The sequence below is a fragment of the Leuciscus leuciscus genome, assembly GCF_965113295.1.
Source record: "Leuciscus leuciscus genome assembly, chromosome: 24".
In the NCBI taxonomy this organism is placed as follows: Eukaryota; Metazoa; Chordata; class Actinopteri; order Cypriniformes; family Leuciscidae; genus Leuciscus; species Leuciscus leuciscus.
In genome coordinates this window covers 26,148,709-26,200,804 of record NC_138723.1, presented here as the reverse complement: position 1 = coordinate 26,200,804, position 52,096 = coordinate 26,148,709, and the positions used below count along the sequence as shown (strand labels likewise).

General features: G+C 39.0%; 1 protein-coding gene across 1 annotated transcript; it reads right to left on the bottom strand.

Annotated features, from left to right (window-relative positions):
• Window positions 1-3,227: 3,227 nt before the first annotated feature.
• Window positions 3,228-36,315, bottom strand: lrrc75bb (leucine rich repeat containing 75Bb). The gene is made up of 4 exons (XM_082157877.1): window positions 35,783-36,315; window positions 31,391-31,519; window positions 23,462-23,574; window positions 3,228-5,041 (listed from the first exon to the last, which is right to left on the bottom strand). The coding sequence occupies exons 1-4, from the start codon at window positions 36,062-36,064 to the stop codon at window positions 4,480-4,482; spliced, it is 1,086 nt and encodes a 361-aa protein (XP_082014003.1). The 5' UTR covers window positions 36,065-36,315; the 3' UTR covers window positions 3,228-4,479.
• Window positions 36,316-52,096: the final 15,781 nt, after the last annotated feature.

Genomic DNA, 52,096 nt, shown 5'->3' with positions numbered 1-52,096 from the left:
TGTGTGTGTGTGTGTGTGTGTGTGTGAGAGAGAGAGAGAGAGAGAAACAAAGTTTCTATCATTCATATAGTATTAGATTACAAGCAAGATTGCTTTCACTTTTGACAAGTGAAAGAAGGTTAAAGATTTATCATCTGCCAGAATGAAGTGATGCATGCAGTCCTACTTGCCAAAGTAAACAAACCTGAGAAACGAGTGTGCAAGTTACAGTAATGAAATATGTTTCCATGTGAAGATTTACAGGGATTGTTTACCCAAAGATGAAACTTCTTTTATGAATTACTCACCCACATGTCGTTCCAAAACCTGTAAGACTTTCGTTCATCTTCGGAACACAAATGAAGATATTTTTAATGAAATCTGAGAGCTTTCTGTCCCTCCATTGCACGCAACTGATACTTTGACGCTTCAAAAAGTTCATAGAGAGATCGTAAAACTAATCCATTTGAATTGAGTGGTTTAGTCGAAATTTTAAGAAGAGACGCGATCACTTTATATGATGAACAGATTTAATTTAGGCTTTAACGACATGAGGGTGTGTACGACAGAATTTTGGGTCAACTATCCATTTATGGCAAACATTTCTAACAGTTTATCATGAAGCTTTGAAGCCACCTTTGTAAGAAACTAAATCAACAAGTGGAAACAAATTTTGCGTTAAAATAAATTATATTTCCTGTTTATTTTATGAATGTTCTGATCTAGAGTTTATTTGCGGTCATCTTGGCAGATATTATCTTTTTTTTTAGGTCCTTCACATGTTAGAGCAGTTCAAACATTTGTCCAGTTGGGGGCGACATGGACCATAAAACGTGAACCTTCAGCACGCAATCCGCAAACTGAGATAGAAGTAGGCCTACTCAATGAGAGGATAACAAACTGGGCAAACTGTTTCACTCAAGTCAGAAGTCACACCTGGAGCATTCATAACCTCATCTCAAAAACTAAACTGCTTATACTTTTTTTGTAAAACACATCATTTGATGAGGTTACTTCCATTGTTGATCTATCTAATTTAAATGAAATGTTAAGTGTTTCATGTATTTAAACTTAATAAATTAACATTCTTTATGTAATCATTAAATTAGGCCTGCTATTAAAAATAGTAATTTGCAGTTTGAATTAAAACCACATCTGCTCATATGTGTCTACACAGAATGAGTGTTTGTTACAGGAAATTTTAAAATACCAAGAAGAGTAACACCAGTCCAGCTTAGTCTTCCTAGAACTTTCTGGTTTTCCAGGAACACTGTGACTTGCATGCAAAGTTACAAATGCGTAAATTCCCTGGTGTCATTAATTTCGTGCAGATTTGGGTTTTACGGCTTGTTGTTATTAAGCCCATAAAAGGTGCAAGTTACAGAGACACTGAAACTAAGACTTTAGAAATGCACCCCAGAGACAGGCCTGGGCCATTTGTCTGGTAAAAATCAACAGCTGAGTTTTGCAACCGAGGTCATTGAAATGACCAAACACATGGAACAAATCAACCTCAAATGCATGACTTATGTCTTAAAACACTCCGTTTATAAATGACAGTGAACCTTCATCATTCATTTGGCACATCTGCGCTTCTGAAGCCGCTGTTTCCTGTCATGTGTGCAGTTGGGGAGTTGAACGAATCAAAGGTCATTGACATTTTCAGGGTTATTACTGTAAAACCAACAAACAGCTTCAAACTCGTTACAGATGTTTTATTCCACACCTCCAGATTGTCAAAGGACCAGTACAAAATCCCAGGATGACAAAATCAAATTTGTGCAATAATTGTTATTTTTATGTATCTATAAACCCTTGTAAATTACATTACATTACATATATAAAAAAGTATGTATAATATTTACATTTAAATCATCTATAAATTATAGCAGCGCAAGTCAAAATCAATTTTGTGCAAATAATTACTTTTTATGTATTTATTTAAATGCACCACATTATATTAAAAAATAATGTATGATATTTTCATTTAAATTCTCTCCGCATAAATTCAAACAGTGCAAATCACATGACTATAAAATCAGTTTCTTACAATAATTGTACTTTTTATGTATGTATTTATAAACCTTTATACACAAACACATCACATTATTAAAAAAATGATGTATAATATTTTCATTTAAATCATCTCCATATAAATTTGAGCAGTGCAAATTCAGGGATGAAAAAAAAACAAAACAATTTTGTGCAAGAATTTGACTTCTTATGTATTTATTTATATACCTTTATTCATAAAGACATCACTTTAATGAATAAACTTAACTAAGATTATTAAATGCTGTAGAAGTATTGTTCATTATTTGTTCATGTTAACTAAAGTAGTTAACTATTATCTAATGAAACCTTCTTGTAAAGTGTTGCTCAATATTTTCATTTAAATCACCTTTAAATAAATGTAAGCAGCTATTAATTTATTTAGCCATATGATGCATGAATTATTAAGAGAATGATTAAGGGAAATTAATTATTGTGGAGGGGGGGTTAAAAATATATTCATCATCTATATGAATAACACAATCCATTACATCAATATATGAAGAAGGAGAAGTTACTGAGTATGTTCAAATAAACTAAAATAAAAAGATAATGAGAATGCTGCATTAGTGAATTAGAGCTTTATATATGTCGCAGAGATCCAGAGGCTGCCTGTGAAAGCTGCCAGCTGTTGAAATGAATTATGGAGTCTCATTAAGAAAGTGCTGTCTGCTAACGTAGAGCACTGTTCTCATTTAGCAAACAGAGACACAGAGAAACCCTCACTATTGATCACACCGGGATTAGAAATGAAGAGGGAAAGAAAACCTCGTCAAAATGATGAGCTTTTCGTTTGGTACAAGACAGCACCACATACTGGAAAGCACGTACTCACTATCTAAAATACCATGTTTTTGGACTGATATTCTTTAAAGTACCATGGAGCACCATATTCAATAAATATCATCATTTATGAGTATAGAAATCACTCACCGCCTCTTTTTTTTTAAGAGACTCCCACAAACGATTCATCAAGTTAGAAAATGTATCGACACAACCCAGTATTAACTGACAGCACTGCTGACTCCTGTAATTACTTACTGTGCATGCATTCTGGGAGACAAATAAAGAGAAAAACACATCCGGCAGGTAAAAACAGGATGGATCCAGTTCCTGTCCAATCTGTCTACGAGGCACGTTGTCAAAAGCAGCCCCTTAAAAAAGGATAATTTTGTCATCTCACAAACACAAAACAGTTTTTTTTACAAACAGTGTTTATTTCACATAGCAAGAACAATCATTCATTAGTGTTTATTAAAAAAAACAGAAAGATAAAGAACGTCCAGGCGCTCAAAGCCATTAGAAACACACCATTTGTGACATTTATACTAGAACTGAACATTGAACTACAATTAAAATTGAGACGGAGTCATAAACAGGACAAAAAACAAACAAAAAAACGACAGGAGATGGCCAGCCAACTAGAAAAGCCCGCCATGTAAAGTGCAAATCAGACACACGTCTGTAAAGGAAACACCTCCTGTGGAGCAAAGGGCATCATAAAACAACTCAAAAGGTCACGTTTACTGTCAAACACTCATGCGTTCGCACACACACAGCCTTAATAATTAATAAATGAACTCTGTTACATCAAATTTGTTTAAAAAATAGTAAATATTCACATGAATCAAATAATTTTTTTCTATAAAACACTGAAATCAATTCAACTGTGACCATACAAACATGTTTCTTGTGCTGATAAAACGCTGCCATGTGTTTACGTGTCGTGTAATGTTACCTCTCACTGCTAACTGGATGAGATTTAAAGAAAAATAATCACGCCGTTCATGTGGCATTGTTAGTCTCTCGGCTGCCTGTGTCCTGTTTAATGAGCTCTGGCTAAAGCTACATTTGCATCAGAACAACATCACACACACACACACACACACAGACTGAACCACATAGACATCAGTCTCTTTCTAGCCCGCAGGCACTCCAGCAGCCCTTTTTCTCTCTTCTCTCACCTCTCCTCGCTCTCTTCTAATTGAGGCGAATATACCCTGGACAAAAGCCTTCTCAGAGGGGAGCATTTGACTGTATCTATCACAAGCAAAACTTTAAATATTCACATCGGCTGCTGATGTGGGTGGCAAAGACTGGCTTGTGGTAATGGGTTTACGTGTTACAAATTTGTTACATGTGGTCAGTCAGTGTTTGACCCTAAATTTAAGTTTAACTTGGCAAACAATTGGCTGGTTCTTTCTGCAGCAACTGGACTAAGAATAAAGATGGTGGGAGTGTGGAACATGTCCTGATACTTCTTCCCCTTTCAATTCTTTCAAAATCCCACCTCCATGCACCAACTTTACATAACCATTTTGTCTCATGGCACTCAAGTTTGGTTTTGTGGTGAAGGGGCGCTTCATGCTTTTACAATGTTGATACATTGTATTTTGGAGTATAAGAATAGCAAAAGAACAATACCAAACCACAAGGAACCAGGGTCCATCACCTCTCACAGAAATGCAGTGTATTTTTCTCTTCTACACTCCAGGGCTCCAGCATCAGATGGTCTTCCAGGTCATCCTCCTCTTCCTCAAACACACTGATTTCCTCAGTAGAAGTCTCTAGGCAGTAGCTGCTGCCCTGGCCCTCGCTGTATTCGTAGATGGTAGGTAGACTGCTTCTCATTCCAAAGCGTCTGCGTAGTGCGACCAGCAATGGCTGAGGCACAGTAAAGATGTCCACATTGTTGCCCAGATCCACCCAGGACAAATTGGGAAACTTTTTGGGGTCCTTAACCACCTCTATCAGGTCTTTAAGGATAGCTACAGTCAGTCGGTTACCGTTGATGGCAAGTGTGGTGAGTTTGGGTAACGCTCCTAAGAATGGTAGAAGAAGTCGCAAGCTCTCATCCTGGAGCTCCGTGAAGCTGATGTCCACTGCTGTCACAGATGAACCATTGTTCTGAAGGTAGTATGCCACACGATGCAAATCACGCCCAGAGAGAGGGATACCAGACAGATCCACGGTATCATTTGCTAATTTCTTTTTCAGTGTAGTTTTAAGACTGTGAAAAAAAAAAAAACAGCATTAGCAATTCACATTAAATTACCATTTTTATAATAATGAGTCAAAATTATTCATTTAGAGCATACACATAGTAAAATATTTTTTGTTTGTTTGTTTGTTTTTGTGCAAATTTTTTATTTATAAAAGATGTGTACATTTCTGGTGAGAAAAAAAAGGCCACAAGAAGCATTGGTGGTTCAGTGAAACCACACTGAGGCAACATCAAAAAAGGGCTTCAACAAGCATTGGTGGTTCAGTGGTAGAATTCTCGCCTGCCACGCGGGAGGCCCGGGTTCGATTCCCGGCCAATGCAAAAGTGCCTTTTGAGAGACAAAAATTTCAAACCTTCGAAAGATGGCCTGTGAAATCCCACTCAGGCAATTAAACAACGACCTCAACAAGCATTGGTGGTTCAGTGGTAGAATTCTCGCCTGCCACGCGGGAGGCCCGGGTTCGATTCCCGGCCAATGCAAAAGTGACTTTTGAGAGACAAAAATGTCAAACCTTCGAAAGATGGCCTGTGAAATCCCACTGAGGCAACATCAAAAAAAGAACCTCAACAAGCATTGGTGGTTCAGTGGTAGAATTCTCGCCTGCCACGCGGGAGGCCCGGGTTCGATTCCCGGCCAATGCATAACTTGCCTTTTGAGAGGCAAAAATTTCACACCTTCAATAGCTGACCTGTGAATCCCATAGACAGTAAAATAAATGGACACAGCGATTGGATTGGATTCAACGGAGCTGTGCCAAGAGAAATCTGAATCATTCCCTTCCGAAACTTGCAGAGACGGAGAGTGTAAGTAGGAGCTGTCCATGAGCTAGGAGCAGGAGAAGCTTCTGCTAAGTATTCTGATTAATTATTTTGTCATTTTACCTCCACGTCGCCCGATTGCCCGCGAGCTTCTCCTCCTGACCATGCCGTAATTTCTCTACTGTGCGACAGAGAGTCGCGCGTGGTTATGACGCAATCGTTAGCCTATTTTTACAAAAACGGCTTCTACGGGGCCACAACGTAAGATACAAGGTAATGGAGCCTTTTATACATTTTCGTGTTTCTTTAGAAATAAATAATGGACAAATGGAGTCTTTAAACGCCTCAGATGTAAAGTTATTAACTGTCAAAGTGACGCCAAAATGAATGAGAGTCAATGGAATGCTAACAGCAGGTCTGCTAATCAATGGCGGCGCCCTGGGAAGCTTCAATTTTTTCCGAAACTTTGGCCCCCTGTGGTGAATCCCATCTAAGACATCAAAAAAAGGGTGCCACATGCATTGGTGGTTCAGTGGTAGAATTCTCGCCTGCTACGCGGGAGGCCCGGGTTCGATTCCCGGCCAATGCAAAAGAGACTTTTGAAGCCGCAAAAGAGACTTTTGAAGCCACAAATTTCACATCTGTGAAAGATGGCCTGTGAAATCCCACTGAGGCAACATCAGGAAAGGACCTCAACAAGCATTGGTGGTTCAGTGGTAGAATTCTCGCCTGCCACGCGGGAGGCCCGGGTTCGATTCCCGGCCAATGCAAAAGTGACTTTTGAGAGACACATTTTTCACACCTTCGAAAGATGGCCTGTGAAATCCCACTGAGGCAACATCAAAAATGTACCTCAACAAGCATTGGTGGTTCAGTGGTAGAATTCTCGCCTGCCACGCGGGAGGCCCGGGTTCGATTCCCGGCCAATGCAAAAGAGACTTTTGAAGCCACAAATTTCACATCTGTGAAAGATGACCTGTGAAATCCCACTGAGGCAACATCAGGAAAAGACCTCAACAAGCATTGGTGGTTCAGTGGTAGAATTCTCGCCTGCCACGCGGGAGGCCCGGGTTCGATTCCCGGCCAATGCAAAAGTGACTTTTGAGAGACACATTTTTCACACTGTGAAATCCCACTGAGGCAACATCAAAAATGTACCTCAACAAGCATTGGTGGTTCAGTGGTAGAATTCTCGCCTGCCACGCGGGAGGCCCGGGTTCGATTCCCGGCCAATGCAAAAGAGACTTTTGAAGCCACAAATTTCACATCTGTGAAAGATGACCTGTGAAATCCCACTGAGGCAACATCAGGAAAGGACCTCAACAAGCATTGGTGGTTCAGTGGTAGAATTCTCGCCTGCCACGCGGGAGGCCCGGGTTCGATTCCCGGCCAATGCAAAAGTGACTTTTGAGAGACACATTTTTCACACCTTCGAAAGATGGCCTGTGAAATCCCACTGAGGCAACATCAAAAATGTACCACAACAAGCATTGGTGGTTCAGTGGTAGAATTCTCGCCTGCCACGCGGGAGGCCCGGGTTCGATTCCCGGCCAATGCAAAAGAGCCTTTTGAAGCCACAAATTTCACATCTGTGAAAGATGGCCTGTGAAATCCCACTGAGGCAACATCAGGAAAGGACCTCAACAAGCATTGGTGGTTCAGTGGTAGAATTCTCGCCTGCCACGCGGGAGGCCCGGGTTCGATTCCCGGCCAATGCAAAAGTGCATTTTGAGAGACAAAAATTTCACATCTGCGAAAGATGGCCTGTGAAATCCCACTGAGGCAACATCAGGAAAGGACCTCAACAAGCATTGGTGGTTCAGTGGTAGAATTCTCGCCTGCCACGCGGGAGGCCCGGGTTCGATTCCCGGCCAATGCAAAAGAGCCTTTTGAAGCCACAAATTTCACATCTGTGAAAGATGGCCTGTGAAATCCCAGTGAGGCAACATCAGGAAAGGACCTCAACAAGCATTGGTGGTTCAGTGGTAGAATTCTCGCCTGCCACGCGGGAGGCCCGGGTTCGATTCCCGGCCAATGCAAAAGTTCCTTTTGAGAGACAACAATTTCAAACCTTCGAAAGATGGCCTGTGAAACCGCACTGAGGCAACATCAAAAATAAGGTTCCATAAGCATTGGTGGTTCAGTGGTAGAATTCTCGCCTGCCACGCGGTAGGCCCGGGTTTGATTCCCGGCCAATGCAAAAGTGCATTTTGAGAGACACATTTTTCACACCTTCGAAAGATGGCCTGTGAAATCCCACTGAGGCAACATCAGAAAAGGATCTAAACAAGCATTGGTGGTTCAGTGGTAGAATTCTCGCCTGCCACGCGGGAGGCCCGGGTTCGATTCCCGGCCAATGCAAAAGTGATTTTTTAGGGCATTTTTAAAGCAGGCCTGTGAAAGCCCATTGAGGCAACATCAAAAATAGGGTTCCACAAGCATTGCTGGTTCAGTGGTAGAATTCCGCGCCTGCCAATGCAAAAGCGATTTCTGATACCTAAAAACAGTAGAAACACAATACGAACATTGACAGCACGTTTGATGCATTTTTGAGCATATTTGATGCTGGGGTAATTCCTCATTTTCCATTCCAAAAGCCAAACGCATGTTGCTCCAGGGAGATTGTTCAATAGAGCAAAAGTACTTTTGGGAAATATATCCACAACTACACAGCAAAAACACACCTACAACTTATTAGAGTACATGAAATGTGTGACAGTATGTTACGGTTGACTTGATCCCTATAAAGCATATTAGTGATTCAAACATTAGTCATCATTCAATCTCAAAATCCACGTGACTTAACCAGACAGTGTATTTTCTCAGAAAAGGGTCATAAAATTACAGGCAATTTAAATCTAACTCTGCCAACATGTTTTTTACGGTGATGACCAATGTTGTTTGTGATGTGCACAGCGCTTGCATTTCCCACTCTGTCTCCACACATTACCCATCAGCACATCTTCCGCATATCCATGTATGCAAAGCCAGACCAACATTTAGATTAGACTCTTTCTTAGACTCACAAAATAGGCAAGGAAACATGAAAATCGGATGTATGGATAGGGTTCAATGAGTCATTGTTCTTGCCCAGAGCAGTCACGTTGACAAGAGAGTCAGGGCTGTCAGAATAAATGAGTACACACACCAAAAAACGGAAAACTGTGGCAACTCGGGCTGACGGAGATGCTTGCAATTGTGTGTGGTTTGCACCGATGTACCGCCACTGCAACTCCCCCATACACTAGTCTGCAGATGAACAAGTGGACGACACAGCGGCCAGGGGGCATCAGCTTAAATGAGCAAGGTTGTCGATTCCTGAAATTAAATGTAATTCAGCTTGTCTTCCATATTTATGGAAGACAGACCAATTTTTTGCATTACTTCAACATGAAATATTCTGAATACATGGGTAATAATAAAGACTCTTACGCATAAGAAATGGCTCCTTGTGCATTAACTACGCTTTAAATTAGAGAGCTGACAACTGAACAGCAATGCAGTTCCCTTCTTCAATCAGCCTGCAGCACCCCACCCCTCTGCAGCGGGGAAAGTCCATCTGCTTCTCCTCTGCTTGGCATGACAGCCTTACATTCAGAGGGGCTTTTGCTGTGACTGCAGGATTTGGACTTCCTACGCCGTATGCTCATTGTTCTGAGTTTGGGCTTGTCTTATTGGATTAAGGGCTTTTCTACAGGGGCTGCCTGGCACGCTGCTCACACATTTCTGCGTAGGAGCCAGAGGTCCAGCCAAACAATACGCACGTATCAGCCCTTTTCAATAACAACACTGTGTGTTGGTGTTATAGTCGTGAGGAAGGGTGCTGAGAGCTCCTGGAGTTGTTGGAATGGGGGTGGAATGGATGGGGTAGGTAGCAGAATGTAATCCAGAATTGGTTGCCCATCTGCAAGGTAACATGGAAGTGCTAATTCCAGTATAGACTCAAGATCATGCACTCTTTATCTAAGCGATGTTGTTAACATGGTCTCCTGACATTGTTGATCATAGGAACAAACCATTTTAGACCGCATTTTGAAAAAATTAACCATGGTATTACTAAATATTCTAAGAAAGGAATCGCCCAGGAGGTCAAGGTTTGGCTGGTTATGTTTGTCAGTTAGCCCCTACTGGTTGAGTTTGTAACTACAACAATAATCAGGCAAATAGCATGTTTAACCATTTACAGGCAATCAAAAAATAACATAACTGCTACAAAATAAAATAATAGTAAAATAATTAGTAAAAGCAGTAAAATTATATATATATACGGAACAGATAGTATTTTTCACTCATTTTCCATTTAAAATATCTAAAAATCAAACATTGAGGTAAATTATGGAATTTGAAAAGTGATTTCCCAGGGTCATGTGTAAGGTCAGATGACAAAACCAATAAATCCATTGATTAAATTAACTGTGGAACAGTTTAGAATCCACACAGGAGCTGAACAACCTGCTTAATGAGAGATATACTGGTTCTAATTGCCTCATACATCCACTCTGCCCTTTGGGATATTGACATGTTTTCACAAAGAGCTTACATGACCTATCAAATACAACCTCAAAAACAGCGAGAGATTACAATGAAACATGCATTAAATATAGGAGGCCGCCACACAAGACACATTCTGAATAATTTTACGCTGAATAATTACACAACATGTTCATTAATGAATCAAATTAATCACATGCATCAATATTTGCAGAGAAAAAATTACAAAAATTAAAATAAATTATATTATTGTGGTAGACAAAAACATTGAATAGACATTACAAAAAAGCACTACTTTAATGTGACAAATGTTAATGTTACAATGTTTCATTACCACCAAACACGGTTTAATTTGCTAAAGATCTGTATTGCGTCTTCTGTGCCGTAAAATCGCTTGACTAAAGGCTGGCCCACAATAAAAGACTATTAAAATCGTATCAGATTTTTAAAATGTGAGAAACCACAAACCTGATGATAAAAAAAAAAAAGATTGAACTGTTTTGTAACTGTAGTGTGTGGAGTGCCACGATGTGACCAAGACACCACACACTAACAGATTCCATTCACAAACAACCAGACTAACAATCTCACAAAATCTCTCACGGTCAAACTTAACTTTAGATTAAACAAACATGAAGGATGATGAGCGAGAAGAAATGGCGATAATAGTGTTTGCACTTCTTTTTTTACAGAAAATTCATGTAAAAAAGAAAAAGGTTTGGATGAAGTCATGTTATGCTTCCGTCAGCTCGCTTTGTGATTTGGTATCGTTTCGTTCCACGTGACAATCTATAGAGTGCTTGCGCGTTCGTCCTCGGGGTTCCCCCCCACACCACAGGATTTCTGATTGGTGCAGCCCTGACATTCTTCACGAGCAGATTCAATCACTCTAACACACCACAGGAAAATCTCATAATATAATCTGTAGAACAATCAAAATAATCAGGATTTTACCTAGGATTGTCTAGAGTGGGGGGGCAAAATCGGCCCGATTATCTTGTAGTGTGTGTGCCCAGCTCAAGAAAACCTGTCAGGGCAGATCTGTATACCATGCCACCATAACTCTGAAAATAACGTTGTCAAAACTCTCTTCAGATGATTTCCCTACCAAGCCCTGACGACGTGGCAGGTTTGAAGGCCCATTTGCATTAATATATCTCCATACTGACACTCTGAGACTTTATTTAGATTTAAAGACACGATACGATGTGACGTTTGTCTGCCAAACGGACAGTCTAAATCACATTTTGAAATGTATCTTCTCCATGGGCTCTGAATCTCTCCAGAGATGATGGTTGTGGTCATTCTCTAAACCTTCTGCAGGTGGTAATCAGGTTTTCTCTCAGCAGTACCACATACACATTTCCCCAGCCATCTTAAACACGAACTGCACAGAACAATGACTTTCCAGTTGGATAATCCCATTTCATTACTGGTGGGATAGTCAAGGCTATATATAAAGTCAAGTGTAGACAGAGAACTCGGTATAAAAGCACTGCGAAGGTCCCGGATGACAGAGCTATATATATATATATACCACCCATTGCTCGGTGTGGCACCGTGAGCTCATGCCAACCTGTCAGAAGGCCACTGCGGGCTTAACAGTGAGTGTCAGACTGAAGTAGTGCCAGTTCTTGGAGCAGCTAATCCTACTCAACACACATGCCCACACTCAATCAACACAAACACACAATCACACGTGAGATTTCAGGACATCGCTGCCTCTCCATGGGGTTTCACCTAGGACATGGATTTGAGCGGGAGCTTCACCGACTGTGCCAGTGGAAAACACATGCTAATGTGAGAGGAACGTTAAAGATTAGGGGCATACAGAAAGCAATCTAAATAAAGCAACAAAGCCGAATATTTCACAACCCAAAGAAAAAAAAATAAGAAATTATATTTTGCATAAAAAAGCAAGACAATTAAACACAATTATTGTAATACGGTAAAATAAGTAAATAAATAATGATGACTAAAAAAGGCTTATATCACAGAATATAAATAAATCAGAAAAGTACCATTGCAAATAATACTATATGAAAATAGTATTTTGGGTTTTATTTGTTGTTGCTTTTTCTGTACTATGTTAATGAATGAATATCACAAAAAAGAAAATAAAAAGAAAAAAAATGCATTTAAAAAACCCAGTTTTTTTAGAACCATTCAAATGATTTTGCATTGGGACATTATTTACACAATTAGACCTTGAATAAAAAATGTATTCATATAAATTATCATTAGAAAACATGTCTGGGTCACATTTTACCCCCAAATCAAAAGAGAAAATAAGAATTTATATTTTCTATAAAGAATATATATAAAATTAAACCCATATTTCCAATACTGTAATACTATAAAAATACTGAAAAATTACAAATTAATTAGCATATATTAGCTCAACCAACAATGCCAGTGGAAAACACATGCTACTTGATAATGTGTGAAAAACATTAAAGATTAAACTGCATATAGGAAGGTATCTAGATAAAGCAGAAAAGCTAGATTATTTAAAAGTTCATATTAACATGTCAGATTACTTATAAGACTGATTGTTCCTAGAAGGACCCATTTTTAGCATAATCGAGGGCTACGGCTACTTTCAATGGCGCTATCATCGCAGTAATTTTAATGAAAAGTTGGTCTAATAATGCAAAAAGATACCCCCGATTTGAATCGGATTATAACATTACCTTCCCCAATTTAGACATGTAGTCGCGTTATATTTGCAGCCATTGAACCAGCTCCCCTTTGATAAAAGCCCGTGGCATGGCAAGAGTAATGATAGCAATAATTATAATGATGATAATAGCACACAATGCGTGTGATAGCATGGTGCTCCTAAAATGGCTGATTAGGAGCTGTGCTCCCTCGTATCTGCAGAAAGAAACACTTCAAAAAAGACACTTCAAAGCTCTGCAAGTGCATCAGTGCAGTGTTTTGCAGAGATCAAGCTTCAAACCCTGTCCGCCGCTAATGCTACACGTTTATATGTATTTGCTAGCATGAGTCTAATGTCTGCACCTCCCTTCTTCCTGCCTGTATAAGGCTTTGAAAGTTGAATTATTGGAGAGGGCCGTCTGCAAGGAAGTGATGGATTATGTAACAGTAGCATAGCGGGTGCCCAGCTAGCAGAGTCATTGCAAAATGGCTACAGAAACAGCATTAAAGTGTATTGCTTCAGAAGGGATGCATCCCAGCGGCTGATAGCTGGTTTGAGCTCTTCTACTGTACAGCGGATTGGTGCCGACTGTCTGCTTGGCCTTTTTAATGCGTCAGCCCTCTGGGAATTTATGTGTCGGCACATTGGCTTGGTTTCTGCCAAGGGCTACATACAGTGATGTGATGTTTATGCTAATCAAAGCGTTTGGAGGGCAAATGCATCTTTTCAGCACGAGGCAGAGATTTCATGGCTCGTCTGTTTTAATGCTAATACTGTAACATAACTTTTTGAATGATCAATATTGTTGTTAAATAGATTTCTATAAGAGCTGCACGATTAATCGTTATAAAAAAAATTGCGATCTTAATTCAAACACCCACGCGATCTTATTATAATTCTGTTCTGGGCGAGAACTCCCTGCGCATCTATGCAGCCTAGCACGGATAAGAGTGGGGAGGGAGGAGGAGCTGGGGAGGGAGGAGGAGCTGGGGAGGGAGGAGGAGCTGGGGAGGGAGTAGGAGCTGGGGAGGGAGGAGGAGCTGGGGAGAGAGGAGGAGCTGGGGAGGGAGGAGGAGCTGGGGAGAGAGGAGGAGCTGGGAGGGAGGAGGAGCTGGGGATGGAGGAGGAGCTGGGGAGGGAGGAGGAGCTGGGGAGGGAGGAGGAGCTGGGGAGGGAGGAGGAGCTGGGGAGAGAGGAGGAGCTGGGGAGGGAGGAGGAGCTGGGAGGGAGGAGGAGCTGGGGAGGGAGGAGGAGCTGGGGAGGGAGGAGGAGCTGGGGAGAGAGGAGGAGCTGGGGAGGGAGGAGGAGCTGGGGAGGGAGGGGGAGCTGGGGAGGGAGGAGGAGATGTGGAGGGAGGAGGAGCTGGGGATGGAGGAGGAGCTGGGGAGGGAGGAGGGGCTGGGATGGAGGAGGAGCTGGGGAGAGAGGAGGAGCTGGGGAGGGAGGAGGAGCTGGGGAGGGAGGAGGAGCTGGGGATGGAGGAGGAGCTGGGGAGGGAGGAGGAGCTGGGGAGGGAGGAGGGTAATCACTCCTGAGAAACGCGATAGCTGCTGATAATACTGAAGAGCTTATATAGGAATACAGTGACAGGCGTCGTATTCCTATAGGTAGACGTGGATCAGCTGAGAGTCAGCTGATGCGAGCTTGACTAACGTGACCTGCCAGAACTGACGCTACGCTTGATATTTGACAAAATAATAAAGGAACATTCAAATTCAACATTCGTTGGCGCTGCCGTTGAGCCAGAGAGAGCAGTTGTCATGTGAAACAGCTTCACAAACAGTCTTTTAAACCACATAGTATTACAAATATTCTTATTATCACAGAAGTACTGGGATAAAAGTTTATAGTTCAGAAAAAAAACACTGATGTCAACAGTAGCGATCAAAATAGAACAAATCACCTTTAGAAAGTAACTTGGCACTTTAAATAACGATCTCATCAATTACATCGCGACTAGTGACTGTTAGAAAATGTATTTGTCACTGAATCATTCATTCAAGAGATTCATTCAAAAACACTGATTCATTCAGTAATGTCATTGAATCATTCATTCAAACAGAGTTTTTTAAATGATTCAGATTAATTAAACATTTGAAATAGACAGCTGCAATTGGCATTTTGTCAGAACCTCTAGTAAATTTCGTTATTTTGTTTACTTGTGTGTTCAGAATCGTGGGAGAATCTCTATTTGAAACAAAAAAATTGTGATTCTCAATTTATCCAGAATTGTGCAGCTCTATTATACCTTAGAAAATCATGTGGTTTTACCATATAATGTATAATTAAATGGTAATTTAATTTTTATAGATATTAAAATGATAAACACATTTTCACTGTACCATAGTCTTAATGAGTGAATCTCATGAAAACATGTTCAGGTCACATTTCCCCCCACAGTTAAAAATAAATAAATGATTTATTTATTTATTTTAATTACATTAAAAAAAGTACTGAATTTGTAACTTGTTTTTGTATTATTTTCATGACAATAACATACATTTTCCCTTTAATTTTCCATTACTGCAATGCCATACATTTTTTACAAATTTAAAATAATAAGCATATATTAAAAGGCAGTACAACAAGAATCAAACATTATCATGTACTACCTTCTGATATCATATTGTATACTGTGGATGTACTATAGTTCATTGTTATTTTAATATTATATATATATATATATATATATATATATATATATATATAACAATTTTAATCAGGAATGTGCTACTATAATCTACAATAGTCAAAACAAAACATGCCTGACGAGGATGACAGTTTGGTCGGCTCACCCTGTTATTTACAACTAGTGAGATGTTCTGTACCAAAAGTTCTCCACATGGAGTTCCATAGACGATTAATCAGGGATAAGGCTCAAAGATGCCAGCTTAACACTGTTGTCAAGGTAGAGTTCGCAGAATCGCGTATCTGATTGGATTAAATCGAGCGTCGAGGTGTAAGTGCAGTAGCTCGACACTTTAACCAGGGCAAAGGGGAAGAGAACAAAGCAGAGTGATAAATTAACGACAGTTTCAAGTTCAATAAAAGCAGGGCGACCAGAGAGTGAAGGGCTGCTTTGGAGAAACAGGAGAGATGAGTCAGACCTGTTGATGACATTTCTAACCTCGGCTCTCCAGGGCAGCCCAGACACACGGTATGTAGGTCAAACACATTTAGACACGGCCAACAAAGAGGTCAGGAAGCAGAAATGGAAAAAATAATACGTAAAAAAGAAATCAAAAGGAGTGTAAACAGCAGACAAAGGGTTAGAGTGTACACTACAAAAATAATTTTAATATATTTTTTTGTCTTGTTTTCAAGAAAAAATAAAGTGGTAAAATAGAACTTTTAAATAAAACAAAATCTAACTAATCAGCATAAAAATTTAACCATTACAGCAAATACTCCCATAATGTATAAATAAACTTAAATTAATAGTAATGAAAATGGGAATCGGGGAAGGAAATGTGTTTAATTGTTATGCCACAATGCAAAATTATTTTTAGTACCAATTAAATAACATGGTATATGCATATGATATCAGACATTATCATGGTATACAGTATATCATGTAAGACCATTTATTACCATCATGAACTATGATAATGCCACAGTACTTTTATAGAGGGATATAATAAAAAAGTTATACTAGCTAGAAATATTATTATTCTTTTCGGGGGGCAACTAAATCATATGCTACAAACTTAATCAGTATTTTTGGCTCATTAGCGGCGATAAATTATTATTTTTTAAATGTAAAACATTGAATCAGCATAAATTAAAGACAATACCACCTCAAATACTACAATAATGTGTAAATAAACTTTTTATGCATTAAAGTAACTAAAATGCGAATTGTGGAGGGAAATATTTTTACACTAAAGACTGAAAATTCAGCTTTTCCATCACAGTATAAAAATATATTTTAAAATATATTCAAATAGAAAACAGTTCTTTTAATTCATAATATTATTTCACAATATTAGTGTTTTTATTGTATTTTTGATTAAATAAATGCAGCCTTAGTGAGCATAAGAGACTTCTTTCAAAAACATAATTTTTTTTTTTATGTTTCCAAACTTTTGACAGGTACTGTATGATAATCAAACATTAAAATCCCATTGTAGTACCAAAAACGTTTTTTTTTCTTCAATAAAAATATCTAAACATCTTCCAAACAAGATAAATCTGAGTGGAATGCAAAATAATAATCCTCCTCTAAGTGCATTTCTCTTATAATCTCAAAGACATCACAGGGAGTAAATGTCCGCAGGAACATATGGGACACAAAACAGGGATGTGGGATGCAGAACAGATCGGATGCGGATCATTCTGCTCGGCAGCATCTTCAAATGTGGGCCGAAACGCCAACCTGCTCCCGGGTTGGCGCGTGCGCGGATATGCCCGTGAGCGCGCGGGTACGCCAGCCAGCAGCATAAGCTGAAACCCAAACCGCCTCACATGTGTTCAGCTCAACCGGTCATCTCAGGCCTGTTTTATAGGCCACCGTGACCATCCGCAGGTCCTCATTTGTGTCAAACTGCTGTGAGTTCTCACCCATCATGCTCTTAACTCTGGCTATCCACTGACTAGGGCAGCGATGGGTCGTGTATCTTTTACCCCAGCGGCAGGCGGCCAACATGCCCCACATAGTGCTTATTCGAATGAGGAGGATGTTATGCAAGCGCAAACGCTCCCCCAATAAACTTTGCATCAACATGAAGCCGAGCCGAGACCTCCATACGAGAGGGGATAATTACACAGAGAACTGCTGCTGTCTCATCTACACCCCTGCCGACTGCTTTATTAAACAGATTCATCATTCCATTTCGTTTCAGAGGCCGTAATGGCTGAGAGGCGAACGGTTGCCTTGCAGGAGCGCTGGGTTGATGAAATAACAACTGCCGCTGTGCTGTTTCGTGCTCTCGCACGAGGGGATTTTCCAGGAGCTATCAAGAATATGTGGGTGATTAGCCTGAAATCAAGAACAGATTTTAAAATCACGGCAAAACAACACTGGCTTCTCAAGCGTAGAGGCGACAGAGAGACGTGATCTGCAATGCATCACAATTGCAATACAATCAAAACACTTTTATATAGTTATTTCTAAAGAAAATGCTAACATATATACTTATTTTAAATACTTGTTTTTAAGCTATATAAATTTTTTTTTACAAATTTTTTTTTGTTAAATAAGATTTAATTAATTATATAAAATATTATATTCTATATACCCACACATACACATAGAATTAAATATAAAATAAGTATAAAATAAATAAAATATTGTATTATATTATTAATATAATATATCTAATATAAAATATAAAATGATTATATAGAACTATATAAAAAAATATTGTATACATATATGTTAATATAATATAATATATTATAGTATAAAATAATTAAATATAAAGTAATATAAATATAATAATTTGCATGGATTGCTTTGGATTACTTTTAGATTTGGTTTTATTCTTTGTTATTTTTCTGTTAAAAACTCTCTGGGCCCTATTTTAACGATCTGAAACGCAAGTGTCAAAGCGCAAAGCGCAAGTAACTTTGTGGGCGGGTCTCGGCGCTGTTGCTATTTTCCCGGCGGGATAAATGACTATTGCGCCAGGCGCAAATCTAAAATGGGTTGGTCTGAAGTAGCTTCATTATTCATAGGTGTGGTTTGGGCGTAACGTGAAATGAACCAATCAGAGCGTCATCTCACATTCCCTTTAAGAGCAAACGCGCTTTTTCCATAGCGGATTGCTATTGAAACGGCAGATTTGCCAGGCGCGCGCCAGGAGCGGTTCACAGCCAAGGAGAGCAACGCTCTCGTCACGGCCGTAAAAGAGAGAAGTTACATTGAAATGGAGAAACCCACCCAAATTAACTTCGGTTAAACAGGCGTATGATAATTTGGGTAAATGTGTAAGCTAGATGTATGCTTTTATAATAAATAGTCTATCTATCTATCTATCTATCTATCTATCTATCTATCTATCTATCTATCTATCTATCTATCTATCTATCTATCTATCTATCTATCTATCTATCTATCTATCTATCTATCTATCTATCTATCGTAATAATGTATTCAAAAATGAAAACTGCTGCTTCTGTGTAGATGAGAGAATCAAAGTGTAGGCTATGTGCGTTGTGCACACGCTACATTGATTATGGCCAAGCATGCGCCCTTAAAATAGCATATGAATAACATGCGCAACGCGCCACTGACTTTAAACTATTTTTTCCTGGTTAGTGGCGCAATTGTTTTCTAAACCTGCAAAATAGCATGAATGAACGTTTGCGCCGGAACACGCCTCCTCTTTGCGCTGAACCGCCCCCGGGAGCGCAAGTGTATTTCCTAACTTACCGACGTGCTTCTGTGGAGGGAAAAGTCTGCTTTGCGCGGGTGCAAAATAGGAATGATACATGCGTCGGTGTACAAAGTCACTTGCGCTGGGTGCAAGATAGGGCCCTCTGAGTGTTTAACACGGTAATGGATATGAAAATGTATATATATTTGGTCTTGCCAGAATAGATCTGTTGCTCCTGCAGAGCAAGTACAGGACTCCAAAACACACACGACACACTGCTGTACAATATAGCATACATGAATTACCCGAAATCTAGCAAATCTATACAGGTGGAGCTGGGGAAGGTGGAGGGTTTCTGAAAGCGCACTGCAACTGCTATAGCAAATGCTGATCAAGTATTTGAAGGTTGAACAGCGAGCTCATTGGCTACTGATACAGCAGGAACCAATCAGCTGTCCATATAGAGAATGATGTGATTGCAAACAGACTGAGTTAAGGATCTATCAGCATGTGGCATCTAGAGTTTCATGACAGAACTTTATATTTTTTACTGTGCAACAGTACAGTACTCAACTATGCTCAGTGATGAACTACAATGCATTCACTGGTTTATTGCATCAAGACTGCAAAGTGAATATAAAGACTTCAGATGCAAAAACATCTAAGTCCGTCTAACGTTTTTCTTTAATATTAACATTTTTATCTATAGGTAAATATCTTATCTATCTATAGGTTTCTACCTAAGTACCAACATTTCTGAATGGGCTGAGACTGGGATTTAGTAAGTTTGAAGTGCAAGTATTTGATGAACGTGTACTTTGTGCGGAGAGCATTCACTCAATATTATTATATCATTTTTGACATAGGTGGCTTTTAGAGGCTTTTGCATCGGAGGTCTTCATATACTGAACAAAACATACACTGTAAAAAAAAAAAAAATTACTGCCTTAAATTTTTGAGTACAATCACTTCAATTTTTAAGTCATTTCAACTTAAATTACATTAAACTGACTTAAAAAAAAATCTGTTGAATCTTGTATATCACAAAAAAGCAATGTTTTCTTAACTTACTGGTTACATATCATTTACTCTCACATGTTGCTCATCAATGCCACATACTGTATAATATGCCACTATGAATATGCAAAGGTGCGAATGAGATCCAAAAGCTACGAAGGGGAAATTAAATGTTGGCCTGTTACTTCCACCAAGCTATGGAATGTTTTCAAGAGACTTGAAATAAAAATACTTTGCTAACGGTAATTTTTGGAGGAATATTTTGTGCTCCACTGAAAAAGTTACTGCTTACTGCATTGGAAGGCCATGAGGGTGAGTAAATAATGACCAAATTTTCATTTTTGGATGAACTTTCCCTATAACTATGGTTCTAGCGGCACAGATGCTAACAAATGCAGTATTTCTCAGCTTTCTTGCTCTCTCGCTCTACTCAAGTCTCTCTGATGCTCTTTATCTTTCAGGTTTTCCCCTCCGGCCACCTAACCTCACTCTTTAAAGCTTTTCTAGGAGACACCAAAAAAAAAAAAAAAAAAATCAATGTGGTTTAAAGGAGCCTGAAATCTCTCCTAAAGAATATTAGAAAGAGGAAAGAGAGATGGGACGTCTTCAGAAGCCGAGAGAATCAGCATCTTTCCTCTCCTCTTGTTCCCTTTAAATAGAACAACGGTCGGCCTGACAATATCTTCACACTCTAACGGGGTCTTGTTTCACTAAAGCATTCAATCTTTTCCCCCCACGATCAGCTCCGAGGGTGTGACAAGACAAACGGAGGAGGCATTTCTGCAGATTAGGCTTTCATAACAGAGATTGAAAGAGCAGAGGTTCACGAATTACGTGAGCGATGGAGATGATGGCTTGTTATTGTTGGAGCTTGTTTAGAGATGAGTTGGTGATAAAACAAGGAGCATAGGAACTAAATTGCAGCTGTTGAAATCTCCCAAACTGGGTTAATTGCTCTGGGATGGGGAGAGAACATGGATATCATTAAAAAGACTTTCCCTTTCATAATGATTTTCTCACCATACCTGCCCAACGCCCAGAGGGAAAGACGTTCCCTGTGTTTCGTATGCTGTTTGCTGTTTGATGATATCTGACAGAGGAACTCATCTGAGAGAAACATTGATCTAAGTTTCACCTGTCCGTGTTTGACACGGAGGCAAAGCGCCACTCGTAAGGGATGATACCGAGAGTCGCAGCAATAAAAAGTGTCTAGCATCTCTTGATTCTGAAGCGACAGCTGCCTCTAGGGTAACAACATCTGCACTTTTACATGATGGGAAGAGTCAGGATCAGTAGATCAAAACTGCAGGAGTTTTTGCAGCTCAATTGGTTGATCACAGTGCCAGCAACACCAAAGTTGTTGGCTGGACTCCCAGGGAGCACGTACACTGCCGTATAACATTTTGGGGTCAGTAAGATTTTTTTTTTTTTGAAGGAAATGAATAATTTCACTCTAAAGTGATCGTAAAGGCATTTACAATGTTACAAACAATTTTTATTTCAAATAAATGTTGTTTGAACCTTCTATTTATCAAAGAATCGTAAAAAACATGCATCACGGTTTCCACAAAAATATTAAGAAGCATAAATGTTTTCAACACTGATAATAACCAGAAATGTTTCTTGAGCAGCAAATCAGCTTAATAGAATAATTTCTGAAGGATCATGTGACACTGAAGACTGGAGTATGATGCTGAAAATTCAGCTTTGCACCACAGGAATAAATTACATTTTAATATATATATTCAAATTATTAAAAATTTTAATACATTTTTTTTTTTTTTTAAATGTGTCCTTTGAATACACAACACACTGCCATTGATAAAAAGCATCTGCCAAATGCCTAAATGTAAAAGCACATTTCCACATATCCAAACTGGGCACAGTTTGGTTACGAGAAATGCGAGGAGCAATGGCACAAGTGCAAATAAGATATACATTTTGGTCTGATCCTCACACAAAACTTTAGTATAGTAGCTTAAGAGGATGTGGAATTCGAGATGGGAATTATAATGAATTCAATAAAGGAACCTAAAAATGAGAAATTTTGTCATAATTTACTCGCCCTCACCGTCCAAACCTGTATGACTTTCTATCTTCTGCAGGACACGCACACAAACAATGTATTAGACTCAAAAGTAGATACTTTGAAGAATGTCAGATGTTCAAACAACATTAGACCTAACTGACTTTAACTCTATTAATAAACAATGAGGCACTAGCCGGCATAGCCGCGTTTCCATTACAGATTTGCACAAAACTTTTGCGATATTTTCTAAATGTCGATAAAAAACTATTGTGAAATGACGGCGTTTCCATTAACCGATGTTATGCGACTAAAACGTAATTTTTACCTCTCGCTAGAAGTCATTCCAATAATCATGGCAACTGATATTGGTAGGTTTATGTATATCTCAGCCACCGCACTAGCCATTATTTTTAATGGAAGGAGACGTGGGCATGTTATCCAAGCATTAATGGCAAGGAAAGTCCCTTATACTGGGAGCAACTCGTATGAGGTGTTTCTGTGTGTTTCTCCCTCCTGCTTCAAGGTCTTGATCAATTGTAGCATTTCTTTGTTGTTTAGAATCTAGTATTCCCGTAATACTTTTGTCTTTTATGAGTTTAATAAAGAACACTGTGTCGTCTTCTGTCCAAACATACCGCGTCATCTTTAAAGAATGATCGACTTGTACATACACCAGGTGACCTGTAAATGCGAAAAAAACTGTTTCCATTGCAAATATTCCTTTTTCGAATTGCCTGAAAAAACACCTCATGCGAGCGTAAAAAACTTTTTTGCGATATATGGGAGTTTTTGCGAAATTGACGTCTTTCCATTGGGCGTATTTTTAATTCCGCAGAAAAAAGAAAGTCATACATTTTTTGATGGTGAGGTTGAGTAAATGACAACAGAACTTTCATTATTGAACTGTCGGTGAACTGCTCCTTTAAGTAATTGAAGTCGCTCAATATTAACCCAATTAAACTCTTTGTGCTCTTTCATACCCCTGTTTAAGCATCTTATGCCGACGTCAGGAAAGGCTAATCTTGTTTCCTTCCACTTGTTAGTATTTCAATCTGTCAGCACTGATTTTTCTAAGCTCTGATGTCAGTTGTTGTGCTGGCTGTGGAGGTGTATCCTAATAAGGGGCAGATGGACAGACGCAAGACTCTTACCAGGCTTGAGACTTCCTCCTGGGCACGTTCTGTCTGCTCCACTTGGAGTGAGGGGTCAGGTGATAGATCAGCTGCCTGCAGATCTTCTCAGTGGACTTGAGAGCATCAGACTCCTGCAAAAGCCAGGATGAGAAGGGTGATGAAGAGCTATTCTGGGAGACTGGAGGGCTTATGATCACTGACAGTGTAATCCAAAGTAACTTGGATATTTACCATGTCTAGTACTATTAAAAGGGTTAAACAGACGTAAACATTCAAGTTAATCTGTGAGTGATGATTTAGTTTACAAAGTGTCACACAAGAGGCCATTGCTTTTTAGACATTTTACCATAGTCAAGAGGTGCTGTTAGGCATGACACGACACACAAGCAGCACTCATACCGTGGTGAAAAACACTGGAAAGTGGCAATCTATTTGATAAAAGACAGCAATGTTTAATTAAAGTTATTAATAATAACGATCATTATGAATCAAAAGTTTGGGGTCGGTAAGATTTATTAATGTTCTTGAAAGAAGTCTCTTATGCTCACCAAGGCTGCATTTATTTGATCAAAAATACCATACAAACAGTAATATTGTGAAATATTATTATCATTTCAAATAAATGTTTCCTATTTCAACATATTTTAAAATGTAATTTATTTCTGTGATGCAAAGCTGTATTTTCAGCATCATTACTCCAGTCTTCAGTCACATGATCATTCAGAAATCATTCTAATATTCGGATTTGTTGCTTAAAAAAACACATTTCTTATCATTATTGAAAACTGTTGTGCTGCTTAATATTTTTTGTTATTAATCAGTGATACATTTTTTCAGGATTCATTGATAGAAACTTCAAAAGAACATAATTATTTTAAAATTTAAATAATTTGTAATATTGTCTTTACTGTCACTTTTTATCAATTTAATGCATCCTAACTAAAAAAAAGTTATTTCTTTCTTTCTTAAAAAAACACACAAAAAAACGTACTGACCCCAAACTTTTGAAAGATATTGTGTGGTGTTCGCAGTTTGTAAAATAGTGTTGCACTCTCTTTAATTTATGATGATTTAAATAATTTATTAATACTGTATTAGAGTAATAAGAATCTAATGAGAATGGGGATAACAAAAAAGCCTAAAGTGAAATGTCTGGCCACATTAATTCAAATTTTGGGGGGAAATAGGCCTAATTGTCATTAAAATAACGTCATATTGTAAAACAAATCCTGATGGTCCTAAAAATAGGGTTCAATTTCTTAATGCAAAATATAATTTCTGACCCCCCTCCTCCCCAAAAAAGGTATATCATATAAATTTTTGTTAAGAGCAGTACTCTTTCTAAACATGTAGCTTAAAATAAAGATGAGAGTTCATTTAAAAGGTCTTAGTTATTCATGCCGTTTTGAACTGCTGGGTGAGAGGTTGATGTAAAATGATCTCAAGTCCTTTGCACAACAATGCCTGCAGCATCAAAACAGGCTTTGGCTCGCCTCTCTCTCTTTAAACGGATTGGCCGGAGCAGAGCTGAGCAAATCTAATCTAAATCTACAGCACAACAACGCAAGCGAGGCAGGAAAACACAAAAGACTGGACGAAGCCATCGACTGGAGTCGGCTAGCTAAGAAACCACACAAACTAAACATGTGCATCTCGGTGGCCTTCTGATGGCTATTAAGTCAAAACAAAGACATTAGTCGAATCTCTATTGCATATTAAGTTGGCTGCTGGTAGAAGTGAGTGACAGCAATTATCGAACTATTTTTATTGATCTCCCACTGACTCCAGGGGGAGTTTTATCGTCGGAAGGATTCACGTGAACTTTCAATCAGGGACTGAACATTAAGACACTATTGCTCAATACACAACTGCCACGATTTAATGAAAAACTGTCAATTGTAAGACAGCTAAATGAAAAACAAAATTTATGTGCTACGCACAAACAAAAGAACATTAAAATGCCTTTCCATATTTCCCATGATTCCCATCACGATTAACTGCTGCGATCGAGGATCAGCTGACTCCTGGGAATCAAAACTTCATTAGATGGTGGTGTACTGAGACACACACTGACCTGTCTTACAATCAGAAGCTACTTTAAAACCGTATCACTAAGCTACCCACGGAGAAGATGTGAAGCCAGAGACGGACCACTCGTAGAGACAGACCACACGCAACTGTAATACTGAAAGTCACGCTTTTCAGTCAAAACAGCCATTTGCTTCATAGCCTCCTTAAAATAGTGACTTGTGAATGTACAACAGCACGATTTAATAAGGCTACCTAGTACCATTGATGCATGGCAGTGTTTTTCTTCTAACATATTGGATTATATAAAGGAATGACCATATAAAGTAACCTTTTTTCCCTTCTCTTTTCAGATTCCCCCTGTAGTCAATAATTGTATCCCTTAAAAAACTCATCTTTGATCACCAAAATTACATATTTAAATGTGTTTTCCTTGAAAAAAATTCTTCATGCCTTAAAATAGCTTGAATGTAACTCTACGTCCTTCGGATGAGACGTTAAACCGAGGTCCTGACTCTCTGTGGTCATTAAAAATCCCAGGATGTCTTTCGAAAGAGTAGGGGTGTAACCCCGGCATCCTGGCCAAATTTACCCCTTGGCCTCTGTCCATCATGGCCCCCTAATCATCCTCATATACTGATTGGCTTCATCACTGTCTCCTCTCCACCAGTAAGCTGGTGTGTGGTGGGCGTTCTGGCGCAATATGGCTGCCGTCGCATCATCCAAGTGGATGCTGCACATTGGTGGTGGTTGAGGAGATTCCCCCCTTCTATGTAAAGCGCTTTGAGTGCTGAGAAAAGCGCTATATAAATGTAATTAATTAATGAATTAATTAATTACACCTTTGCCTCATTAAGTATACGCGGTTCTATGAATATGCAAATTAGCCCCGCCTCCACTCACTCACACGTGGGCTGCGTTCAGCCCCGACAAAACGTTGCACAACGTTTTATAAACAGAAGCGGTGATGCGTTGAACACACTGTTCTGAATGATGACGCAAGAGTTGCAACTATGGCAGCTGAGAAGGCCATTCTTTGTGTTCTTTGTGAAGAATTTTCAGAGCCTGATGAAGTCGGTATAAATATGTGTTTAATACTACAAAATATGCCCGATATGTTACAGTTACTGCACTTGCCGCTCAGAACAAAAGAGAACATCCCAATCGAGTGAAGGGATTGCTGAAACCGAAATGGTAGCACACATCTTACCTAATTCAGGCTAAAACACATCTATTTAGCCTCACATACTGACTTTATTTGTAGTTCATACTGTTTTAATACCCTGTATTTTCTTTCTCATTTTTAGAAAAAGCACTTAATTACCATTGTTTATTTCTATTCCAAATGTCATACACTTCTATATTTTTACAATAAAACTTAGGACAAACATGTCTTCTAATATCTTCAGTTGTTGCGTATACCGACTGCTGCATCGAACACATTTGTAAATGACTTTCCTTGAACCCATTGTGCAAGTTCACTTTAATACCCCGTGCTTTATATACATGTTGCTGCTGATTGGACTGCAGTTCTGACACACCCACCAAACAAGAGAAAACGTATCTCAAACCCCGTTGCACACCGGTGCACGCCGTTTCCAGGAAACATGACGTTCAACCCGGAAACCGTAGCAAAACGTTGCGCACCGTTTTGAACTTGAACGTGCCCCAGCTCAGAGATCCACTCGTTGACGATCACACATTGACGTGATTGGTTGATATGAATTTTCTCATGGTTTGTCTTAAAGCATATTAAAAACACCACATTAAATAACATTAACAACTTGATTTTCACCACAGGGGACTTAAATTATTGATAATATGTCTGTTGCTTCCCCTTCCCCTATTTGTTTGAATGGATGTTATTTTGTTTTATCTAAAGACAATAAAACGCTGATCGATTGCATCAGTGATTCAGGCTAAAGAAGCTGATTTTGCTACAACTGTTGTCAGTATTTAATGCTGTTTTGAAATACATTGTTGAAATGACAACATCTTTCTTATTTAAAGTAGATGTAGATGTTATTTAAAGCATTATGTCACACTTTAAGCTACCAACAAAAACTATACTGAAGTTATTTAAGGGGGAAATATACTTTAAAATAAAACAAATGATGTATTTAATTTCTTTAAAATAATTTATTATTATTTATAATAATTCATCATTTAATGAGAGCAGTATTTCTATGGCTCAAATAAATTAACTGATAAATTAACACTAATAAAACGGAAAAAAATGGACACAAAACAATTAATCCGTGAACATTTATTTTTTATCTGGTTCATTCACACCAACTATCTGAATCATTTATAATATTGTCTTTACTGTCACTTTTTATCAATTTAATGCATCCTAACTGAAAAAAGAGTTAATTTATTTATTTAAAAAAAAATGTGTGTTGTACTCTTCTTTAATTTATGATGATTTAAATAAATAAAGTAATAGTGCATTAGAGTAATAAGAATCTAATGAGAATGGGAATTACACAAAACCCTAAAGTGAAATGTCTGGCCACATTAATTCAAATTTTGGGGGGAAATAGGCCTAATTGTCATTAAAATAACGCCATATTGTAAAATAAATCTTAATGGTCCTAAAAATAGGGTTCAATTGCTTAATGCAAAATATAATTTCTGATCCCCCCCACAATTTTTTTTATAGCAGTAATACATTTTTTAAGAGCAGTACTCTTTCATTCAATTTCATTGAAATGAATTAGATTTGCCATAGCTACATATGAGTTAAGTGAGTTTTGAATCAGTAAATAATTTATTTTTGAAACAGTTTACTTACATAAACTGTCTGAATGAACTGATTCATTAAAATGATTCAGACTATCTGATGCTACATATAAGTGAGATTTCAATCATTGAATCATTTCTTCTGGATCCGGTTCATGTACACGAACTGTCCGAACAAACTGATTTATTAAAATGTGTCAGATGTTTCAAGGCTGCAAATGAGTTTATAGAGTTTGGGATCAGTGAATCATTACTTTTTAAAAATCTGGTTCATGTACATAAACTGTCCAAACAAACGAATTCATTAGAATGAATCTATACGATTTCTCTACTTTTCGTTACCCTCCAACACTGATTATATAACAAAGTCTAACAGGTCTGGATTTCAGGCATGACATCTGAATGGCATGAATCCATTTCTTTGAGGAGCATGGTAGCTTTTCTGAGCTCAGTAGGATGGGATTTTGTCTACCTGTCAGCCAGAATCTGATGTTTCTAAAGTCAGAGAGGAAGAAACGAAGCAGAGGAAATTTAGAGCCCTTCAATCCCTCGCTCTCGTTTTCTGGGTTTAGATGCTTAGCTCTTCAAGGCTTCTCCCGTTGAGACGCCTGCTAAGAGTCCAACTGAGATCAAAATCCAGCCTGAAACACTCTTTTTGCAATGTTAAAATACTCCCACTAATCCCACTGTCCGGCTCAGACCTGATTCAAACTTGTTTTCCTCAGAAAACTCAAAGCTAGAAGGTAAATGCTAATGCTTGTGACTGTGCTTGTGCAAGCAAACGTTTTACTTGGGTTTTATTACATTAAATGGATCTATCTATCTATCTATCTATCTATCTATCTATCTATCTATCTATCTATCTATCTATCTATCTATCTATCTATCTATCTATCTTAATCCAACATTCAATGTTTGTCTTGCATTTCTATTTAAAAATTAGTTACATGTATTTATTTCAAATTCTGAACAGCTCACAACCCAGCTTTCTATACCAACACATTGACAGGGTAAAGATGCTTAATGAGTTGCATCCTAATTAAGTCTATTACAATTGTTTATGCTTGTGATGTGCTCCTCTTCTAACTTATGTGAGCCTCGCATTGATTTGACTGTCAAAATGGGCCATTGCAATACGTGACAGAGAATCGAAAAGCAATGCCAGTGCCGGCCGATTAGTCAGTGACCCCTCTTACATTCTTACTGAGTGAGTGACGGTGGGTTACAGGTTACCCAAAATGTTGGCTAGAATCTTGTTTTATCAGATATGCACACTGACTGACAAAACGTTTTCTCGGCACTTCTGTTTATATGAGAAATATGTTACCCAAGTTCATTGGGAAAAGCATTACTGTGGTGACATTTCTGCAAAATATTACTGTCACTTTTTGTGACAATTTCAAAGTCCATTGAGTTGCACTTAAAAGCGTTCAGTTTTATCCAAAACAGATGAAGGTGAATCTGAATCTTGTTAAACGTATTGCGGCAGTACAGAAGAGCTAAAAGGTTCAATAAAGATGGTTTATCAAGTTTGAAAATAACATACCACCTATACTGTACACTTAACCGTAATGAATAGCGTTTATCAAAGAAAATGTGAAATAAAAACACATTTGCTGAAGCACCGATGTCATTTTACCTTGTTCTAAAAGTCTTTAAACTCTTTTATAGTGACCTACCGAGCAAGTTTACTACGTCAGGAAAGCCGCTGATTATGTGATGCAAATATCAAAAAGTATTAGTTTACAAATCATGCACTATGGTAAAAGTGTTTTAAGGTAATAACAAATTGTGCAAAGAACTGAGTGCAAATAATAAGTCTTTATTAACCCTCTGGTGCTGTTCAATAAAATTTTGACCGAAAATTTTTACGTTTAGTTTTTTTATTTTAAGAATTTTTTTCCTTCATCGGAATGGTACGAAATCTGGTAAAGGTTTTGGCACTTGGTGTGTGAACACACACAAAAACAAATCATGGACATGATTCGAAAAGCTTAAATGGTCCTGAAAAAAATTGTCACACTTATATTGTTCGTGGTCAAAAATGGGAGACGAATTTCATCTATTGGAAACGTTTGGTAATGCGCACAAACACATTTTCACAGCTTGTTTAGATTTATGGCTTTGATTTTCTCACAGTTTTAGAGTAAAACGTGTTTTAAAATTAAAAATTGAAAATAGTATTTTTGTGTATTTTTCATAACAATAAATGTAATTTTTAAAAAAACTTTTTTCAACTTTAAAAAGAGACCAAATTTAAGTCTGTGCTCCAAAGCATTCAAAATTGACCACATTTTAAGTAGGAAACTTCATTTTCAGGTCCATGCTCAAAAAGTTAATACATAGATTATAACTACTGTATAAATAAAATTTTGTGCCATAAAATCCAGTAAAAATACAAAACATTACATAAAAAATATTATAGAACTAAAATGTAGTACAATCATTTCATTGACTGACACGCGAACAGTACCAAAGGGTTAATTGATAATCTTCCTCTGTAATCAATATTTGTGTAAAAAGGAATAAACGTTTTACTGCCTTTTATCTTGTACAGTAGCCTATATATAGGTAAGTTTTTGGAGTTTTACAAAAATGTTAGCAGAGGTAAGGTATATTTAGGTAAACACATTTAGGTTGGAAATATGACAAATGTTGATTCTATTTGCTATTCAGAAAAGTCAAGCCGTGCCCCTTCAAGTGGATCTATTATTGGAAAGTGCTCCTCTTCGCTGGCCTTTCTGTCCAATTAAGTCCAAACAGGACTGTGGAACTTCAGCATGGAATGAAAACATCACTGATGGCTCTCTTGAGCAAAATAAAGGTCACTTCCATCTTTCTGTACTTCTCGCGCTTTGCAAACTAATTTTGGACAGGGCTGAAGCGCGAGCTCCCGAACTCCAGTCCCGGCAGTGGGATGACAGCCTGACCGTGGTCTAAATCATTCGGCGGGGCTGTAGAATCGGCCCGCCAAGCCTCTTACCGACAGCTAAAAATAAAAGCTCTACATATCTGGAGACTGAGTAATGAACATGTGCATTGGTTTTGCTCCAGCTCATGCCGGGATCCAGAGTTAATGTTGGCAGCTGTGGGCTGATATCGAGTCAAACCCTTCGACTAGCCACCTCACGAGTTTATGTGTACGACCATCCTCGCTTATTAGTGCTAGTGGCTTACCCTCTTTGGACACTGCATGTCTCGGGCCAAATTGAGCAAAAGCTCATGGGAAATTGGATCCACTAGGTTGAGGAAGGCAGCGTTCTTGTAGAGGATGTCGTTGAGAGATGTTCCTTCAAGACCCAGGTCCTGGCGAGAAAGAACGAGAGAGAGAGAGAGCGAGAGATTGTTAAGCATGCAGGATTACAAATTCAAGTAAAGGTCACCGATAAACCTTGATATTCAACAACTTAATCCTTTCATCCTACGCCTCCAATCTCCATTCGCCAGATTACACGAGGGGCTTTTTTTGAATGACATGCAGATAAAGTAATCTTTGCATCATGTTTACTTCTAGTGCTTCGGAAGAAAGAAACGGTTTGTTGATTTATTGCTGGACTAGCGCTGCTAACCTTTAAGTCCAGCGTCTTTACGTAAGGCAGAGAAAGTGTGTGCAGACACAGTGACAGCTTATTAGCCGGGCTTATCGTAGACAGCTAAAGTGTTTTCCCCCACCAGCCAAGGCAAGCAAGTCTGATACGACCAACAGCTAAAGTGTTTTCCCCCACTGAACAGCCAAGGCAAGCAAGTCTGATACGACCAACAGGGAAGGAAAAAAGGCATGTGGGAGAATCAAGAAACAAATTCCCTGAGGACTAGGTTTCTTGTTTAAGCCACTGGTCTGCGCAATTAGAAGGGACAAAGCAAACATATAGAAGTGAATAAGAGGACGAAACACATTTAATGCATCGAGGCAAATGCCAGCATCACAAACCACAACTACACCACCCTGTGAGTCGATTCAAAAACAGATCCCACTGAAACTGATGAAGAAACTGTCCGGCGGAGGAAAGCTGCTGAGTCCGGGGAAGTGGAAACTCCCTTTGGGTTTCACGCTGATGTATTGCACTTCTTTTTCTCAGGGATTCCCTGCCATCTGGAAGCTCCTCCAAGCTCTCTATTTTTCATCCATAAAGCATTAGCACGGGTAATTTCTGTTCTGAAGTCGTTTTTGAACACAGTAACCTCTAAAATGAATATGAACGCATTGTAATTTAAGAAAGCTTTTCTATGAAAAGTGTCTAGTAGGATTTCCACAGAAAAAACTCTTGTACTGGTAAAGAAAATGAATACAACGCCAGGAATGAAATAAAAAGCTAAAGTTAGCCAAAATCCACTGAAATGATTCAAGTGAAATTATTTAAAATTCATCCCTATGCAGTATTATATACTATTATAGTATTTATTAATATTTTGAATTATCTTTTTATTTTTTATATTTCTAGCTTTCATTTTAATTTGAAGTCATTTTGTTATGTGCTTAAGATTTTTTTTTTTTTTTTTTTAGTTTTTCATTTAACATTTATATTTTATTTTATTTCAACTTTATTTTAATAACCAAAAACTATAGTTTTAGTTAACGATAAAAAGACTGATAAATGTAGACAAACTCATTTGACTTCCATCTTGATCCAATATTTGAAGACATATATGATGGGGACATACTACAATAGGAATGACCCAAACATTATGGCAAAGCCGAGTCATATCTGGGAGATTAAAGTGCAATCAAAGAGACAACATTTTCATTTCAACATATTACGCAACCACAAAATCTTTGTAGCATTGACATCCACTGCATGTGCTCAGTAGAGCATGTAAGCGGAGTTGTTTCCTGCCTTTGCTCAATGAGAGTCAACAGCGGAAAATGAATTGCACTCATTAGGGCACAGGAAGAGCTACAGCAGAGATAAGGGATGTTGTTTTTGTCCTCCTCTCTCACTTTCTTTCTCTCACTCTCTCTGGGGCAAAAGGAAGCATTCTACTCCATCCTTTTGACCCTCAGTTGATTAACATCCAATCCATCTTTCCCTGAACAGAAAAGCTGATTTTCAATGCGCAGGAATTCATTTCTTTCAGCAACCTACAGTCCTAGAAGGTAGCAAGGTTTGCCTTGATGTGACCCCTCTCTCTCCTTCCACAGGGTGTTAAGAGCTTCCAGGGCCGGGGTGACGTGAGTGAGACGGCTCCATGTTTGGAAAGCTTTTCGACTGGCTGGGCATCCAAGTGACAATGTGCCATATCTAGACAGGGATGAAACTGTGGACTGAAAATTCACTTCCCCGTGACTAAATCCAACATTTTCAGAGATATTAAAATAATAAAATAATTTGAACAAACTAAGCGCTACGTGCTTATGTAATTAATATTTCTATACACTTTTAAAAGAATGGGTTCTATTTAGAACCTTAAAGGGTTCTGTCAGGCGCTTCATATAGAACCTTTTAGGGGTTCCATCATGGGATCATTTCATGGAATTAGTTTTAATGAATACATTTTCTTTTAATTCTTTTAATTTCTTTTAACTGCATGCACTTATAGAGTTACGGTTAGAGTTAGGGTTTGGTTTAGGGTTAGTTACTTGAAATTATGCATAACTTACTGTTATTATGCAATACTTTCATTTATGACACTTCTCCCTATAAATAACCTTTTTGGCATAAAGGGTTCTTCTGATTTAAGAACACATGGTTCTATACAGAACCCAAAAAAGTTGGAAGTTTAATTCATTTCAACTTAAATTACATTAAACTGACTTCAAAAATTAATAGAATCTTGTTGAATCTAAAAAAGTTGAAAAGTGCTGAACTTATTTTGATGAGTTAAAGCAATGTAAAAAAACATGTTGTCATAACTTTTTGATCATATATATTTTTTAAAGATTTTGATAATCTCATTTTGATATCCATTTAACTTGATCAAATTTAAGACATATGATAGGGAGTAGGGACATTAAAATATACTTCAGAATGAATGACTCAAAGCAGAGTCATAATGGTGGGATAACAGAAAGATTAAAGTGCAAGTATATAAATATACCTGAAATTGTGCCTCAAATGAAATGGATGAAAAAAATAAGCCATATGTAGAGACTTGGGGGTAAACAACCACCTAGCAACCACTCAGAAAACCTTAGCAACAAAATCGCAACATCTTGGCAACCACTTGGAAATCATTTTAGCATCATTTTGCACAGACAAGCACAGAAACTCTGACAATCCAGCTTTATTTTGCTGTTTTTATGTTATCAGATCTCCCTTCATTTCATTCTGTTCCAATTATCGTTTGATTCAGATGCCAAGAATCTCCTTCCAGATGTTCAACAAGCTAGGAGACATCATTAGAAAAAGACTCAAGTTGCACAAAAAAAGACAAAAGAGGCTTTTCTCAGCCCCCTTTATCCAGTGAGTGAGCAACTGGAGGACCCTCATCTTCAGGTTGCATACATTGAGATGTTCCTGTGATTTGAAGACCCTCTTGGCAAGCTACTCAATAAACACAATTAAATGACCAAAAATCCTCCATGAAGTCCATACGTGCTGATTCTCTCATAAACACTTCAAGCTTGAACTGTGGTGCTTTCATTAGCATAAGCTGGATCAATGAGTCTGGACTTACGTCTACGCAGATCTGGTTTGCTATCAGGATAAAATGATGGATTTATGGAGCACTGAGGAGCCTGTCAATCATCAGCTGCAATATCTGAGCACTACACAAAGACCTCAACTGTTCAACAGCTATCAAACCTCCCAGTCGTGATCAGGAAACATCCAGTGCTTTGGAAAGGTGGGATTTGCTCTGAACAATTTGTGACATCCTGAAAGTCTTGTCTCCAGTTGTTGGAGTCCAGATCATGCTTTTTGACAATTGCAGAAAATGCAAATCTGACTGCACTATAAAGCACATATAAGCTGGTTTGTCCATCATGATCAAACATATCACAACAAATTAATAATCCACCGATCTTTATATTACGTATACTATATCACATATAATATACAGTACATTTATAATATATTTAACCAAACGTAACATGGTATACCTTCTATTTTGTAAAAGGTTCTTTGAAGTACATTATACAGTAAATATCATGCTGTATTATGATACTCATTTAGTACCCTGGCACATATCAAAGCACCATAGTATTACCACTACTGTTTGTAAGGCTTGTAACTTTAACTGTTTTATTTCAAATGCAGTTAATTATTATTTTATTGTACCCATTTCATTGTATTTTATTAGAAATATTTGAATTTGTATAGAAATCTCATACTTGTCATTGCAGACTTTAATATCTAAAAAGTTTTAGATGCTGAAAATTTATTTTAAACACTGGGAGATGCATGTGAGATTTCTAGACTATACACACACACACACACACACACACACACACACACACACACACACACACACACACATTATATCATTGCAGTCTATGAGATACATTTGTGATTTTTCTTTTCTTAGTGAAAAGCAACAGCATCATCATCATCATCATCAACAACAACAACCTGTAGTTCTGTCTAAAAAAAAATCATACAATCTGGGTTATTAAAAAATAATATTTTGTACCTTTCTAAGCAGTTTCAACACATCGATGGCTTGTTCCCCCTTCTGCTCCTTCAGCAGGGTCTGGATCTCCCGAACCCAAGCCACTCTCCGGACATAAGGGCTGGGACTGGATTTGCGCAGCATTCCGGGAAGCTTGTCGGACTTCAGCATCAGAGAACTGAATAAAAACTCTCCTCTTCCTCCACTTGTCTTCTCCACATCCCGTTCATGATGCTGTCGATCCTTACGAACGAACGTCGCCTGGCTGTCTAAACTACTTTGCCTGGTCAACTTGGATCCCATGTTTCAACTTTCCAATTTCTGTCTAAGTATCAAATAATTAAACGCTGTTGTTTCATAAAGCATGCGTAAAGTAAACCTTATAAGATCGTTTTACTGAGTGCACGCTCATAATTACACTTCATCTAGTTCAGTTGCTCAGGTAGGATCAAATTCATCAAGTAAAATGCATATTCATCGCACGAAAATATTAAAATGTCACTTTCCCCGCGGTTCTCATGCCCCTGTGAACCTCCGCGGTGTTTGTGTTCTTCCAGGCTTCAGCACATGCCACGCCCATGTCTCACTCGCTGTCCAATCAGAGCGCTCGACTCCCACATGTGTTGATGATGGGAGGGAAGCCCGTTCTGTCCTGTCAGCACGTAGCCTACTGTAGCAATAGTATCTGTCTGCACCCCGCAAGACTTCAAGTTACGCCCACTTCAAGTTACGCCCCTTCAAGTTACGTCACTTCAAGTTACGCCCCTTCAAGTTACGTCACGCCACAAGTCACGCCCCTTCAAGTTACGTCACTTCACTTCAAGTTACGCCCACTTCCGCGATATGACGAGATGACATCAAATGACCACGAGATTGATTAAAGTATGCGATTAGTTCCGTATGCTTTTTAATCGATCTCGCACAAGTTTAACTGAACATACTCAAATAAACTAAACTGACTCTTACCTGTTCATGAACATAAACCTTTGAGATGACATCTTCAAAACGCCCGTTTTTGTCTGTATTCAGTAAAGCAAGTTTAAATATGCATTAATGCCAAGGTATTGATAATGTATTGCTAGAAAACATATTGCAATGTATTGTTTTTTTTCTAATTGTCCCACCTCAACTACTGTGGAGCAAGTACTAATATAGCTATTCTTTTGAAATTGTGCTTTGTCTAAAACATTTTTTTTAAATAAATATTGTTAAACATCTTTTCATGTTTTAAATAAATAATTTTAATCTGTTCATGTCATATTGCCTGATGTGCTGACAAATTAATTTTTGACAACACTAATAAACCGCTAAATGCACTACTGTCAAATATCTTATGATACTTTGAGACAAATTAACTACAAGCAAACTTATCACACATTTTTTTTTTTATTGAAAGGCAACACAATTGTGGCAATCCACAATTTCTGGCACTAATATTGTCATAGAAAATCATATTGTGCCTCCAGCCACATAAAAACAGTCCATGCAGCAGTATCCAGCAAAATCATTTTCAGAGTAGAACCCCTGAAGTTTTCCTCTTTGTCCACTTGCCCAGTATCCTTCACAGTCTTTGTACAAATCATCGCATTGAATGCAACGGGAGATCAGGGGCCTGTTTCAGAAAGGAGGTTCAACCAACTCTGAGTCAAAACTTAAACTCTGAGTTGACTTACCCTGAGATGAGAAACTCTGAGTTTTCGGTTACAGAACAGCTGAAATTAGTTAGTTCAATCAACTCTGAGTTGACCTACTCTGAGTTAAGCGCGTGCACCACAACTATAAAAAGCCATTATCAATGGAGCGCAGATATTATGAGTCACCATGGCAACAGCGCCAGACAAAAAGAGGTCTTCATATTTCTCACCAGTACAAACATTATTACTGTAATTTTACAGTATTAGAACATTAATACTGTAATTTAATGAAAGGGATTACTCTTAATTCTTCTGTAATTTAAAGTAAAATCTGATGTAATTGCATTAGACTATAGAACAATTCTGTATATTTAACACACATTTTTAAAAGGTATATTTTTAATGTAAAATACAAAGATGGTGTGCACATCCCAAACACCCAAATTGGGCGCAGGTGCAGGACAACTAAATGATATAAACAAAATAAAGAAGTGTGAAGTCCGCACACTGAAAATTACTGCTCCAAAAGAGTTTATTCAAGCTATTCAAGCTCAAGCAACGTTTCGACCCTCAGGTCTTCATCAGGCTCAATGTTAATGTAATAGTGAAGTCAACTTTAAATAGATACAGGTGATCACCTTAATCAGGCACACCCAAGAAATCATGTGACTAATACAAGTCTATATTAATATATAATATTATGTGTCTACACATCAAACAATGTACACATTCTGATTATTTCACATTTTTATGTGGAGTAGCCGATATAATCAAAGTTTAAATCTAAGTATAAACAGGTATTCTTATTTGTTTAGAATGTAAATAATCTACTACTGTATTTTCAGTTGCCAGTTAAGGAGTTATATAGACTTCATCTTATTTATTTATTTAAAACTGCAGTAAAAATAGCAACATTTTATTTATTAATAAAAGATTAATTTTATTAATAAAAATGTACTGAAAGAATGATTGAGGTGTTTAAACACCACTTCCTCTTTAAAAAAGTGGAGGAGACCAAAAGAAACTCTGGGTTTACAGAAGAAAACCTGCTCCCGACCAGGTTAGGTTCACAGAGTAAGTCACCATGGTAACTGACTCTGTGTATAAGTTACCTCTCTTTCAGAAACGGGCTTGACTTACTCTGCTTTCTCAGGTTTGACATACCTCCCATTCTGAAACAGAAAACTCAGAGTTTCCCTCATTTCAGGGTAACATACTCAGAGTTTTCACTTAACCTCCTTTCTGAAACAGGCCCCAGATAGGGAATGCGGTAGGTCCTTTTATACTCCTCTGAAAAGGAGTTCCAGTTTACCACACCTGTTGACAAAAGAAAAGAAAGGTTTAAGTGTAAAACATGTTTGCATTTCTTTCTTTTTTTTTTAATATGAACTTTTTCCTCAATATTAATTTTATTAGTGGTGTGCCACCCCACAACAAGACAATTCAGAAATGAAAAGAAACACTTATTGCCTAAAACAAAAAGCATTAGTCTAATGTAGAAGTGAATGTTATATTATGATGATTAAAATAATTTTAGCACTAGAACCTTGACTTGAATCATAACTGTGGCCCACACAAATGTAGAATCGTCACTCAAAAGCACAACAGCTGCACACAAATCACAGAGGAAACAGTCATAAACTTATACAGAAAATAATAAATTAGGAAATTATCTATGTACAACATGCATTTACATTTTAATAATGGCAAGTGACCATAATTGCATTCAAGTTCGAAATTGGAGGGTGTTCATGTACATTTTATACCAAGGAAAGTCGTTTTACGCCAATTCCGAGAGCAAGGCAGCATTATTATTACCACGCCAGCCAGTAAAATACTTAACAACGCCAAGCGATGACGGATTAGTTTTAAATAAATACAAACTTTTAATAGATTATCAACTCCAGAAACAGTACAAAAATGTGTTACTGTATGAACATTTCTTATACAGTTCAATTTAAACAGTTATCTGTGGAAAATATTCTTACCGTGGTCTCTGAACGAGCTGCCATCTTGCCAACAAAATCTCGTTCTACTGACATCTCGTGTGATTCTGTTGTGATTTGGACAACTTCAAGTTACGCCTCCTTCAAGTTACGCCCCTTTCAAGTTACGCCCCCAGTCTTGCAGTCCGCAGACAGACCCATCTCTACTGTAGGGCTATAGATACCGAATTGTGTTATTAAAAAATGATAATAACCATCAATACAACCTAAAAACTAATCAGAACAATTTCACAGAACTATTTCCAGTGATTTACAAAAAGTAGGCTACCGTAAAATTATGTAGGTTACCATTTGGTATTTACATGGTAGCCTACACTAAAAAAAAATGCTAGGTTGTTTCTGTAAACGAATTGTTGGGTTGATTGTGCTGGGTCAAAAGGCTAGGTTGTTTGGGGTACTGTAAACACATTCTTGAGTTGCTCATGTTGGGTCAAATGAGTTGTAAGGGGGTCATTCACAAATAAACAGCTGGTTGGGTTATTTTGACCCAGCAACTGGTTTATTACCTTTTCATTCCTTGCAGAACTTTCTGAATTCTTCACTTCTGACTCGAGGAGCACGCCACTAGGAGTGGGCAGTGTTAATATTTAAGTTTATATGAATCAATGTTTACCTATATTTCTAACAAGTTGTGGTAACAGCAAGCTAATTTCACTGTTCAACATACAGTCTTTGATATGAAAGTGTGAGGGGTAATGTAGGCTATTCTGTGAAACATTAGTCACCTTTATTTATATAGCGCTTTTTACAAAACAGATTGTGAAGCAGCTTGACAGTGATAACATGAAAATAATACAACAAAGTTTGTTTCTAGAAGAAAATTGCGTCATCGTCCACCTTAAGTTGGCTATGGCAGATCAATAATATTGTTGAATATTAAAAAGCCTAGCCGGTTAGAATTTTTTGACAAAATGGCGCATTCATTAAAACCTTAGTTGTAGGCTAAACCAGCAATAACAGCAGCCTTTTTGAAATATTTAAATTTGAAATATTGTAAATTCATCACGTAATTATCGTATTCATTGTGGGCGTTGCGTATGAGGAAATGAATGAAATCCATCCAAGTGCAGTAGCCTATGTTTTAGTCCCTCACATGGCTCGCACGTAAAATCTGCGGGAAATTAGTCTAGACTAATGTAGCTAGTGAGTTGTGTGTGGAAAGGCTGCTGGCATATTTTAGAACTGTAACCCGGTCACACTAAATGCGTCTCTATAGCAAGCATTGTGTTTATCGTGCAATTTATACACCAAAATGAGTTTTTACGTGCATATGATACGCATGGGTAGGTTTAGTAGTGGTGTAGGGTACGTGCATATGATACGCATGGGTAGGTTTAGTAGTGGTGTAGGGTACGTGCATATGATACGCATGGGTAGGTTTAGTAGTGGTGTAGGGTACGTGCATATGATACGCATGGGTAGGTTTAGTAGTGGTGTAGGGTACGTGCATATGATACGCATGGGTAGGATTAGTCGTGTGGGGTGCGTGTGTAGTACACGCAATAAAGTGCGTATCAAATGCATGGGAAAACTGAGTATCATATGCACGTAAAAACTCATTTTCTTGTATAAATTGCACGATAAACACAATGCGTGCAATAGAGACGCATTTTCTCGCCAGAAGAAGCGACTGGGGTAAGTTCCAGCACAGTCTGCAACTGTGTTCCAATTCAGGGGCTGGATCCTCCGAAGGCCGTAGGCTATTTGCAGGCCGAATTGCGTCACAGTGGCGTGACGAAGGATGTCCCAATTCCAAGTCGTTCGAATGCCGCGGAATTGGGCTGCTTTTAAGTTGTTGCCGCGGGCAAAACTTTTTTTGTTGACGGGTTGATTTCCACCCCCGTAAGTACGATTTCGGAGCTCCAACACCCCCAAACATCCCTCAGACGTACAATCCAGTGTGACGTACAAGCCGAAGTGACGTACAATTCGGCCCCCCAATGGAGAAGAGCCGATGGGCTTTTTGGGATACTTTTGTTGCACAGACCTGGCAACCCTGCCTACCATCCTTCTTTTCCGGGCCGCGAGGAATAGAACGAGAAACGAGACCGAGGGGATGAGCTGATCGAGCTAATTAGGGAGGACATGGAGTTTCAGAGAGAGAGACAGAGGAGAACAGGGAGAGAATGGACAGATTGTTTTCTCTTCTTTACAGATTGGTAGAGAAATAAACTATTGGTTATGTGAATTAAAATTTGTAAATGAAACAATAATTTATTTCCATTGTTCATTTTTGTAATGCAAGTTATAACTTGTAAATGTAATAAAAAAATTATTCTGTACATTTAGTTTTGTCATGTCAATAATTTGTACCTGATACAAAATAAATTGTTCTATACATTTTTACTTACAGTTCTTTTTCTCAGAAAGAGGGAAGATAGCCTATATTGAAATTAACTCAGATAGCCTACTCAACTATCAAACCATTTTAACATGAAAACCCATTCTGAGCTAAACTCTGCAGGACAGCATAATGCACTTTAAAGAAGTCTCGGTGCGTCCTACGAAGACCGTGTCGTCCGCGCATTTCGAAGGATGCAGCCCCTGAATTGGGACAGAGCTTGCGTGTGTATTCTGTAATGTCTCTGTCGGAACCAGGATCGTTTTTGCCAAAAAAATAAATAAAATGCTTTCAAGAGCTTGATAGTTTTTTTTTTTTTGTAAGTAAATGTAGGCCTATGATGTGCAATCTTTACAAACAGCGACTGAGGAAAGGAAAAATAAATTGATTTCATGTTAAGCATTTTCTCACCCTGAAAACCCATTAGGCCTACAAGTTGTTAAGACTTCAGGTATTGAGACAGTGGTCATGGGCCAAGTGTGCGCAAAGAATTTTTGCGGCCAAAAAATTATAATTTTGCTATATTCACAACAGCGCCATCTTTGTTGTAGGCCTACTGCTATTTACTGTGTTTTTGAATTGTTCTGTCATGGCACTGCTCTGAATAATGTCCATAAGCTAACAGATGACACGGATATGACCGAGGCGCGCAAAAAAGTCAGAAATGCTACTTTGGAAATATGAATTGTTATATACAGCACACTATTTAAATGTTAATGCAACTTTACGTATTATGGTCAAATTATTAAGCTGCTAAAGGGGAGACAGCTTTGAAGGGCCTGTTAACTCTGCTTCCCCCATCCATCTACAAGAGAGGAGGAAAGGTCTTCAGACCCACCACAGAGGAGGCCCTAAGGTCATTTGTTGACATGCAACCTGTAAGTTTTGCTTTAGTGTTTCTACTTTAATAAGGGTAGACGTTTGCACTGTTTGATATGCTTGATAACTATGAAAGTAATTTAGGGTTAGAATATTTAAAGCTGCAATCCTCTCTGCCGCCATCTCTGTTTGAAACATAAAATTGCATTTTTTTTTTTTTAAGCTGCAGTCCATAACTTTTTTTTGAGTTCAAAATGTACAAAATGTATATAATGAGCAAGTACATCATGAATCCATTTCCCAAATCGTGTTTTTGTCCTGAATCACTAACGGTACACCTATAATAAACGTTTATATTCAGACTATTTCAGACTCGTCATAGACGTCATAAAAAGGGACAAGTAGCTCCGGTTACAGTGTTCTTCCGCAAGACACATACTGCAGCTTTAACCAACAAAAGTTAAGGAAAGCTGCAATGTGTAACTTTTTTTTGGATAAAGATTTACAAAAATCAAGTACATGAAAGATCAGTGTCCCTTTCCCAGTGTCCCATTCACCTTACCTTGCCCCGATTCGTACATTTATAACAATGATTTATAATTTGAGCTGTCGGGTCCGATTTTACTGGAAATTTCTGACTGTATACAAAGAATATACAGCTATTGTACAGCATGTCAGAGTACTGGTGATTTGTGCTACATTTGTAGCTTGTTCTTACAGCAGTTATTTAGAATTTAAACTTATCATCCACATCAAGTACCCTGCAATTTTCGTTATGGATTGCAGCTTTAAAAATACACATAAATTATCAAATTAAATTTTAAATGTGAATCCAAACCTGTAAATGAGAAAACAAAATGTACTGTAAGTAAACCACCATGAACAAAGAACAGACAGACTCAAGAATAACATTTAAATGAGAAAACTATTGGCCTTTATCCCAGTATGCGTCATCACATCTGCCTCTGGGGTGCGTTTCCAGTACAACGACGTAACTCGATGCTTCACTAGTACTACCATAGTACGATGCATTGTTGAAGAAATCAACTAGCTAGTCACGACTGTTTCCCGAAACCATATTGTCGCAAAGTGGTCGTTCAACCCATAGACAGTAAAAGAAATGGACACAGCGACCCCATTGGATTCAACGGAGAAAAGTGAAGTCAATTAGAAGCATTCACTTCCTGATGGCTGAGCGTACTGCGCAGACTCAAACTGAGCTTGACGATGTAGATGTGACGTGAGCAACCCGTCTGTCTTCTAGTAGCTGTGCCAAGAGAAATCTGAATCATTCCCTTCCGAAACTTGCCGAGACGGAGAGCGTGAGTAGGAGGTGTCCATGAGCTAGGAGCAGGAGCAACTTTTGCTAGGTATTCTGATTAATTATTTTGTCATTTTGTCTTCACGTCCCCCCGATTGACTGCGAGCTTCTCATCCTGTCTATACGGTAATTTCTCTACTGTGCGACGGAGAGTCGCGTGGTTATGATGCAATCGTTAGCCTATTTTTACAAAAACTGCTTCATAGGGGCCATAACGTAAGATACAAGGTAATGTAGCCTTTTATACATTTTCGTGTTTCTTTAGAAATAAATAATGGACAAATGGAGTCTTTAAACGCCTCAGATGTAAAGTTATTCGCTGTCAAAGTGATGCCAAAATGAATGGGAGTCAGTGGAATGCTAACAGCAGGGGGGGGTCTGCTAATCAATGGCGGCCCCCGGGGAAGCTTCAGTTTCCGGCTGATGGATTACCCCCTTGGTTCAACCACGTTGGTTTATGACTTCACGCACGTGGTGGAGTAATAACTTATTTTAATGAAACTGTTTGAGATCGAATTAATGCTAGATGTTTTGATATAGATTACAGACATGGCATCTGAGGACTATTTCTAATTTTTCTCAGTTATTTAGCTTTATTTCCAGATTCAATCATAGGCTCGTTTTTACTTAGTGGAGCACGTTCGCACATGCGCAGTCTTCAAAAACTGTGCTTTAAATCTCTTGACAAACTCAAAGACATGAATTACATTTTTATGTAGGCCTATTCTAAATAAAAGACTCAGGTTGTACTGAATGTCAGCTTGCTTATTTTGCTCAAGATAAGGATTTATTAAGTCCACGTCATGCAATCTAGAAACTATGCTTCTAACCACAGGTCAAGAGCTGTCCAACCACACAACTTTGCGATGCTGTTAGCGAATGTTCGTTGGAACGATGGTTTCGGGAAACACCGACTCGTTGAACTATGCTGATAACGACAGAACCTGCGACCATAGTTGGCTAACAATGCTTTCAGGAAACGCACCCCTGATTAGTAGTGTAAAGGAATTTCCGCCTGGATTATTGTCAATGGACAGGCACCAGTTTTGAGAAGAAAATTATACCCGTTTAGTCAAACTTAAGAATGATCGTGAATATTTAAAACTTCAAAATTTTTGACTTAGGCTACATGATACCCTACCATGCATGTCATCTTTCATTTTATTGTGTAACATTATCTAAGCGAGGCGATTATCAGCGCTGCCAGTCAGGAGATTAGCGAGCTTTGTCGGTTTGTAAGTTTTAATATTAAAGACACTATCAACATTTATTACAGTTATAATTTTTACTTTTATCATATTAGTCCAAATTACTCTTTTATTACTATAATTCAGTTTGCAAATACTGAAAGTAAATAGACATTTTGTTTTTCACATTTGGTCATATTTGGTAATGTTTGCAATAGGCCTAATTGTTTTTTGATACTTCCACAAAAAAAACTTGCATGTCAGTTATATTGCAACACTCTAAGTGATTGTGTTATCAACAGGTGGGGACCAACATGGTTGAATATTTACAAAATGAGATGACTGTAGCATTGCTGCACATTCTGTGCCTCAGGGATGAGATGAGGGTGACATGTCTGACCTTTGCCATTGTTCCAGGCCACGCCATCGAGACCGAGTCTTTGCTGGAGGCAGTTTTTTTTTTTGTTTCAAAGCTTTTTTTTGTTTTTGATGTTAAATACACAAAGCACTGTCTCCCCGCCTGGGAGTTTCTCCTGACTCCAGCATGCTGTGTATCAAATTAATGGAAAATAGTCCTCCTCTGTAAAATTTGAGGACAACAGTTGTTTCAGGCTCACGTGATACTTAGTCGCATTTTTAAATGTTTGTTGCTGTTCTTAATAAATCAACACATCTTAATAAATGAAATTGTAATCGTATAAGTGTTCAAATTATTTGCTTAATGATTTTTTAATATGCATTGTGTAATATTTAGGAGGAACTGTTGACAGAAATGCAATATCGTATACATAACTATGTTTTCAGAGGTGTATGACCTTAATGAACCGTTATGTTTTTATTACTTTAGAATGAGCCATTTCTACACAAAAAAAAAAAAAAAAAAGATGAGACAATTTAAAAGTTTAAGGCAACCAGCTGCAGGACATTTTTGAGTTTTCTCAACTTACGTGTTTGAGTTATCTCAACTTTTCTCAACTTTTTTCATGTTAAATAGTTGAATAAACTTTAAAAACTGAATTTTTCATACAAAACATAAGTTGGATTTTTTACAGTGTATCTACATACACCACTGGTCCCCTTACATTGAAATGAGGGGGGGTTAACATTTGTATTCAATACTTGTATACAAAAAAAGTATTAAAGAAATGTATTAAAATTTTGAAAAAACTAAATTAAATGAGATTGAAATCACATATACAGGTTTATTGTATTACAGAAACAATTATTTTACATTCGTAATATAACAAATATTTGTTACTAATTTTATTAAGGCAGTGAGAAAATAACCCAGCACATGAGTAAGACTTAACCCAGCAAGAGGGTTAATTTCACCCACTGGTTGTGTCAAATGAATGACCCAGAAATATGGGTTAAATGGTAAAACCCAGCACTTGGGTCAAACCAACCCAGCACGTGTTCTGTCCAATAGTGACCCAGCATTGTGGTTTTGTGGTTAAGGTTGGGTTATTTTAAAACCCTACAGTTTGAGTGTAGTTACAATTAAGAATAATCAGAGGTGACTGTGTCAAATAATGTCCGTATGTCAAAAATGTACAGTACAGTTCTAAGATTATACAAATCATGTAGTTAGCTAATAGGCTATCGCGTATTCATTTAGGCAGAAACAATGATTAAAGCAATAATTACAAGCAACACTAATGATTACAATCCATAGAAAATTTGGCAGTGGTCCATACTGATTCAGAGTTGGCGTCATCTGAAGTCCCCGCAGGGGTTGGCGTCATTTGGCGGACATCTGAAATCTTCATATGAGGATTGGAGCATATGTTCGCATCTTCATATGAGCAGGCGTACTCTCTAGTTATCTTGAGATGGGCATCCCGGGATAAAAAAGCAAAGCAAATGGAAAATAATTAGCGTAGCTGCTGTTCGTAACATGTCAAGCAAAAGATGATCACATGCATTTAAACTGATATAACTGGAGTACAAGGATATGCGGTGCATTATGTGAATGCTTGGCTAAAGAAATGCCTTTATCTAGATTTACTGAGAGATTGAGTCTGAGCCCCGAACATTATCAGGAAGGCCAGAGTTATAGGAGCCAAATGTGAAAACACTCTCCCTCCTTTAGTGGACTTGGATACCCTAGGTACTACCAAAAGTCTAGAGTTTTGTGACCTTAAAGAGCATGATGGATTGTAGGGCGATAGAAGATGGTTAAATACACAGGAACTAAACCATTTAGGGCATTATAGGTCAGTAGCAATACTTTGTAATTGATACGGAACGTACTAACCAGCGTGGAGATACAAATTTGGGTTATATGATCATAATTTCTTGACCTAAGAACATTAGCAGCTGCATTTTGGACTAATGTAGTTTGTTTATTGAGGATAGAGGACCACCACCTATATAGTAGTGCATTACACTAATCTAGAGGTCATGAATGCATGAACTAGATTTGTGCATAAAAAAAAGATAACATGTTCCGTATCTTAGCGATGTTTCTGAAGTGAAAGAAGGCTGTTTTTGTAACATTTGAAATATGCTTATCAAAGACAACTTTCTGTCTAATATAACACCAAGGTCTTTAATTGTAGAGGATGAAGTAGCAGAACATCCTTTTAGATGCAACTTGTAAAAGATTCTGTGTACAGGTAATACCCCAGGCTTATCCTAATTTAATAGAAGAAAATTACTGGTCATTCAACATTTTATATTTTTAACACAATCTGTCAACTTGAATAATTTAGAGATTTCATCTGCTTCCCGGTGTATCAGAATGGGTGCTGAACATTATAGAAAGAGGCTATTCGCTACAGTTCGCTCGACGTCCCCGCCGTTGTGCGGTGCGAGTCGAAACCACGGTAGAAAAGGAAGTAGCAAGTGTACTTCGTACCGAAATTGCGAAACTGTTGAGCAAAGGGGCAATAGAGCCTTTATCTCAAGCTCAGAGCGAAGGGGGGCTATACAGCAGATATTTTCTGGTTCCGAAAAAAGACGGGGGTCTCAGACCCATTCTAGATCTAAGACAACTGAACGTAGCGCTTTCAAAACGCCGGTTCAGAATGCTCACAACCAAGAAAATCCTCGCGCAAATTCGCCACGGGGACTGGTTTGTGTCAATAGATCTGAAAGACGCGTATTTCCAAATACAAATAGCGTCACGTCACAGGCGATTTTTGAGATTCGCCTTCGAGGGCCAGGCTTATCAATACACAGTCCTACCGTTTGGCCTGTCCCTAGCACCCCGTACATTCACGAAGTGCATGGACGCAGCCCTCGCTCCCCTGAAACTTCGGGGAATGCGAGTTTTGAACTACTTGGACGATTGGCTGGTTCTAGCTCAGTCACATACGGAGCTCATAGAACACAGAACCATTTTACTCGAACATCTCGAGAATCTGGGTCTCAAAGTCAACTGGGCGAAAAGTTCACTGTCTCCCAGTCAGAGAATATCTTTTCTGGGCACAGAACTGGACTCGCTGTCAATGACAGCTCAAATATCGCTACAGCGCAGATTGACTATTCAGCGCATGACAGAATCCTTCCGCCGCGGCACTATAGTCCCGCTAAAGAAGTTTCAAAGGATGCTCGGTCTCATGGCAGCAGCATCCACAGTTCTCCAGCTGGGTCTGCTTCGCATGCGCCCACTGCAGTTCTGGCTACAAGCACGAGTACCGCGTCGAGCATGGACTTCAGGTCTCTTTCGTCTCAAGGTCGATCAGGAATGCGTCTCAGCACTGATACCCTGGAGAGCGACCGACTGGTACCAGTCAGGTGTAAGCCTGGGGACTTCCTCGAGTGTGAAGGTGGTGTCCACGGACGCCTCCACCTCGGGATGGGGAGCACTGCTCGAGGGCAGACCGTTTTTCGGCCAGTGGTCAGAACGGGAAAAGCTTTTGCACATAAACTGCCTGGAAATGATGGCAGTCGACAACGCGCTGAGGCGCTTTCGTCCCCAAATAGCAGGACACCACGTCTTGGTCCGCTCGGACAACATGTCAGTGGTAGCCTACATAAATCGCCAGGGAGGCATCACATCCCGAAACCTATACAGGTTAGCGAAACGCCTCCTGGTATGGGCTCAGCACAATTTGCGCTCGCTCAGAGCAGCGCATGTGCCTGGCCACCTGAATGTGGGACCAGACAGACTGTCGAGGAACAATGTTCCAGCAGGAGAATGGTCACTGCATCCGCAGACAGTCCAACTGCTGTGGCAGACATTCGGCAGAGCAAAGATAGACCTGTTTGCGTCTCAAGAAAACGCTCACTGCCCGGAATTTTTCTCAAAGAGCAGGGATGCGCTGGCCCACGTCTGGCCCCGCTGCCCGCTCTATGCCTTTCCCCCCATCACGCTCCTACCTCAAGTATTAGAGCGGATCAGGGAAAGCAGATGCTCAGTGTTACTGGTTGCTCCGTTCTGGAAGAACCAGGCTTGGTTCCCAGTTCTTATGCAGCTGACGAGCACTGCCCCATGGCCAATACCAGTGAGGAGGGACCTCCTCTCTCAAGCCAGGGGCTCGATCTGGCATCCTCGCCCGGAGCTTTGGTCCCTACATGCGTGGGCCATCAACGGGTACCCTCTGATATCCCAGAGGGAGTGTTAAACACGATCATGCAGGCTAGAGCTCCCTCTACGAGACGGCTCTATTCCTCAAAATGGTCAGTGTTCTCCAGCTGGTGCACAGCACGCGGCTTTTCACCCCTGGACTGTGGAGTGACGGAGGTTCTCTCCTTCCTACAAGAGCTACTGGATGAAGGCAGAGCCCCATCCACGCTCAAAGTCTATGTGGCGGCTATAGCAGCGTTTTCCAAACCAACGCTTGGTCAGTCACTAGGAAGGAACGATCTGGTCATTCGGTTCCTTAGAGGAGCTAAGAGGTTAAATCCTCCCAGACCTCCCTCAGTCCCCATATGGGACCTTTCTACGGTCTTGGAGGCCATGAAGGGTGCCCCATTTGAGCCTATCCAGTCAGTAGATATCAAACACTTGTCTTTCAAAACGGTGTTTCTTCTGGCTCTCGCTTCAGTGAAGCGCATAGGGGACTTACAAGCGCTCTCAGTGAGCGCGACGTGTATGGAGTTTAGGCCAAATGACTCGAAAGTCATACTCAAACCAAGGCACGGGTACGTCCCTAAATCCCTCAATACACCGTTCAGGGCCCAGGTAATTTCCCTGTCTGCCCTGCCGGTCTCTAACGAGGAGAAGGACGCCAGCTTCCTTTGCCCAGTCAGGGCGCTAAGGGCTTATGTGTCCCGCACGTCTGTTTTCAGACAGACGGAGCAGCTCTTTGTTTCACTCTACGGACGTTCTAAGGGACTCGCCGTTTCGAAACAGAGCCTATCCAGATGGATAGTCGATGCTATAGCGCTGGCTTACACCTCTAAGGGCTTGCAGTGCCCATTAGGTGTCAGAGCGCACTCCACGAGAGGCGTGGCCTCGTCGTGGGCTTGGTCTAGTGGGATTGCCTTGCAAGATATCTGTATGGCGGCAGGCTGGGCCTCCCCGTCTACATTTATAAGGTTTTATAACCTAGAGGTTCCCGCTCTGCAAGCTAAGCTGCTTTCAGTCTAAAAAACGGTACTGTCTGCCCCGAGTACGTCCGGCCCAGAATACCGAAATAGCGCGAGCAACGCTCGTTTAGATCGCGCAGCTCTATGGGCAATGTGTAAGACCCACTATATTCATCAGTCCAGGCCGGGGTCGCCCTGACTGAGTAAATACCATCACTATAACTGTTCTTATAGGATGCTGCATTACAGGAATGATGCTATTCTAGCCACTCTTCCTGGGCTCTCTGTGAGTCACTTATGATCATGTACTACATGAGCCCGGGCACCTGCCCTTGGGACTTTGGTGCTGGATCATAGCATGCACGGCGTTTTACACTGTTTCCCCTAGCGTAAGATATTACGCAGTACGAGAGTACCTCTCGTAAGAGAACGTACTCGGTTACTAACGTAACCTCGGTTCTCTCTAGAGAGGAAACGAGTACTGCGTATCTTGCCGTGCCTGCGCACGCTCCGGTTCGCTCCGGCGATGAAAAACCGGTAAGCTAGCCTTTCGATGCTATATTTATAGCCCCAGGCCACGCCCGTTTCGGCGGGACGTGACGTATGGGGCGCGAAGCGCCCCCATTGGTGATGACGTCACGATAGGGCCTTATCGATAGGCTGCTGCAGTTGCCGCAGGGCAGCCAATAGGCGCGCGAGCTGTCTCGCCTATGTCTGCATGCTGCCGCAACGCGTTTTACATTATTTCAAAATTAAGGATAATTTTTTGGCTTCAGTATCTCGCGGAAAAGAGATTTCCCCTAGCGTAAGATATTACGCAGTACTCGTTTCCTCTCTAGAGAGAACCGAGGTTACGTTAGTAACCGAGTACGTTTTCTAATAATATTACAAATAAACTATATATATTAAAAATGGCAGAGGGCCTAAAACAGACCCTTGTGGCACTCCATGATTTACTGATGTTAACTCAGATAATTCCCCGTTTAAACAAAATAAAATGGTAACAGTCAGGTACGATCTGAAGCACCCTAATGCCTGTCTCTGAATACCGGTGTAATTTTGTTTTCAATCTAAGAGTATGTCATGATCTAAATATAGTGCATGTCAAACGCTGCACTAAGATCGAAGTAAAACTAGTATTTAGATGCAACCTTGGTCAGTAGCTAGAAGTAAGCCATTTGTAATTTTAATGAATGCAGTCTCTATGCTATGATGGGGCCTGACTGAATTTTTTCATAAATATCTCTTCTTCTTTAAAAAAAAAGAAAGGACAGAGTTCTCAAGCGTCATATTAGCGCTGAACATAATACAAAGCTGATTTTACTTTCGAACAATAGGATGCAGGTTTGGCTTGAATTGATTGTAGGTAAATATACACTTTTTGTTTTCTGTGAATTTAATGTATATGTTTTCTTGGTTATGCGAATGTTAAGGGAACATTCTATTTGATCATTTCGGAAATATTATGTAAATGTTACTTTTGAATGTTTTCTGAACATTCTGAATCAAGCAGCAACATTTAAAATATACACGATTGTCCTAACAAAAA

Coding starts and splice junctions, on each gene's coding strand:
- lrrc75bb (XM_082157877.1), bottom strand. CDS start 36,064: ATGGGATCCAAGTTGACCAGGCAAAGTAGTTTAGACAGCCAGGCGACG. Junction 31,520..35,782: donor TGTTGAAACTGCTTAGAAAG/GTACAAAATATT, acceptor CTTTCTCGCCAG/GACCTGGGTCTTGAAGGAAC. Junction 23,575..31,390: donor ACATGCAGTGTCCAAAGAGG/GTAAGCCACTAG, acceptor TGGCTTTTGCAG/GAGTCTGATGCTCTCAAGTC.